Here is a 72,089-nt window from a genome sequence, read left to right as displayed (position 1 = left end):
GTGCGTGTGTGTGTGTGTGTGTGTGTGTGTGCGCGCTACACATCTATACAAGCACAAAACAGACTACAAATAGGCCGCCTAACACTAGGCCTTTATTTGATTTGATTAGGCCTAAATTCATAATATATCCAAAATGTATTCTTAGCTTTAATAAGGTTTGGTCCTTCCCTCCTTGCATTCTTCTCAAATTCCTTTACGTCTCCTAAATCCAACTGGCTGAGAGAACTGCCAATCCCGACAGTCTTCTCAGATATGTCTTTATGAGTTTCAATTCACGTATGTTATCTTCATTGTTTATCTTGGACATCGTGAAATGTAAAAGAACGTAATTTGTGTTGAACAACTCACAGGCTCATTATTATCACTTGGCCTGGTTAAAGAAGGAACAATATTGACTGGTTGAAATGACTGCAGGTGCACTGGAAACTTTTCAAGCCTTTAGGGGCCTCTTTGTGGTTAAGCATTTCCTGTGTTTGAAGTACATACGCTGTGTACGTGACATATAGCCTGTGGTTTTGAGAAGTTAAGATGCCTTGTTCTGAGAAAATGTAGCGTACATGCCATGTCAGCGCATTCTGCATACCTCAGATATGGCCATGTCTGAAAAAGATGCAAAATAAGTTCCTGAGATCGAACCACCGTATATAAGGGCTCACTCAAGAGCATCTTTTAGGCTTTTTGGGGGATTTTTGGAGGACACGGAGGGCCTATGCCCTGCCGGGGTCCTCTGCCCCTTTGCGCTCTTTTTGGGGGATTCTTCTCTTGCACCTTGCTCAGATCTCAAGCAGTTGGTTCCACATGGAGGAAGGTAAAATTGACTTACATTAAAATTAAATTATTTTGAGATTAAGCCTATTTGGCGTTAAATATTATACATTTTTGGGAACTATCAAATTTAGACTGGCCTGTAACTAAGGCTAAATCTATGGGAACCTCCTGCTATTAAATCTAAATTTGGAATTATTTTAGAACAAGCCTAATTTAAGGCATTGGTAAATCCTGATTGATTTATTTTCTATTCTTTTTGTATTTGCATTTGTATTGTTAAATACACATGTGTAATACCACTGAGCGAATAAAAGGAAGCTTTTAAACTTCCAAAAAGCCTCATTTTCTGAATGTTATAGTGCTGTAAGGATACATTGACTTGGTCTTCTTTAGGAGGAGAAGCAATACCCATCTGTGAGTATATTAATTCCACACAGCTGTTACATTACTGATAAAAGCTCACACTTCATATTTTTAGTTTTTAGTAGTGAGCATCAGTACGTTAGTCTGGACAGAGTAGGACAGGTCGTCTCGTAAGAATCTTTTGAGGACCTTAACGGTCTTATCTGTGACATAGAAAGTGTACATCGTGAGGGTTAAGGCTCTAACCATTTTTCTGTGGTCGGGGACCACCTGTCCGAAATGTAATTTACTATACCGCTTTCAGGGGAGAGCGGTACGGTCAATGTTACGGTCAATACTGTTACGGTCAATACTATCAGTCAAGTTCTCCTCGAAAATGACGTCATTTATCTATCAGTCAAGTTCTCCTCGACAGTACAAAGGCAGGGCCCTTAGCCAATGAGGTGCAGCCAAAGGGTAGATCTTTGTGCCCATACATGGTGTTACATGCGAGCCCACACTGTTTCGTAGGAACAGTTTAGAAACAGTTAGAAAATGATCTCTCAGCACTTGCCAAGGTGACTGGTAGGGTTAAAATAGCCCCATATAGAACATCACCCTCCGCTGCATACTGTTGTGCTCCGAGAAGAGGTCCTACGGTGGCAGGGTTCCCCAATAGGCGGCCCGCGGGCCATTTGCGGCCCGCGGGGGGCTACTGTCAGCCAGGCCCCCCACCAATAATAACACCCCAGTAATAATGGTGGTATAAGAGCAGCAACAACACTAGTATATCGTCGTTGTCAGGTGGAAACCCGTATCTCCAAATCTGTACGTTCTTTCGCAAAGGAAAGCCCTGCTTCATCATTCAAGCCGTCTCACAAAAGTAGTGAAAACAGCAGATCTACAAGCACACAACGCCTCGCACCGCGAGGCGTTGTGTGCTTGTAGATCGGCTGTTTTCAATAGTTTAAATCATTTTTAAAATGATATATGCAAAACGAACGGTTTTGGACAAAAGATTTTCACCCGACAACGACGATATCTGAACTGTCGCTGGAGTAGCGGGAACGCCACCGATGTCCTCTGCAATGCTGTGGCCCTCGGCTTGGTACCCTAGACACTTTTTTGGACACTGCTCCTACACATTTTGCTCTCAAATCACGCTGCGACCTGACGGTCGCTTATCTCCTGATTAGGGAGTCTTACTGGTGTTTTCAGGCTTATAGTGGATAAGCAAAAGCTAAAGATTTGCCATATTCAGAGAATGAGTAGCTATGTGTGCTATTGTTTGTTTATCTGATTGCACTATATTTGGAACATTGTTTAAAAATCAAACCTCGGTTCGGTTCGAAGTGAAGCGGTGAATTTTTATTCTATGAGTTCTAGAGCTTTGAAATCTGTGTTCTAGATCTATACATTCTGTGTTCTAGATCTATACTTTCTATGTGCTTTAGTTCTATACTTTTATGAATTCTGAATTCTGAATGATTTTGTCTGGAGGGCCAAATTGTCATGTGAAGCTTGACCAATCCTCAATTCTGCATGCACGGGACATGTACGGGACAGACATTCTCACTCCTTGAGAATCTATGGGAATCCTCAAAAAAAAAAGTACGGGACAGACAAAGCCACTCCTTGGAAGCGTCTTTCACCGCTTCAAAAAAGTAAGAAAATAAAAGAGCAATGTGATGTACAGGACATTTATGCTGTTACAACTACCCCGCCTAGTGGACAGACTGGACACAGATATAACCAGTCATGTAGTTGGCCTATAGGCCTATATGCATTATGCAGCCAGAACTCTGTATAAGCTATAGATGGTGAATAAAGCCCTTGGATTGAAAGCACGTCGTTGTACTTTGGTATCAGAACAAACATCATAAACATTACACCATATCCCCCAAAAGAGAGGTGATTTGACAACAAACGTTTTGCCTATGTTGAAGACTGATGCAATGTTATTGTTTGACATGCAGTAGGCCTACCTGTCTTTAACATTACACCACAATATAAGTATTAGATAAATCTCCACTGACACTTTGCTTCATGTTGCTTTGTTACTCTCTTAGTATAAAGACACTACACTAATTCATGTTTTGTTACTCTCTTAGTATTACTGTAGAAACAAACTACCGTAATTCATGTTTCTTTGTTACTCTATTACTGTAGAACTGCCTATTTCTCTCTATTACTTGTACAAGGTGCTGCAGTGAAGAGGAGAGAGAGATGACCATCACTATATATTTAAAACAGAACTGTTTGTGTACTTTTGACTCCACTACATTTCCAGGAAGGGACACAAATATATTCTAATGTCATGAGTACCTATTTCAAACATAGTGAAAACAGTGGATCTACAAGCTCCCTTGCCTGGTTAATAAACCAGACTGCACTCAACACCACCCCCTGGTGGTAGTGGTGTTGTAGTGAAGTCTGGCCCTCCACATTAAATAAGCTTTTTCCACTAGTCCGATGAAAGGGCTAGCCAATCAGGGCTGTAGGCTTGGGGCACGTGGTGGGTGGTGTCCTGGTTCAAAACCATTCAGCCAATCAGGCGAGTCTGTGTGTATACAAACATATGCCCCCCTCCACTCTAATTACAGACATCAAACAGGTCGTAGTCTTTGATGCTTTCATTGACTAACGAGCTATTGACACTCGTATGGCTCAATCAATTACCGCAGTTCAAAACCCCTTTGAAGTTCAAAGGGAGCAATTAAGAGCTCTTGTTAGGCTTTAGCCCCCCCCCCCCCCCTAACATTACACCACAATTTAAGTATTAGATAAATCTACACTGACACTTTGCTTCATGTTGCTTTGTTACTCTTAGTATTACTGTAGACACTACACTAATTCAGGTTGTTTTGTTACTCTTAGTATTATTGTAGAAACAAACTAATTCATGTTTCTTTGTTACTCTATTACTGTAGAAACTAAACTAAGAACTACAAGGTGCTGCAGAGAGGAGTCATGGTTGTACATTGAGTGTTATGATTATTATTCTAAATGTACTTCATCAATAGTGTGTGTAACCTAAACTATTATGAGCTAACTTGACTCTGTCCCTGAGAGTGTTCCTCCTATGTAGGAAAATACCTTTCAAAGGATAAAATGATAAATGGACTGAATTTAATTTATATAGTGCTTTTCTCAGTGTACTTCACAGCCAGCCATTCATACGCCGATGGCAGAGGAAAGCATGTGTAGCAGGGTGGGCGTTGGCTCCCACTCTGCTCATGCCCCATTCTCCTCCCACTAATCAGCAGGTTGATTTCCTGCAGTATTTAATAAGCAGCACACTCTTCAGGGGTCTCCCAGAAGCTGGCCTGTAGCTAGCCATGCTTTCCCACAGTATGTCCTTGTAAGTTGGAACTAAGGCTGGCCTATGAGGCTTCAGCAGTATATTGTACAGCAGGGGTGCCCACACTTTTTTGATGTGAGATCTACTTTTAAAATGACTAGTTTAACATGATCTACCCATCCAAAATGTTTTAGCTGAGGGACTGAGGGGGGCTTTGGAATAGCAGCACTGGTGTTACATTTTAGGCAAACACACTTACTGTAAGGGGGAAATAAATGGGAAATACTGGGGGAAATGTCATCCCATTCTGTATGGTAGTGGTAGGTTTTGGGGTTCTTTGTAATGCTACTGACTCTTGAACAAAGCATTGCATTGGAGGTTTGCCTACTTTAGAAGCCATGAAGGGAGCTGACAGGCCCTTCTTGATGTCATATTGACATATTCGTTTTTTTTATATTTTAATTATATATTTTTAGAGGCATGTCATGTGGTCTACTGCACACCCTTGGTGATCTACTGGTAGATCACGATCTACCTTTTGGGCACCCCTGTTGTACAGGTATGTGCTTTCTAGCTGTTAAAACAATCACACTTATATTGTGTGGGCTTTAACTTGGCTGTTTTGTTGTCATTTAATAGTTCTGGCTGCTACAAACAGTCCTGAATTGTTTGCTCCTGGCACATGGCGCCACGTCACCACACGAGGAAGGTAGGCTGCTTTGGTTCTTCTCTGCAGTCAACCTTTTCAGTTGTCTAGTGGCACTAGCCTATAGAGCATCGCAGCGGAAGTTGATTCCTGGGGTCACTACGTCATTCCCCATTCATTTTCGCCATAGACTTTTACAAAAATATTTATAACAATTATGTTAAGCCTCGAACCAAGCCATCCAGGATGGAGGTGAATCATGACCATATAACCTTTTTTTCTATGAAAAGAACATTTTGAAAATCGCTAAACAAAGGGTAGTTATTAAATGTAGTATATCAAATAATGTAATATTAAAATATGTTTTCACATAGGATCAAAGGTTATATGGTCATGATTCACCTCCATCCTGGATGGCTTGGTTCGAGGCTTAACATAATTGTTGTAAATATTTTTGTAAAAGTCTATGGCGAAAATGAATGGGGAATGACGTAGTGACCCCAGGAATCCACTTCCGCTGCGATGCTCTATAGTAATGTAAAAGTTGTTCTTTCAGTTTGCTACCTTACCTGGTTCCTACCCTTGCGGGCATGGCGACTGTGCACTTTGCCCTGGCAAAGGGGTAAGTTTACAGTCAGTTTCTCTGTTCATGCTTTAATTATTCTTGAATAGTAGGCTAACATTATCATTTCAGGGCCAGTGTGACACTAGCTGCTGCTTTGCCGGATGTACAAATTCCATCGAACGTCAACCAGACACATAGGCCAACTCTAACAAACTCCATCCTGTGAATTGAATGTCCTCTAATTTTGTACTTTTGTAAAACCTGTTTCTGCCTCTTACCTGTACAATAAACCTTGTGAGGGATTAATGTATTCAGGTGGTTCAATATCTCTAAAAACTATTTCCTAGGGTGCAATCCCCTAGGTGGCGTAGTTGGCTACTTTTCAATAAACACCGCCATGCTACCCATGCAAGGCACCAACCTGCACATTGGGAGAAGTGAGGGGTTCAGAGTCTTGCCAGGATGTAGTTAGGTAAAGTTAGCCAAAAGTTAAACCAATCTGGGAACTAAATCAAAATCAATATCTTTCTTCACAAATGTGTTCATAAAGGTGTCAACTATCACCTCTGAACTTTCTCAATCACAACTCCCTTGGGGAACTTTGTGGGAACCAATAAAAGTTGGGGGTATCGGGATACCTGGGCCTGGGATTAAAGGGGATAAAATGAAAAAAATGCCAATATGAGCATATGGGGTGGGTAATCAGGGTATTTTTGGGCTGCTGAAAGACATTGAAAGAAAAGACACATTGAAAGACGGGTGGATAGAACCCAGTACTTTGCATAGGATAACATGATCAATAGCAGTCTTAAGAAGAAAAACGTGAAAAGAATTGGCTGCAGAGCAGAGCTGTGCAAATTGCTCCTGCAATTGTGTTATTGGCTGTATGCAGACAGCATATTTGTATTTTGGACCATTAAACACATTTGATTGTATACGATTTCGTGTGTACACATTCTTATTGAAGCAAGCACTCTTATTACAGTGATGTTGTAGGCTACACTGTGGTGAAAGGGCCCCCACCCCTGTCCTCGCTTGGGGGCCTCAGGATTTTCAGCTACACAGCTGAAGCAGATGGCATGGGGGTGTCTGGGACTGTCTGGGATCGCTCTTTGAGTAATCGATAGAAAAAGTCATTTTGGGGGTGAACTACTTCTTTAAGTAAATGCATCTCAGGTTCATAATATTACATACGTGGACAAAGCTTTGTGTGTGGTTTTATTCAAAAGGAGGGTGTGTATTATGCAGTGGCTTGTGGGGATTTTGAGTGGTAGGGCTATCCATCATACTTATGCTACCCATACTTCACCCTGCAGCAACAGCATCATATTATACTAATATGCAAGTCATTTGTTCACCCTGCAGCAACATCACATTCCAAATACCAAGTTGCAGCAATGACACTACTGTAGTAGCCCTAGTTCCACTGCTCCAGTGAATATTATGTTTGTATGTGCAGATAACTATCACCATTATTGGTGGTGTACTCATAATTTTATGACTGGGATTAATAAAATCCTAAATTAAGGATCACACAAGTATAGCATGTACTTTTTAAACAAAATAAGATCCAGAACCTGACAACTAATGAATAGCTTTGATTATTACAGCTTGAGGTGTAATGCAGCTTATATAGCAGCCAGTGGTACACAGTCTACCGTCTCTCTCTGTCTCTTTCTCTCTCAATTTCAATTCAAGCACAAGCATTCTTATGTTGCCAACAATGTTTATATTTTAATTTTTTTGTGCTTGTTCTTTTGGACTGTACACTACAGTACTCTTTTTCTTTTTCGTACTTCTTTGTAACTTGTAACCTTAAACTGCTGTGCTGCCTCTAGGCAACTGAATTTCCCCCGTGGGATAATAAAGGTATCTATCTATCTATCTATCTATCTATCTATCTATCTATCTATCTATCTATCTATCTATCTATCTATCTATCTATCTATCTATCTATCTATCTATCTATCTATCTATCTATCTATCTATCTATCTATGCAGTATGATATCCTACAAAATACTCTCTAGCTGTCTCCCTTTCCGTATCACTGCTTTTAAAGTGCCACACACACTGTCTCTATGTCTCACATACACTCCCTTTGTCCTCTTCCATGCACCGTGACCGTGCCACCGACACGAACCGAAGCACCGGAACACGGCAATACCCAAAACACGCCAAAACACCAATACCGACGCAAACGCGCGTGGTACAGACATAAATCGAACCCAGGCCGTTGAATTACCTTCAAACCCTCGCTACTGGGTGAGCTAACCAGGCAGCTGAACGACTTTCTATATCTCACTACCTAATCAGAATGGGATACCACATCAATAGTGTGTTTGCATCTTTGTCCATCTGTAACTCCACGTTCAGCAGTTGTTCAATTGTCTAAAAAACAAAGATCAATAACGCCTCTGCCTTGCTGACCATCCACTTTTCCACCTTCAGATGTGTCTCTACTTCTCATAATCCCCAAATGTTTAATTTTTTCCCCAAATTTTGGCCTGGGGCACCACACAGTACACACACTGTGTACGGTTAATATGAAGCAGGCGTGTCTTCTCAGCTGTCAATCACTCACCTCAATGATAGTAAGTGGAAGCTGATTTGGGCTAATCGAAATCAGCCTAATTGGACATATTTGGTGGTTTTCTTGTAACTTCTTGATGCTGTTGCTGCTTTAGATTCCACCAGCATATAAAATGATCACAAACAATCATAATTTAATTTATTTCCTCCATAAGACAGGGAGGGCTAAGCCCCACTAGCTCATTATCACAACAAGCCTTTGTCTCTTTTGTGATCAATCCATTTCTCTAAATGTCCATTGTCATCATCAAGATGTTAACAGTCATCAACATCAACGTATCAAATGTGTCTCCAAAATGTGAAAACTGATACTTAATTCCTGAGGACAGAGTTGCATGTGACATATATAGAGGTAACAGATCCTTTCGCCCGCTTGGCCGTTCGCCCACGGCCATTCCGTCGGTGGGGCTGTACTGTAGTGGAAGAAATATGTAACAAAAATAGGCTAATGTGTTCACTTCCGGCAGAAAGCGTGAAAATTTGCACCTAGGGGTATTTTTGTGCGCCGAATTAAAAAATTGACGGTCCCAAGCACTTTTCCCATGGGATCTGGTGGCTCTAATTCACTTACCATACTAGGGAAAAAAGACTCCCCAAAAAGTATTTTTTAAATAGCATGTGAGGTGTCTATCTAGGGGGTTTTCATGATTCTGAATCCATTGCAAGCATTTGTTTTGCACGAAAAACATTCCTTGGGCAAGAAATGGACCCTACACAACTGTGAAAAGTGATGACTCCTCACTAAACCATAGTTTTGTGGGGTCCATTTCTTGCCCAAGGAATGTTTTTGTGCAAAACAAATGCTTGGAATGGATTCAGAATCATGAAAACCCCCTAGATAGACCCCTCACATGCTACTGAAAGAAGATTTTTGGGGGGTCTTTTTTTCCTAACCCTAACCCTATGGTAAGTGAATTAGAGAAATGTGAATTTGAGAAAAGTGCTTGGGACCATACATTTTTGAATTCAGCGCACAAAAATACCCCTAGGTGCAAATTTTCACGCTTTCTGCCGGAAGTGAACACCTTTTTCACATATTTCTCCCACTAACATAACTGTACAAAATTACAATTTTGAGTTATTTTATTTTTTTTACTTTACTTCAGTATTTCCAATTTGCAATACTTTTACTCCACTACAATTATTTAAAAACGTGGGTTTTAATGTTACGCCGGATAGATGCCCTAGATCAGGGGTCTCAAACTCAATTTACCTTGGGGCCGCTGGAGGCAGAGTCTGGCTGAGGCTGGGCCGCAGCCTCAGCGCACATGCACGCGTGCGCAGCGCGTGCACTAATAAAACAAATTAGTGCATGTGCACTAATTTGTTTTATTATTATACTGTAGTTTCATACCAGTTTAACAACTACTGTATCTATCTCCCCATCAAAGAAATTTAAAAATCAATCCTCAATCCTCTCAAATGTATTTTTTCTTTATTTTTTAACACAAAATAAGATGAACAAGGACCCTGGTGTAAACAAGTTGTGTTTAACTTATGGAACATGTACTGTACTGTTAACTGTACTGTATTATTAACTGTTTTGAGGTTCATATAAAACTTGCAGGCCGCACTAACATTAAACTTTCATATTAAGGTGGGGGCCACAAAATATCGTCTTGCGGGCCGCAAATGGCCCCCGGGCCGCCAGTTTGAGACCCCTGCCCTAGATAGACACAGTAAGGTAAGGTAAACCTCTAGTATAGGCATAAAATATATGGGAATAAAAGGGACATCAAGCCAGAGCGTGATGTCAGAGCTGACAGCACGCATTGGGGCTGACAAATTTTGAGTTATTATTTTTACTTTACTTGAGTATATCAATTTGCAATACTTTTACTCCACTACAATTATTTAAAAACGTAGGTTTTAATGTTACGTTTTAACATTATGCCGGATAGACACCCTGGGCGAACGGCCAAGCGGGCGAAAAGATTGGTATTCTAGATAGATATGGTAGGAAGGAAGATAGATCAACGCGCATGCACACACACACACACACACACACACACACACACACACACACACACACACACACACACACACACACACACACACACACACACACACACACACACACACACACACACACACACACACACAGAGAAGAGAGTATAAGGCTTCCCCTGTGTCTGTCCTCGCTTTCAAATCCATGTATGAACAGTAAACAAGGAAAGAATGCTTTCATCGTTTATACCAGTGTTTCTATACATAAAAACTGGTCAAACATTGGGCAAATCACAGCGCATCGCAACGCAAGGCGTTGTGAGCTTTTAGATAGGGTATTTTTACACTATTTATCTGTGGAACCGAGTCGAAGTGCTTGTCAGGGTTGGGGGGTCCCCTGTTTTAATTTGATTATTTTGGAAGGTCATGGCCTGAAGAAAGTTGAGAACCACTCGTCTATGCTCCACACAAATGTAATGGAACAAACTTCAGGACAGACTGGATGCATTGGTCTCCATGGACTCCAAATGTCCATTCTGTCCTTCACAACATGACCTTTAAATGTCCATTCTGTCCTCCACAACATGACCTTTAAATGTCCATTCTGTCCTTCACAACATGACCTTTAAATGTCCATTCTGTCCTTCACAACATGACCTTTAAATGTCCATTCTGTCCTCCACAACATGACCATTGAATGTCCATTCTGTCCTACACAACAACACATTTACATGGCCAGATGTTAACAGTCTTATCCAGATCAACGTATCAAATGTGTCTCCAAAATGTGAACAAAGAAACTGACACCTAATTCCTGAGGTCAGAGTTACATGTGACTTACATAGATAGTTACGGTAGAAAGATAGATAGATCACACACACACGCGCACGCACGCACGCACGCACGCACGCACACATGTACGTGCGCACAGACACACACGCACGCACGCACACACACACGCACGCACAGACACACTCACAGTATACAGCCTTCCTCTGTGTCTATCCTCTCTGTAAAATCAAATATTACTGGACATTGAACAGGCTCACAGACACACATTAGTATATCACTCCATGTACGAACACTGCTTTATGTCAGTGGTTTTCAACCTGGTCGATGGGCCTCCCTGAATATAACGTGTCGCAACACATATCGATGTCCCCATTTTTTTTAATACTTTTTATCCCAAAATGTTGTAACCCATTTTCACTCAGTGCCAATTGCCTATGTAATCTTGGGCTCTGCTCTCCCTCTGCCGTGCCTGGGGAGACAACGGACTGACCTCATGTTTCATGAGTAGTCCAAGTTGCATCTTTTCACCTGACAGTGGGATTTTCCCCGGTTTGGACGTAGCGCATAGAAGGAACACGTTATTACAACCTTTCCCCTCCATCAGGCGCCCCGGCTGGCCCTAGGAGATGTCCCCATTAAACAACCAACAATTGTATCACAATGTATCAGCTTAAGGAAATGCATTTCAGGTTGACATATTTCCCGTATATACAGTACAAAGCTTTAGGCTATTTATTGTTTAATTCAGAAGGAGGATGTGTAATTGTATAATATCACACTGTAGAGGCAGCTCTACCAACATGTCACATGGCAGCCTCCAGCACATTGAAAATGCCTTGTTCCTTTTGGGGTCAGTGAGTCAATAGGATGGCTGCGTGCTGTCTCAACATTCATTGCGTTTCAGGATGACGGCTTGCCGTGTCTTGCTGTTTGTACTCTTCTGTGTGTGTGAGGTTGGCACTGCAGGAGCCCATTTCCAGTTGAGTCTCGACCGACACGACGACCACAAAACAGAGTTGGAGCTGAGCATCGGCCATCACGATGACGACAAAACAGAGTTGGAGCTGAGCATCGGCCATCATGATGACCAGAAAACAGAGTTGGAGCTGAGCATCGGCCATCACGATGACCACAAAACAGAGTTGGAGCTGAGCATCGGCCATCATGACGACCACGACGCCGAGTTGGAGCTGGGCATTGGCCATTGTGATGACCACGACACCAAGCTGATCATCGGCCATCACAATGACCACGACACCGAGTGGAACCTGAAAATCGGCAACGACACAGGTGAGGATGATTAACAATACTTCACCCCGAGAAACAAATGACAATATTTCTAAATGTATGTGCCCTTATATAAGATGCCATGACCCTCCATCGGAATATAAAAAATCACACCCAGTGTGAAGTCTTTTATGAGTTACTTTCATTAGGCAATGCAGTTACGTAATCATGATTACACCTACAAAGGGTGGTTTAAAGGTAATATTCTGATGTTCCCATGGAGGAAACAGTTGCTATGTGGTATGCGTCAACATTGGGATTGTTAAATGTGACCCTGTTTGCCGCTTCCTCATCATACACAAAGCATCTAGTAAAAGTAAAGAAGGAAAGAAATGCAGGGATAAAAGGATATGGGGAAATGTTTGTTTTCCAAAACTTCAAAAGTGCTAAAATTGATAACCTTCAAATTCTGATCTACTGCACCTGCACCTCCAAAAAAAACTGTATATATTTTTTGCACTGTTTTTTTTTCTCTCTCTTTATATTTTATTTTCTCCTGACTATATCTACTGCATAGTACTGTGTTCTATCCGTCTGTCATTCAATGTTATATGAGATACTTCAATGGTTTCCTGTGTAAATAAGCCAAGTGCTTTTCTAGGATCTCCTTTTAGTTGACCTTGTACCAGTGAACTGTACCATCATGAAACTGTACCCTTTTCTATGCAAACGTCTAATAAAGTCTACAATCCATCAATCCATCCATCAATCAATCAATCAATCAATCAATCAATCAATCAATCAGTCAGTCAGTCAGTCAGTCAGTCAGGCACACCATGTAAGTTTGAAAATAAACAAACATTGTCAGTATACAATGTTATAAATTCCTTATAGATTGATTCATTATAGATTCCTTTTCTCTTTTCTAACTCATTTACAAAGCATTGTATTCCATTTTCTGAGTGTGATGTTTTTCTCTTATCTTGTGACCCACAGTAACGTGTCCTCCTAATGCTAATTACATAGTGTGTGGTCCAGCGTGTATTCCCAGCTGTCAGGAACCCTCCACCAACTGTTCAGGCTCCAGCATTAGTGGCTGCTTCTGTAAGCCGGGCTACGTCTTTAAGGGACGCCGTTGTGTCAAACTGGAGACTTGTGGCTGTCTGGATGAACACAACAACTACTACGAGGTTAGACGCCATATATTACAATGCTTAGTCTACCATTTCAATCTGATTAAGACCCACGTTGGAAATCATCTTTTCAAAGGAACCATTGCACACCTAAGGCCTTCTAGCACATATGTGCTAAGACAGGTCGGGCCCATGTGGATCCCACAGGCAAGCCCATTTGGATCACTCATTTATACCATATGGGGCACACATGGGTCCCACATATAATTGCCTATTTGAGGCCAACGTAAGGTCCTGGTAAAACACACTAAATGCATTCATGGGCAAACACAGGTAGGTCCCAACTGGGACCCATATAAAATTGCCTAGTCAGGGCCCACCAAAGGAAACGATATGGGACCCATGTGGCCGTGCTGACTGGGAGTAAATGATACTGTATAGTGTACATGATCTGTGTCAAGGTGTCATGAACTGAGAGATGAAACTAGACACTCTGTCGAGATGTCAACTGTGTGTGTGTGTGTGTGTGTGTGTGTGTGTGTGTGTGTGTGTGTGTGTGTGTGTGTGTGTGTGTGTGTGTGTGTGTGTGTGTGTGTGTGTGTGTGTGTGTGTGTGTGTGTGTGAGAGAGAGATGAGATATACTTTATTAATCCCTGAGGGGAAATTGAGGCGTTACAGCAGCATAGTGTGACAATACAATAATAAACTACTAGACAAACATTAACGCAACAGACACCATGGACACAAACACACAAGGCCCAGATCAACAAAACTGTACATGAGGGACAAAGAGTTCTTATAAGTGTTCATTGTACAGTCTGATGGCAGCTGGCAAGAAAGAGAGTCTGTATCTCTCTCGGAGGGAGAGTGAGCCTCTGGCTGAATCCTCCTCTCTGCTACTGACTGCAGCCCTTCGATGTCAGTAGCAGAGTGTGTGTGTGTGTGTGTGTGTGTGTGTGTGTGTGTGTGTGTGTGTGTGTGTGTGTGTGTATGTATGTATATATATGGGTGGGTGACGTGACGTAACGTTTTCGCTGTCCTCGGTGTCAAACATGTATAAATAAAAAATATATTTGTCAAAAACCTTCTGAATATTGTGCAGGACATTAAGCTTTATGTGAACTTACTCAAGATTAAAACATTTCATTCCTCATTTCTTCAGAATTTTCAACCAAACATGGCAAAACTCATATGGTGTGACTGTCCTGACCTTGTTTCTCAAAGTGGGAACTTGAATAAAACTAAGAAAAAGAATTGCTAAAAATCATTTCAAAATGAATTTAGGCTAAAAAAACTTCTTCTGTAAGGCTAACATGGGCCTCACACAGAGTGTCGATTATGAAAAAAATATACAGATATAATTAATTTTCAAAAAACTATAGTGGATCACTGGTTAGTTATGATAAAGGACTTTGATAAAGTGAGTAACTTAAGAAAGATGTACTCCATTTTCATTTTATGAACAATTATTTTCATGTCACACCATATGACGATTTTAGGCACAAGTACAACAAACTGTTGAATAAAGTCTGATTCCAATAAAATATCTAAAAACAAAATGTATTTCCATAAGGTTGAGAGTGAGTAGAACAAAAGTAAATAACTTTTATGCCTGCAATTTAAAGTTTTTTTAAAAACACATTTTTTGGGGCGTCACGTCACTGACCCATATATATATATATATATATATATATATATATATATATATATATATATATATATATATATATATGCATATGTGTGTGTGCCTCAAAGGACACGTCACAACTGAAAACAGTACTTGGGCCTCGCTTCGCTGGCTGCCTGGCGCAAGTAATGATTACATTGGATGATAGAGATCAATTCAATTCCATGTATATGTTATACTAAAGACTGACTTCCTGCCCTGTCTTATGTTTATCAGCCTGGAGAGATCATCTTTGGTGACGGCTGCTCCAGACTGTGTCGCTGTGCAGGGAACAACACCTTCGACTGCGTGGATAATTCCTGTGACCCCACAGAAGAGTGTCGTGAGGTCAACGGAGTAGCAGGCTGCTATCCCACAGGATAGCAAAGTGGGAACTTGAATAAAACTAAGAAAAAGAATTGCTAAAAATCATTTCAAAATGAATTTAGGCTAAAAAAAATGTCTATTTGTGAGCCTATATCTTTTCAAAGTCAAAGCATAATGTTTTCAGTCATTTCTGATCAAAAACATTTTGTCCCCCAAACCAAAATCATTTGGTGTGACACTAGTTTGGACAAATTAAACAGGCAATTATTTGGACACCTATTGGCTAGATAGGTCCTTCTTCTGTAAGGCTATTCAGCACTCCCAGCACAACTGCAAGACAGGTGTCTGAGGTGAGTTATGATTTTAACATTTTCATGAAATGCCATCTTGTTGAAACTTTGACAAACTCACCACTTTGGATGTCTGTTGGTGTGACACCTTTTCATTAAAAAAAGCTTAAGTTATTTGAAGTTTTGGTCATATTTCCATGTAGATCTAGGTTGCTTTGTTATAGCTAGCATGCTGTTAGCATGCTAATGTGTACATAGTAGCCTCAAGGTAAACCTAAATGCAGAAAACGTAATATGGTGTGACACTTAATCATAATGGTGTGACATGTCTGCTTGTCACGCCATATGACTTGATTGTCACACCATATGATTTATACTGTATTTAACTACAGATATAACAATAAATAACAAAGTTCCATGTTTCTTTTGTACTTTTAAACATTTATTTTAAACATTTTTACATAAAATGTAATTTAGCTTCATTCAGTGATACTTCAAATTCATCAGACAGAGCAGAAACCCCTTCACAGAAACCTTAACATATTGTTTCAATCTAAACAATATTTTCTCTTTGTCTTAAACTATACATTCCATTTTCTTTTGTCAGCTGGAAAATGACAAGTGCTGAGAGAACGAGAAAGTACAGGGAGAAACTAAACAATGACCCAGCAAGGAGAGAGGAGCCAAAGGGGCGAGACTGCATTTTCTACGAAGAGCAGGAGGTTGTCTGTGGCATAGCAGAACCGCAACAAGGCAGCCGGTTTGCTACCCTCACCAAATACGACTGGCTGATGTACAATACAGTCTAAATGTATAATCTAATCTGATCTAATACTTTTGTACTTTCACTCTCTGGACTGGACAGTGGACAGTGTTAAGGTAGGACCCGAGACAAAACTAGCGAAAATAGCTGATCTACAAGCTCTCAACACGTTGTGCTGCAAGAGCTTGTAGAAGATCAGCTATTTTCGGAGTTGCGCAACCCAGCACTCTTTAGCTAGTGGAGATGTGGTGTAATGTCATGATTCCTAATTACATTTGTTCAACACAAAATGCTGTGTTCAAGTTCAGGAGACTTCGGAAAAAAGCAGTTTACCTGAATGCTGAGTTCTGTTTCCACTAATTGATGTTAATAAAATGTTGCCTTCAATGCCTTGGCTCCAAGTGTGGCTATGCGCCTTATTGTCCCTTTAGGATCCTTCTGCCGTGGGCCGGCAGAAGACTTAGGTGTGCGTAGCATTCCTGTGCACATCCTCATCATCCATCTACTACTACAATTCTTTCTTATCCCATGTTAAAGCCCTACAATAATATCCTGTTCAGAAATATTAAGGCCATGTTATCCTGGGTAATTGTTTAATCAATCAGTAAAGTTCAGTACTCACTAATAGGTAGGTTAAAACACAGTTTGCTTTGACACATGAAGATATGATCATACGGTGTGACACTAAATCATTTGGTGTGACATTCCAAATAGTGAAAAATCATACCTTTATTAACGATTAAACCAAAAAAATGTTTATGGATAACATAGAGAATATTATCAGGAAGAGTCACAAATATTTGTGTAATTTTAGAGAAAGTTTTGACAGAATACATTTAAAATATTTTGTAAGATCATGAACATGGGCCTCACACAGAGTGTCGATTATGAAAAAAATATACAGATATAATTAATTTTCAAAAAACTATAGTGGATCACTGGTTAGTTATGATAAAGGACTTTGATAAAGTGAGTAACTTAAGAAAGATGTACTCCATTTTCATTTTATGAACAATTATTTTCATGTCACACCATATGACGATTTTAGGCACAAGTACAACAAACTGTTGAATAAAGTCTGATTCCAATAAAATATCTAAAAACAAAATGTATTTCCATAAGGTTGAGAGTGAGTAGAACAAAAGTAAATAACTTTTATGCCTGCAATTTAAAGTTTTTTTAAAAACACATTTTTTGGGGCGTCACGTCACTGACCCATATATATATATATATATATATATATATATATATATATATATATATATATATATATATATATATATATATATGCATATGTGTGTGTGCCTCAAAGGACACGTCACAACTGAAAACAGTACTTGGGCCTCGCTTCGCTGGCTGCCTGGCGCAAGTAATGATTACATTGGATGATAGAGATCAATTCAATTCCATGTATATGTTATACTAAAGACTGACTTCCTGCCCTGTCTTATGTTTATCAGCCTGGAGAGATCATCTTTGGTGACGGCTGCTCCAGACTGTGTCGCTGTGCAGGGAACAACACCTTCGACTGCGTGGATAATTCCTGTGACCCCACAGAAGAGTGTCGTGAGGTCAACGGAGTAGCAGGCTGCTATCCCACAGGTGAGAATATCAAGGAAAACGAAGGCAGCATTGGTTGGCTGGACTGACTGGTCAGCAGGCCAACCCTACACATGTGATTGACCTTAAGCTGACTTTAAGCATTGACGATACAGCAGGGGTCTTCAACGTTTTCAGGCCACGGACCCCTTAGTTAAGAGAGAGATGAAGCAGGGACCCCCACAACCTTTTCATCGATTCCATATAGTTTCATTGTTTGTCAATTTGTGTTTTCAGATATTTAACCACTTGAACCGTCAATACTTAATAAACTTGACCTTTCACTCTGTACTTAGTCTGCTCTTTTTCCCCTCTACACCAAACCTCTTTGCCAAAAATAGCAGATACAAGCTCACAAAATCACGAGGCGTTGTGAGCTTGTAGATCTGCTATTTTTGGCTAAAGTTCTCAGAATATGGACGTTAGGGTTCAAGTGGTTAATATAAAAAAGGAGAAAAAAAAGTTTCTATCACACAAAGATTTGGAGGACCCCCTATAGTAACTCTGAGGACCCCCTAGGGGTCCCGGACCCCCTGTTGAAGACCCCTGCGATACAGCATTAGTCAGTCAGTTGGTCTATAACAATGAACCATCCCATAGCGGCAACATCGCCCCTCCAGGCTATGCGATTGAGAAAGTTTGGACAATGGCAGCTTACAGTATCTGGAAACAATCTCTATTTCATAGAACAGTTTCTGATTACATCATGAGAGGGTAATAGGGCTTTTAACCCGTGACATCATTTTGTAGGCAGAAGAGAACTCTGCCCCAGAACATTTTCTGTCCCTCGCTATTTCAACAGATCCGAGACAAAAATAACGACTAAAGTATAATTCTAACACTTTCCTTCCTGTAAATAGTAAAAATAGTAAAAAGATTCACGGAAACTGGGGGCAGAAATTCTCCTCTGCCTACAAAATGATGTCATACTTAACAGCCCCATAGGCCATGCAGTTGCTTAATCATGATGAATATAAAGGTTTGGTAATACTATTCAGAAGTTAGTTGCTATGTGGTTTCTACCCTGTCACATTTAACAATCAGAGTGTTGCAGCTTCCTGTATCGTCATATACACAATTAACATATCTTTCATACAGGTACATCCACCTGCATAGCCCACACAGACCCACACTACACCACCTTTGACCGTCTCTATTACAGCTTCATGGGCAACTGCAGCTATGTGATGTCTAAACCCTGCAACCACACCTCCATGCCCCACTTCGAGGTCCATGCCGACAACGAAAACCGCTACGACAGACCTACCATTTCCTATGTGAAGGCTGTACACGTGTACGTGCAAGGGTATGTGGGCGTGCTGAACTTGGGCTTGCTGAAGATTTCCATCCTGAAGGGAGGCACCGTACAGGTGAGATAGATAGGTGTAGCATCCAAATTACTGACCCAACTAGTGACTACAGAGGTTGATGTTGATTAGAATGGCCAGGGCCTCCAGCCGGAAAATGGAGTCCTGATAAAATGCTTTAAAACAACACCTTAACTTAACTTCATAATAAATTGCCATGTTTGTCCGTCTGTCTTGTGTTGCTCTTGCATAGCTGAATGGGAACAATGTCAACCTTCCAGTCACTCCAGCCAACGGTATCGCTGTGTTCAAGTCTGGGAGACTCTACACTGTAGCCATGGACTTTGGTGTGACCGTCCGCTACGATGGAAACCATTACATGGACATCAAAGTGATCAAAGAGTGAGTGAAACTCATAACAGCCTGTTCTTTTGACTGATCTCATTTAAAGATTCGTACAGTGACTGAACAGGTGTCCCATGACGTAATTCCTTTCAACACTTTCCTTTGCCTCCACCTGGTGACCTGCAGTTACAAGGACACATTGTGTGGTCTGTGTGGAGACTTCAATGACAATGCCAAGGATGACATGAGAAAGCCAGACGGCACCTTGACCAATGACCCCAATGTGTTTGGACACAGCTGGGTGACCGACCCCAGGTGAGTAACGTGAAAGTTCTTTTTTTTTTTTTTATTGTTTATTTCCTGACCTCAATTTCCTGGCATGCACGCACGCACGCACACACACACACACACACACACACACGCACACGCACACGCACACACACACACACACACAGAAAACAAACTTTCAACATTCATTTCTTTCTGTAGCCTACTCGGGCTAGGTGTGGTTGTATCACCTTTGCTGTTACTTTCCACTGTGTTTGTATCGTTACGATGCACCATTTACCATTTATATTATGCAATTATGTCCCTCACGCACACAGTAAAACATAAACCCTGATCTACAGACATACACCATTTCCTTGACCTTGCTTGTATCTCCATAGCTGTAATGAGAAGCCCAACATCACGGACCCAGGGTGTACAGATGAGGAACAGGATCTGTATGAGAGCTCTGGATACTGTGGCATGCTGTTGGACAAGAGGGGACCCTTTGCTGTCTGTCACCCCAAAGTCAACCCCAATGTGAGTGCTTGCTAATACACACAAACATATAATGGAAACACGTTGCACATGCTTTTGCACTCAAACACTCTATGAGATCTTTTCTTAATATGAATTCATTTGTTTATCAGAACTACTTCAAGAACTGTGTGTTTGACCTGTGTGCGCTGGACGGGGCCTCGTCCTTCCTGTGTGAGGCCATTGAAGCCTACGTCAATGAGTGCCAGGAACGTGGAGTCAACATCCCCCCCTGGAGGAACCAAACATTCTGCCGTGAGTCAACAGACCAGTGGAGGATGGATGGATGGATGGATGGAGAATGAAAACAGTATCTAAGGACTTATGATAAAAATGATGTCCCTATAGTTTTGTGTGTGTGTGTGCGTGTGTGTGTGTGTGTGTGTGTGTGTGTGTGTGTGTGTGTGTGTGTGTGTGTTGTTTATATATGTCCCTCTCTTCCTGCAGCTCTGGACTGTCCCACTAACAGCCACTATGAGCCGTGTGCAGACCCCTGTCAGGACACGTGTGCTGGGAAGGCCCCCACGGGCTGTGGTGGTCCCTGCGCGGAGTCGTGTGTGTGTGACCGCAGCTATATCCTCATTGCTGAAAAGTGTGTGAGGACCACCAAATGTGGATGCAAACACACCAACGGACAGTACTATTAGGTAGGAGAGTGTGAAATGTTTACTCAACCTAAGGAGGAATGGTTTTACACTCAATAGATTATACCCCCTTCTTTGAAATTGGGCAGGATGTTGAGTGAAGTAAAATGTGTACTTCCGCTCCCTTTGCCCATCCAATGCTCTGTAGTGGGTGTCAGTGTGTCATCATGCAATTTATGTTTTTAGACAGATTTCCCGGTCTGCTGGTGGGGTACTATGGAAATGTATAATTTACCAGTCTGTTGGGACATGTTGACAAAACATATTCCCTTGTATTGAGATATATTTTATTGTAACTGGTAGGAGGTGAAATGGCGACATCTGCTGGGCCATTAATGGGAACAGCAGCCTGAAAGAGAACCTGGAAGAGGGTTTCCTTTCCAGCACCAGGTACTGAGCCATTGGGTAGAACCCACTTAGAACCCATTTAAAATGCAGTCAAATCCGGTCTTTTGACCTGACTATTCACACTGCATTTGCAAGTGACCATATCGGATCTGCGTGTTCAAACTGATTTTAACAACCCAAAGCCGCCCTGTGTCGACATATCTGCTTTGGTTACTGTGGTAACGAGGTAGGCGTCATGGTGCAAGTGACGTTTTGGACAGTTTTATTTGAGACTTGGGTGGTGAGGTCAGGTTACTGTGTTCAGACTGATACGCATCTCCTGAAATCAGATTTGAATCAGATCTGAAAAAAAAAAAAACTCTGAATGTGGCTCAAGTCGCATTTCTACAAATTGAATTCCATGTGACTTGTTTGTATTTAGAGTTATTTAAACAAATTGGATTCCAATCTGGATGTGGCACAGATGTGATTCATTTCATCTCCTCTCAGTTCATGGCACCTTGACTCAAGTATCCTTCACTGCGGAGTGCAGAACGGGGCGTGGCGGGCCGTGGGAGGAGCAGGCCGTCCCGCCCAAGCCCGGACGGCCCGCTCCTCCCACTCCACCCTGCAGTGATCTGAGTAGGCGGGGATTCAGCCCCCCAAGTCAACTCGTCCGACCACAGACACAGAGATGAAGAAATTTACTTATTAAAAAAAAAAAAAGGATTCCAATCTGGATGTAGCACAGATGTTATTCAGGCTGGATTTGGCTGCCAGTATAAATGGCGATTGAAAGTCTACTTGGGCAAATCCAGGTCACATGTATCCGGCTGACATTCCCCACATTAGTTTAGCCCACCTTGAAACAATATGGGACCCACGTGGCTGTGCTGACCGTGTGTAAATAATGATCTATATATAATCTGAGTCAAGGTGCCATGAACTGAGAGATGAAATGATTACATTAGATGATAGCGATAAATTCCATAAATAAATTAGACTAAAGCCTGACATTGTGCCCTGCCATATGTGTTTCAGCCTGGAGAGATCATCTTTGGTGACGGCTGCTCCAGACTGTGTCGCTGTACAAAGAACAACACCTTCGACTGCGTGGATAATTCTTGTGACCCCACAGAAGTGTGTCGTGAGGTCAACGGAGTAGCAGGCTGCTATCCCACAGGTGATATTATCAAGGAAAAGAAGGCAGCATTGGCTGGCTGGACTGACTGGCCGGCAGGCCAACTATATACATGTGACTGGCGTTAACCTGACATTAAGCATTGAAGTTATGGCATTGGTCAGTCAGTTGGTCTAACAATGAACCATCCTTTAGCAGTGAAATCATCCCTCCAGGCTATGGGATTGAGAATGTTTTTACTGAAAGGACAATGGCAGTTTACGGTATCTGGAAACAATCTCTATAACACATAACAGTTTCTGATTACATTTTGAGAGAGTAATATGCCATGCAGTTGCTTAATCATGATACACTTAAAGGTTTGGTAATAATATTCAGAAGTTAGTTGCTATGTGGTTGCAGGCAGTAACATTTTCCTTCCTACAACATCTTTCATACAGGTACATCCACCTGCATAGCCCACACAGACCCACACTACACCACCTTTGACCGTCTCTATTACAGCTTCATGGGCAACTGCAGCTATGTGATGTCTAAACCCTGCAACCACACCTCCATGCCCCACTTCGAGGTCCATGCCGACAACGAAAACTGCTACATACCCACCATTTCCTACGTGAAGGCTGTGCATGTGTACGTGGGCGTGCTGAACTTGGGCTCGCTGAAGATTTCCATCCTGAAAGGAGGCACCGTACAGTTGAGATAGGTGTAGCACCCTCAGCCGGCATTTCAAAAATCTCTGGAAGAGAAAATGGTCCTGGAGTCCTGATAAAATGCTTTAAAACACATACATCTGTTGCTTAACTTTATAATGAATTTCCATGTTTGTCTGTCTTGTGCTGCTTTTGCGTAGCTGAATGGGAACAATGTCAACCTGCCAGTCACTCCAGCCAGCGGTGTCTCTGTGTTCAAGTCTGGGAGACACTACACTGTAGCCATGGACTTTGGTGTGACCGTCCGCTACGATGGAAACCATTACATGGACATCAAAGTGATCAAAGAGTGAGTGAAACTCATAACAGCCTGTTCTTTTAATCATTTGGCTGATCTAATATAAAGATTCGTTCAGTGAATGAACAGGTGTCCCATGACTTAATTCCTCTCAACTCTTTCCTTTGCCTCCACCTGGTGACCTGCAGTTACAAGGACACATTGTGTGGTCTGTGTGGAGACTACAATGACAATGCCATGGATGACATGAGAAAGCCAGACGGCACCTTGACCAGTGACCCCAATGTGTTCGGACACAGCTGGGTGACCGACCCCAACATCACCAAGTGAGTCATTTTAACATGAACGGTGCCTACACCATCATCATGAACATGCATGAACACATGCATTGATACAGATGCATTCATCCACAAACAACCACCATTTCCTTGCTTGTATCTCCATAGCTGTAATCCTTCGTGCACCCAAGGGTGCACCCAAGGGTGTACGGATGAGGAACAGGATCTGTATAAGAGCCCTGGATACTGTGGCATGCTGTTGGACAATAAGGGACCCTTTGCTGTCTGTCACCCTAAGGTTAACCCCAATGTGAGTGCTGCCTATTACACGCAAACATGGAAACACATTGCAGAATGGAGATGCATATGCTCTCAAACACTCTGTGAACTCTTTTCCTAATATGAATTCATTTGATTATCAGCAATATTTCAAGGACTGTGTGTTTGACCTGTGTGAGCTGGACGGGGCCTCGTCGATCCTGTGTGAGGCCATTGAAGCCTACGTCAATGAGTGCCAGGACCGTGGAGTCAACATCTCCGCCTGGAGGAACCAAACATTCTGCCGTGAGTCAACAGACCAGTGGAGGAGGGAGGGATGTATGGATGTATGGATGTATGGATGGATGGATAGATTAAAAAGATCTAAGGACTTATGATAAAAATGAGGTCACATTAAGGCCAAAAAAACGCAGCAGTGTGCAAAGACCTCTAGTTGGTTTATATCAGGTTACTGCGTTCAGACTGAGACGCATCTCCTGAAATCAGATTTGAAACCACCTCTGAATGTGGCTGAAGTCACATTTGTAAAAATCTGATTCCTTGTGACTTGTTTGTATTTAGGCTTATTTTAAACAAATTGGATTTCAATCTGGATGTGGCACAGAAGTGAATCAGTCTGGATTTGGCTGCCATTGTAAATGGCGCCTAAAATTTACCACATTCGTTTAGCCCACCTTAAAATAATATGGGACCCATGTGGCTGTAATGACTGGGTGTAAAAGGTAATCCATAGTGGATCTGAGTCAAGGTGTCAGGAACTGAGAAAAGAAAAGATTTAATGATTACATTAGATGATAGAGATCATTTCCATGTATTAATTTGACTAAAGACTGACTTCGTGCCCTGTCTCATGTGTGTCAGCCTGGAGAGATCATCTTTGGGGACGGCTGCTCCAGACTGTGTCGCTGTGCAGGGAACAACACCTTGGACTGTGTGGATAATTCCTGTGACCCCACAGAAGAATGTCGTGAGGTCAACGGAGTAGCAGGCTGCTATCCCAAAGGTGAGAATATTAAGGAAAACAAAGACAGTATTTGTTGGCTGGACTAACTGGCTAGCAGGCCAACCCTAAACATGCGAATGTAGCTGACTGACTGACTGACTGACTGACTGACTGACTGACTGACTGACTGACTGAGTCAGTCGTTAAGCATAGAAGTTACGGCATTGGTCAGTCAGTTGGTCTAACAATGAACCATCCCAAAGCAGAGCAATCATCCCTCCAGGCAATGGGATCAAGGGGTCATTCTATGAAAACGTGCCATTTTGTGTCCCTCAGAACAAAACAATTCGGAAATTTGAATTAAATAAATACATAATGATAAAAATCATAATTTAGATTGCTTGATGTGTTTTCATTACTACTTTAATCAGACAAAGATGTGCTCATTCATTGTATGTTTCATTTAATCAGTTGAAGCAAAATATGATAAAAAAAATAATAATGTTTGTTTCTCTCCACTTGTTCCCTCCATCTCTCCAGGTCCCCCCAGTAATGTTCATGTTTCTACAGAATGTGGGGCTAGCACAGTGTCCTGGTCCCCTGTTCCAGGAGCAGAAACATACATAGTAACGGCAACAGCACATGATGGACACAACCACACCTGTAACTCAAGCTGTTCACACTCCTGCTTTTTCACTGATCTACACTGTGGTGAAAGCTACTCAGTCAGTGTTGTAGCTGTCTACAGAGGTTATCACAGTGAACCAAGTTCACCCCTTGGACTGACAACAGGTGAGAAGATGTTAATTAAAGACAGTGTAACATGTACTGTATGACATTTGCTCTGTGTGCCTTTTACTAGTTCGGAGATTCTAATTATTTGAATTTACATTTTACTACATAATATTTGTTGATGTGTAATGTTTAACTCTGTATCCATCCTCTATTTGTAGTGCCATGTGTTCCTGGGTACATCTCGGTATCTTGTCCTGACTGTATCAGGAACTCTGCTGTTGTGTCCTGGTCTTCCAGCAAGGGGGCAGCACAGTACTATGTTTTAGCCCGGAGTCATCCAGGCTACTTGTATACAGCCTCCTGCCGGTCCTCTGAACTTTGCTGTACTCTTAGTCTTAACATCACCTGTGGCTCCTACTACACTGTAGCCGTGAGGGCTACCATTTAGGCCTAGAATTATTGACTGCTTTAACCAGTGAAAAATAGCAGATATACAAGCCGCGCTGTGAGCTTGTAGATCTGCTATTTTTGAAAAAGTCGTGAAAATGTGTGCAAATCTTTGAATATATGTATTTTCAAAGCGAACGTTTGTAACTCAGATTTTACTTCTGGGGGGTCCCTGGAACTAGATATTTTGAAATGGGGGTCCGTGGCCAAATACATATCATTTTGGGGGTCCTTCACATGAAAAGGTTTGAGCACCACTGACATAGTAGTCTCTCAAGAACAGACTAACTGAGCTCCAGTTAAGTGAAAAGGACCTTTTCTTTGACGATGGTTGGCCAGATTGCTGACATAGAAACATAGGTTTTTTCCAAATCTCTTAGAAGGATTCAAAAGACACTTATAGAAACGGGTCAAAATTCTAATTTTCAAGATTTTTTAAAAATAGCAGATCTACAAGCTTGCAGCACGGCACTCGGTGCCGCGCTGTGAGCTTGTATATCTGCTATTTTTTTTATTTAAGCATAAAATATTGCGTCATAATGTGTTCAGGCCTAAATGGGTTAATGAAAGCTGTTCCAGTCCCCTGAGTAAGACCCTGAGGCTCAAATCAGGTAATACATGGAGAACATAATTTTGTATACACACCCAAATCAAAGACTCTGTAATGCTGTTGTGTCATTTTGGGTCTAAGCATGCTCTCTAGAACAGGGGTGGGCAACTTTGATGATTGATAGGGCCACCATATTTCCACTTTCACTCCAGAGGGACACATTGCATAATACTATCGGGCGGTTATCTCGTATTTTAACTTGTTTTACTTTCGACATTCATGTTCTACAAAAGTAGCAAAAATAGCCGATCTACAAGCTCAAAACACGCTCAAAACACTTTTTGAGCTTTTAGATCTGCTATTTTTGCAATTTTTTAATTGGAATCCTTAAAAACGTTTTGCTATTTGAATTGGAATCTGAAAAAGTAACATTTTCATTTCAAATGCATTTAGTTACATATACTTATGTTAACTTTATGAACTTAAATATGAATACATTCGACATAAAAAAAGACTATTTTAATACTTGTCATTAAGCTACTAATACAGACTGAAGTAATTAAAGCAGGTCATGTTTGCACGTTTGGAATTGTAACAGCTGAAATCGATAATATATCACTATTCTGATATCAGCCTGTGGGCCGCATTCAGTGAAGGAGGGGGCCGCATGTGGCCCCCGGGCCGCCAGTTGCCCATGTATGCTCTAGAACGAATGGATTCAAATGATGGCTGGAATGAATGAATGAATGAATGAATGAATATTCAGGCAATGGAAGCTAGCGCCACCATCAGGCCATTTTTTGCTAAACAGATTTTTTGGACACTGCTCCTACAGATGTTGTCCTAAAATCACGCAGAGAAGAAGAACAGATATTGAACCTGCGGATTGTTTACCAATGTAAACATGTGACCAGGCCTGGAATTTCGTCATGTTAGGGGCAAGGCCACTTGGCCTTTGGTGTTGTCCATTATTCTAGGGCACAAAGGCCAAATGCCCGTGCAGGAAGACCATCAAATAAAACAAGATTTTAGTCCATTGAATTTAAGGGTTAGGGATGATAATAACCTAATCTGCAGTGAAACAGATACATGATTGCATTTACAATCTGATCCATGCTCAGCCCTGCACCAACCAAAGCCACTGGATTGGTTTAAATATGGGGACTCGGAGTTAATATTTAAGAATCTCAACAAAAAAACACTGGCGTCTATACATGACAAGAATGAGACACCGGTGTCTACTGACAAAAGAGACAGAGGAGAAAGTGGTACAGTCAGCTGGGGCATTAAGGCCACTGTGGCCTCAAGTCATGCCATTGGTTTGAGGGGCGCAAAGCCAAACTGAGGGGCAACGGCGGCCATGGCCTTCAGGGCCTCCATGAAATTCCTCTCCTGCATGTGACAGATGAAGCTATGTCTGATTCTTCCCATAACTTCATTAAAGTTATTGATTTTTATACAAAACAACCTTCCCATATCCCTCACCTACCCACCACCCTACAACCAAAGCCCTATCGCATCCAAAACCCTCAGCCCTGCATCCTCCAAATGGACTCTTTAACACAGTGTCACATTGACATGGTGCAAGACTGAACCAGAACTTTTATGATGTTAACCTCTTAAAGAGCAGTGTGTACCATGAGACACCTCGATATTGTATAATTAAAATAAGTGATTGTTTTGTTTTATCTTATCGCCATAACAATATTCAACAAGCGCTTGTCACACAGTACATGGCTTCTTCATATTGTGCAGATTTGCTCATTGTATGTTTCATTTAATCATTTGAAGCAAAGCTTGAAAAAGAATAATGTTTGTTTCTCTCCCCTTCTCCATCTCTCCAGGTCCCTGCCCCCCCAATATTCTTCATGTTTCTACAGAATGTGGGAATAACACAGTGTCCTGGTCCCCTGTTTCAATAGCAAAAACATACATAGCAACAGCAACAGCACACGATGGTCACAACCACACCTGTAGCTCAAGCACTGCACGCTCCTGCTCTTTCACTGATCTACACTGTGGTGGAAACTACTCAGTCAGTGTTGTAGCTGTTCACAGAGGTTGTCACAGTGAACCAAGTTCACCTGTGGGACTGAAACTGAACTGACACGTGAGAAGATGTTACCAAACACTGTAAGGAGTGGAAGGTAGACATTCCATCTTTTTTCTCATAACAGTCAGCTTTCACTGTAAAAGTCATAGTAAAACTCATTCTCGTGTGGCTTCCATCTTGGAAATATGCAAAATAAATATGTAAGATTAAAGAAATAGACAGCAATCTAGCCCATCTGGTTCAAAAGTTATTGCCGAAGCTATTTTCTGATAGGGCCCATATTGAGGCAGCCACATTGGATTTCCAGCAGCAAGTTAACCGGGTTGTCCATTTAGGTTGTGATCCTACTGGGTCATAGATATTATTTCTGGTGGCAAACCATTTATGGTAGGGAAAATGCCCCCTGGGAGTGTGATAAATTGAGAGAGCGGCTGTCTTTCTCTCGGATGCCCACTGTGCTGTTCCCTGAGGCTGTTAAGAGCACTACGCAGACCACACAATTCACCCTTTGTCAAGTCCCGCCCGTTGTCCAGCCCCTCTTCGCGCCCATTGGTTGCTGTGTCTTGGTGGGACAAAAGTCCTTTATCTCCATTCACAACCATTGAAATTCAGTTGCCTCTTATTGTCGTTTTGTGTATTCAATTCTCATTTTAAACTTGGTTTCAGTAAAAAAGGAGCCTCTCAGGTGCAGTATAGTGACTGGGCATGTTTTTATTTCCCCAAAAAATATTTTTTTGAGATTTAGCTAATTCACAAAAAAAAGAAAAAAAAGATGGAGCCTGCTGGTTGGTCAGTCAAGGACAAATTAGAAGGCTGACAAAGGGTGAATTGCATGGAGCCCGAGGCAGAATGGGCCCCCTGGGCTGCCCCAGAAAAATTATGTTTCAGTCTGCCTGTTCTTTCTAAACACAACATTAAACACAACACCAGTTATCTGTCTAAGGTGAACAAACACCTGTATGTGGAAGTCAGTTGAAATCTCAGGAATTGAAATTTAACTCACCATGAATTGATATGTCTTTTTGACAATAATTAATGGATATGTTGGATGATGCCAATTAAACATATTTCAGAAACTATAGGATTCCTTAGGACTTTTAGTATGTTGTTCTGGACACCTCATAGAAATTATGCATTGTGAAAAAATGTTCTGTTACAGTTACTTTGATGTGAAATGCTAGTTTGCTGACTATCTGGTAATAACTAACCTCGCGTCACCAGGCTTTCTGGGGGAAAGCCTGGTATTTGTTTACCAAACAGGTTGTTCGATCCGGTCTAGACCGGATGACATAGTACGTAGTCAAAACGGACTACACTTTGGCCGGAACTACCAATCCCGAATCAGTTTTAACCCAAAACAAAACTACTTGCGCATGCGATAACTACTTGCGCATGCGCTAACCGGGTTAAAACTGATTCCGGTTTGGTAGATCCGGCCAAAGTGTAGTTCGTTTTGACGTAAATATAAAAATAACGTAGGATGTCATCCGGTCCCGACCGGTTCATAAGCCCGAAATTGGAAGCGATCCCAGGCTAGGTAACAACATCTCGTAGTTCTGTTGTACTGTATTGATTCAAAAATGTCTCAAATGATTTTTTGGATATTCGATCTGAATTCCTTACCTCAAAATTTATTTGGAAGTCAGCTGAAATCTCACCATCATTTTGTATTGCTTTTTGACAATAATTTCATCCATACTGTATCCTGAGATCCAACCACCTGCTTAAACATTTGGATGTTAGGTTTCCACAGAAAACCCAAACATGTGTCCTGTAAAATGTTTGTCTAATGGTGTTATAACCACTTAAATCAGTGTTTCTCAAATGGGGGTACGTGTATCCCTAGGGGTACGCAGAGGTACTGCAGGGGGTACTTGAGAAAATTCCCCCAAAAAAGAAAAAATAGAAGTATACATTCTGATATTATTCATAGTTAAATCATTAACTACAATTTAATTAGGAGGAGAAACACATTTACTGTTATGTTTAATGATGACACTTGGACTTGGAGAAACGTGTTGTGAGCCTGATAGTTGCTAACCCAAATTATACCGATCAACTGGGATGTGTATGAATGATGTTTGAATGTAAGTTATTGACATGAAAACTGGACTGAAGTGTTATGGCAAAGTGAGGCACCGTTTTAAACTCACTGCCTTTCTTATTTGTGTTGTTATATTCTTGAAAAGGGGGGTTATCATAGCATCATATACCACTAGTTATGGTTTTAATAGCAGTTTTATAAGGGAAATATCGTTGTTGGATAAAGGGGGTAGGCCTACTTGGATTAAAAAATCTGGGAAAGGGGGTTCTCAAGCCAAAAAGATAATAATTAGCAATTAATTGGGCTTGCAGCATTTAAAATGTTTAATGCAAATAGCCTAATGTAAATCATTATGTTCATGTATACATTGTTCTATCAATAAAGTTATCTCCATCTATATTCTACGCCACACCTTTTTTGTATGTCTCAGATAAGTTCAATAAGAGATCTCTTCCCTGTGGTATAGTGGTCTATGTCGGTCACTGACCGACATAGACAGAGAAAGAAAACCACTGACCGACTCGGTCAGTGGTTTTCTTTCTCCATGTGGGAACGGGTTCGAATCCGGGATTGTTGTACAACTGCAATTTCATTAATTTATTATGCTATTCTAAATATCGAACATTTCAATTAAATACAGTTGTCATAATCATATAATCACTGGCAGAGTGCCGTGGCTGAGTACCAGACTAAAAATGCAGAAAATAAAGAAGTGGCGTTCTGCCTGCTATTCATCTCATGTCCTGGCCATACTTTCAGTTCTGATCTCAGACAGGTAGCTAGCTAACAGTATTGCCTTCATTTCTATAATACATTATATTGACTATTAGCCATGTATCAAGTGGGCAAAGTATCAAGTATTTCTGCCAAGCCATGTATTTAGGAAGAAAAACACAGATACATTTCCATTTATGGAGATGGTGAATCTATTTCAATTTAAATGTAACAATCATCCTTAATTTAATTTGACACAAGCCTATTACTGGTATGTTATTTTAATATTCAAATATATGGGCTTCTCATATAAAAAAGTTATTTTCTAAATGTATTGAAAAACGTTTCTTCCTTAACACACGTAATGTAAACATTCCATCAAGTTAACACCAGACAATTAGACGTACATTTTTGGTTAGTTTGAAAGTCCAAGACCAGAAAATATGTTTCCGGTCATGAACTGACAGGAGACCACCCCCGATCAAGTTCCAACCAATTAGCCCTATTCACGGCCCGCCCACTCAGCACATTTTTCAGCAACTTCCTGGTGCTGACGTCAGTTTAGAGAAGGGTAAAATAACAGAAATCGCTGGAATTAAAGCCAACAAATCATTATTTCGAACGGTAAAGTAAATTATAATGCTTTGTGCCTTTTACTATCTTGTGTTCTTGATCATGCTAGCCGTATTTTATACTGTACTATTCGGAAATCGCATTAAATTTGCGATTTCTGTGTTAACTCTATGGGCTTTTAGCAGGGTTTTACCCTTCAAAACGTGACTTCAGCTCCAGGAAGTTGCTGAGTGGGCGGGCCGTGAATAGGGCTAATCGACATAGTCTGGAGGTGTATAAGGTAATGCTTCTGAGTTCACGCCAGAGGACACCAAATCCACACACTGATCATTTGCCATTAGCCATATTCACAGCCGATCTACAAGCACTGCTGTTTTCACTACTTTTGTGCGACGGCCTTGTATGATGAAGCAGGGCTTTGCTTTGGGAAAAAATGAACACATTTGAAACTTGGAGATACGAGGTTTCTGCCCGACAGTGATGATTTACTTTGTTGGCCGCCCAGCCCCCAAAATGGAACGAAGGCCGACATTTTATTTTTGGCTCAATAAGCAGGATCGATAAGGTGCTCATTATCAATATTAATTAACAAGCTCCATCCCTAGGGGTGACCTGACTGAACCCACTGGGTTCCTTCAACTGTACAACGAGGGCATGGCCTGGCCTTTCTGAGGGGAGGGTGGGCCCACCAATCATTCTGGACAAGCAAACAGCATAAATCAACATATTCCCGAACCTCTCCCACTCCCTCTACATATATCTTGCCCATTTCCAGGGAGACCAAGCTTCCAAGAACTTTGATCTTCCTCCTGGCCAATCACAATCTCCCCTATTTTGGGCCCTGGAATATCTCATGACCTCACTTTCCAGGCTTCCCTACATTATAGTTTCTTCATAGTCTGCTAATGTCGCCTGGCGTACTCTGGCATTGGGCTCATTGTTGGCTGGGCAGTATGACGTGATGACCTGGCCTGTTCCTCCCCATGTCCCATTATAAACACCGCAATCTTCCTGGTTAGTTTAGTTGAGGGAGAGGTGAAGGTTTCTCAGATATACAATACAGAACATTCTCTGATATAACCATTTTGATTTCACCTGGTGCCCGCAGTCTATAAATGCATGGAATCTATGTATCCGTGTGTGTCCCCCATATCTCAAGAACCTAATGTCCATTTATTTGACATTTATTTGACTTGTTATTGTGTGTGTAAATGTGCCCAAATATGGAGATGCCTGATGTCATAGTACAGACCAGAGACGTTGAGTAAATAAGAGTTGTGTCAATGGAAGTAACTCTACTACAACAACTACAAACTAAGGTGCTCAACATTTCAGTGACGCTGACAAGAAAGTAGAAATTACCCACCTTCAACACACTCTCATTTTTACATTTGTCTAAGGTAATTTGTATAAACCACCAGGTGTCACTGTTGGGACAAACTCTGTCACCCTAAACCTGAGCTCTGTCACAGCCTACAAGGTCGACCTGAAGACGATGTCCCAGATTAACCCTGTTAACAAGCACAAAAGGAAGACAATACACTCAAGTGACCAAGCCGGTGAAGATGGGAGTCAAGTTAAAATAAAAAAGGAACAGGCAGCGGACGAACCAGTCGCCAAGAAGAAGAGAGTATCAGGAAAGGCTCAGACGAAAGCTAAAGAGCTGCCCATAGAAGAAATGGAAGGTAAAGAGGTTGTCAAGATGGTGCTCATGAAAGGCAAGGCTCCAGTGGACCCTGAATGCAAAGCCAAAGTCGGCAGGGCCCATGTCTACAGTGAAGGCAACGATGTTTACGACGTGATGTTGAACCAGACAATTCTTCAGTTCAACAACAACAAATACTACCTGAGTCAGCTTCTGGAGGACGACAGCTCGAGGTCCTACTGCGTGTGGATGAGATGGGGCAGAGTGGGCAAAGTTGGACAGAGCAGCCTAACGGCCTGCGGGGGAGACCTGCAGAAAGCCAAAGACGTCTTCAAGAAAAAGTTCTTTGAAAAGACCAGGAATCGGTGGGCTGACAGGGCTAGCTTTGAAAAGGTGTCTGGGAAATATGACATGGTGTTCATGGACTACAACAGCAACGATAAGGAGGACCTCCCTCAGGTGGACACCGTGCCCAAGAAGAAGGCCTGCCGGCTTGACACAAAGACTTGTGAGCTGCTGGAGCTCATCGGTGACCTGAAGGCCATGGAGGAGTGCGTGCTGGAGATGAAGTTTGATGTCCGCAAAGCTCCTCTGGGCAAGCTGACCTCGGAGCAGATCCGCGCGGGCTACGCTGCCCTGAAGAAGATCGAGGAATGCATAGAGAAGAACGGAAGCGGCCAGGAGCTGCTGGAGGCGTGCAACCAGTTCTACACGCGGATCCCGCACGACTTCGGCTTGAAGACACCCCCGGTGATCCGCACGCGGGAAGAACTGAAGGCGAAGATTTCCCTGTTGGAGGCATTGAGTGACATCCAGATCGCGGTGAAGATGGCCCAGTCCGGCGTGGACAGCGCAGAGCATCCTCTCGACAGGCAGTACCAGTCCCTCCGCTGCCAGCTGCAGCCACTTGACCCCACCAGCAACGAGTACCGGGTGATAGAGAAGTACCTCCAGTCGACTCACGCCTCCACGCACAGCGGCTTCACCATGACCGTCCTTGACATCTTCTCGGTGAGCAGGGAGGGGGAGAGCGCCACCTTCCTCTCTCAGACGCACAACAGGGCGCTGCTGTGGCACGGCTCTCGCATGTCCAACTGGGTGGGGATCCTGAGCCAGGGGCTGCGCGTGGCCCCGCCGGAGGCCCCCGTCACCGGATACATGTTCGGAAAGGGCATCTACTTCGCTGACATGTCGTCGAAGAGCGCCAACTACTGCTTCGCCAGCCAGCGCAACAACATCGGGCTGCTGCTGCTGAGCGAGGTGGCCCTGGGAGACTGCAATGAGCTTCTGGCCGCCGACCACGAGGCCCACAGGCTTCCCGCACGCAAGCACAGCACCAAAGGCCTGGGACGGATCGCGCCCGATCCTCGGAACTCCATCACCGTGGATGGCGTGACCGTGCCCATGGGCCCCGGAGTGAAGACGTGTGTCGGGAAGGACGGCGGTTACTCCCTCCTCTACAACGAGTACATAGTCTACAACCCCGCCCAGGTCCGCATGAGGTACCTGCTGCGCGTTCAGTTCAACTACTCCTCACTGTGGTGACAAGGAGAATACAGGATCTGTACACTATTACAATGTTGCTATACAATGGTTACAATTATATAATCAACTAGAAATACTGTTTCTACGAAACAGTGTGGGCTCGCATGTAAGACCATGTATTGGGCACAAAGATCTACCCTTTGGCTGCACCTCATTGGCTAAGGGCCCTGCCTTTGTACTGTCGAGAAGAACTTGACTGATAGATAAATGAATGCCCTACTTTATTGCGACCGTAGGTCGCATTTATCAAAAGCTCCACGGGCTGTCTGTCAGTCAGTCAGTCAGTGAGTCAGTGAGTCACACTTTTGCCCTGCTCATATTATCTCCACAACCGTTGCCCCGATCCATGCCAAAATTTCCACACAAACTCCTTGCCTGCCAAACTACAACCTCCAAGGACCCCCGGAGTTCCAGGGACCCCCAGGTGTAAAAACATTACCACATACACGTCACACTTTCCCCCTACTCATATCTCGGCCACCGTTGGCCCCATCCATGCCAAAAGTTCCACACAAACTCCTTGCCTGCCAAACTACAACCTCCAAGGACCCCCGCAGTTCCAGGGACCCCCAGGTCCCTGGGGGACCCCCAGGTGTAAAAAAAATACCAAATGTGCAAAAATGACCAAATGACCACCCCCACGGGGCTGCTCACGGGGAATTCCCGGGGACCACCCACTCCCGGTACTCCAGAACGGATGCAAAAGTGGTGGCGCCCCCAGTGGGGGACCCCCTCCACTGCAGCTCACATAAAATGCCCTAACTCGGCCTAGGAGCGTCCGGGAGAGCCGGGGCCGGTTATGTATTCGTCCGCCAAGGCAACGCGGAGACCCCACCCCTCATTTCTCACATGGCCCTCTTCTAGCGAGACCTACGGTCGCTTATCTCCCGATTAGGGAGTCTTACTGGTACTGTACTACAGTGTCACACAAAAGCATCAAAGGTAAGCTGTACCTCATTGGCTAAGGGCCCTGCCTATGTACTGTCGAGGAGAACTTGACTGATAGATAAATAATGAAGATAACAAACGTGTGCTCGCTTTTAGCGAGCCCACAATTATAATCAGTGTTGCATCGCACTGTGACACATTGTGAACTTAGACGCGCCCAGCTAGTTGCATTATGAATCAGGCACGCTGCAAACTCCGGTCAATCTGAGGACGCTTTTTTGGCACTCCAAATGTAGACCTGTGAGAGTCAATCCATTTAAATGCTCTCTGCAGCTCAACTTCATGGAGGTGCAGCCTGTTGTAGGTAGCTTAATCAAAACATATTTTTGCTAACCACTAGAAAAGAATAAAGAAAATGTAAAACAATGTGTGGATGTACCTGGGACGTATCCTGATATAGCCCAAGGTCATAGGGGTGTCGGGTCTCAGGTTACCCAGCTGGGGTGACATCCCTATAGCTACCCATGAGCAGTCCCGCTGCTTTGGAACTACTCTGCCAAGATTTGGAGAGGCAATCTGGCACGTGGAAGGACCAGGCTCTGTGGGTTGACTCCTGGCCGGGCTCCTCCCATGTCTCACCAGGTCAACTGCTCTCACCAGGTCCAGGACCTGTGCGTATAGCACCAGAGTCTCAGTACCAAACATTTAATTCAGGAGCAGTGGGTTTGTTGAGCCTCTTCCTCACAGAAGACACAGGCTGGGGCGCACACCCATACTGCTCCCGGGTGCCGTCTCATTATATCCATTGCTATAGTGTTTGCTCAGTAACCGGGCCCCTCCACCTCTCCATCTCAGTCTCGCGTGGCCAGACTGTTGACTCTGCGACTTGCAAATGCTTCCGTCATACAGTCTGGGGTAACGTAAGAAGAATGATGAGTACCCGGTTAAAGCGGAAGTGAAGCCTCCTCCCCACTTCCGTTTCTGTCTCACATGGCGCACATTTATCCTAATATAAATAAAAATCATCTAAGCATATTTAGCTTGCTGCTTAGCAGAAATTTTAAAATATATTTTCATGAACGGATATGAGTTCTCTCCTGAAAGTTGCAACCCACCTGAACATTACTTGCTCCAGCAGAGCGTGCAAGTACTACATTGGGCTGTGTATGTATGTTAGTAGGTAGGTATGTAGCTAGCGTGTTAAGCCCGAAGCCCAATCAAGGACAAGCATTTCCATCAACGTCATCATTGACAGCCAATGGAAAGGTTAGAGAAACATTGATTTAGACGGTATTTGCAGATCTTTTTAGTCATAAAAAAGTAATAGATTTAAAGGAGCTATAGTCAACTTTTTCTTGAAAAACGGATGCTAAAATTCGAAAATGACCACAAAGTGTAAAATAATGATAAAATAATCATTTTGGCCATTGTCGGGCTGACACTTTGTTTACATCATGAGGCGCAGCTTGCGTAGCTAGTTCATGCAGACAACTCAGGGGGCGTGCTTCCCTGATCAGGTGATCAGTCACATGATCTCTTCACCTGATCAGGGCGGGTATTTAAATCCCTCTGCCTACCTCTTCATTCTGGCTTTCTCCTGGCTGTGCAGTTGCCCTGCTTGCTCTCTGCTGCTGCTCTGCTTGCTCTCTACTGCTGCTGATTTTTTGCAATCCCACCGCCTCCCCAGCATCCACCTGTAGGCTCTGTTTCTAGATCCCCCTTTGGGGTCTTAATTCATTCCCTGTAATTCTATTTGGTAAATAATTCTATTTGGTATATAATACTAGCCCTTACCCGTTCAAAGATATGAGCTCCGAAATGATGTGCAGTGTGTGGGTTATGGGGTGTGCACTGTGCACACAGTATATGAGGGATGGAAAGTAACTTTAACTGGTGCTTGCATGATAATATGTAGGAGCATCAATGTAAGAAATACCCGTTTCGTTTAATGGCTATAGAGATAGGCCTACTGTGTACCGATCTGCATGATTTTTGGACAACATCTGTATTAAACAGGGCCAGACACATCTTCTCGACAGTACAAAGGCAGGGCCCTTAGCCAATGAGGTGCAGCCAAAGGGTAGATCTTTGTGCCCAATACATGGTGTTACATGCGAGCCCACACTGTTTCAGAAAATTGTTATGATTCAGAAGACATTTGTAGAATGTGCCTATCAGTGGTTAAGGACCCCCAAAATGTGTTTTTGGCCGTGGACCCCCATCTCAAAATATTTTGTTCCACGGATGGACCCCTATTGCAAACTTTTTTGTTCCAGGGACCCCTAGAAGCACAGATTTGATTTTAGTCTAATCTGCATCTAGCTCAAGGCCACAGACCCGTTGGGAAACGAGTTTGGGGCGACTTTGAAAGAGGGCGAGTTTTCTGGTATTCGAGTGCACAGCCTTTACAAATTTGACTCTGGACAGGAGACGGCTCTTTGTGTCGCCACTTTGGACACACACACACACACACACACACACACACACACACACACACACACACACACACACACACACACACACACACACGTTTCGGGGAGACCTCCTAGTCTGGCTGCCAACTTAGCTTTTAGGGCATATAGGTATGTTATTTGGTATATCGTTTTTTTTATTGGCCTAAAATATTGTCTATAGGCCTATACATACAGTCATGATTTCTTTACGTTTTTATCCTTTATATCTACTTGTATCAACAACCAATTGATAGCTCTTCTATGGATTGCATTAGAAAGAATAGAATTAACATGTTAAATGGCCTTTAATAGTTTGTCTTTTAAAAATACATTATTTACTGTACTTTTATTTTGAAGGCTAGAGCCTGGCTTATTGCTGCCCCTTCCCAGACCGGAAACGTCAGTGCTGCTTACTTCACAGAACTAATATTTTTTCTTCCTATCGCCAAAATAAAAGTCTGGGTTTCCGAGACTACAGAACTCATGACTTCTTACCAGAATGCATTGGGAAATATCCAGTTGTAGTCAGTTTGTAGTCCAACAAGAGGTGACGTCCAATCCACGCGACTGACTCTTCTGTTGTGGCAGCATGGTGGATGCATGCGTTTTATGAGCGTTACGATTTACATTGCATAGGTTGTTGTTGTGTGTTTTATAAAAGACAACATGGACGGAGACGGTGCTCATGAGGACGAAGGTCTCGGAATAGATGTCATTCTGCCGCAGGACGGGGACAAAAAGGCTCCTTCGTGTCTCCACGGTAAGACTAATAGAAAAGTAACACTGGAGCACTAATAACTCACACACACACACACACACACACACACACACACACACACACACACACACACACACACACACCCACACACAGCTTTAATGTATTTGGGTGTCTGTCTGTCGCTTGTCAGATTAGAACAGATAGGCTATACAAGCTAAATGTGTGTGTGTGTGTGTGTGTGTGTGTGTGTGTGTGTGTGTGTGTGTGTGTGTGTGTGTGTGTGTGTCTTTATACTGAAATGATAATGGCCACATTTTAGAATAATTATTCTCATCTGAAACTATAATTGCAACACTTTCACTCCATGTCATTTGTATTCTTTAAAAAAAAGTGAGTCATTCACATCATGGTTTTCTGTTTCTGACTTCTAAACAAAATGTTTTAATCGGGTTGTCCCAAGAAAGATGATACTTTGGGCAGTGTTACTTGTCTACCATCAGGTGTGCTAAATGGACACCTGGCTGCTTTCGGAACCTCTCCCTCCGCTATGCAGCTCCGAGATGAGGTTCCTCACTCAAGCCACCCATAATCTTTCGGGTTGCGTGGAAGCGAACACTTCTTACCTTTTGTGAACATCCTATCCAAAAAGTAAAGGTCCTATACCAGTCTCTCATCTGTTTACTTCTCAAGCGTGGAAGAAAATCGAAGCAGCGCGTTGAAATAAAGAGTTTATATCGCTCATTTTGTCAGCCGGTGCATTATTTTCCCCACTCTTATTATTCCTTGTGTCTATACCACGTGACCAGGGGAGGTACTAATGTTTCCTAGTATGCGGCAGCAACTTCCACAATGTCTTAAAAACATGGGACCGGCTGACAAAATTCACAAAAGGTAAGAAGTGTTCCTTAACGGCGGAACCGCAACCGAAAGATTGTGGATGGCAGGCTTGTGTGAGGAACCTCATCTCGGAGCTGCATAGTGGAGGGAGAGGTTCCGAAAGGAGCTAATGGACACCAGGGTTTAGATGACTCAATGGAAGTCTAGGGACATACTGCTGCGGCTGTAGCCTACAGTACTCTCTACCAGTCAGAATGGTTACAACAATGCTTTATTCATGAACGATCCGGATTGCAGGCAGCTATAATTAGTGTGGTTTGTCTTCCCCAGGTCCTGCGTTGCTGTTTGAGAAGGCGTCCAGAGGAGAGGAGAAGGGCAGGAGGTTCTATGCTTGCTCTGCGTGCAGGGATAGAAAGGACTGCAACTTCTTCCAGTGGGAAGACGAAAAGGTGCAGTTTGATCGAACGATTGAATATTGTATTAGATGGAAATGTAAAACAGTACGACCGCGGTTTCTATAGAGCTACTGACCACTAGTTGAGCAACTTACACGGTATAGCTTTAAAGACATTATTTTATCCTCACAATATCCACACATGGCATTTCGTGGGACCTTTTAGAGCATTGCTGATATTTGATTGACAGCTGTCGTGCATCTGTTTGGATGAATTCTTCACCAGGTGTCTGAGGCCAGGCTTCAGGCCAGGGAGATGGAGAAACTGTCCAAGAGGCCTCCCTTCACCCATAAGGAGCACTGCTCCAGGTAAGCACACAACACTGGGGCGGCATAGCTCAGGGGTAGAGCACAAAGGGTTCCCAGTTCGAATCTGGGCTCCCCCTGAGTTAATGTCAAAGAGTCCTTGGGCAAGACTCTGAGTCTGAACCCCTAGTTGCTCCCTTGCATGGTTTCCTCCGCCACCGGTGTATGAATGTGTGTGTGAATGGGTGAAAATCTATGTAAAGCGCCTTGGATAAAAGCGCTATATGAATGCACAATTTACCATTTACCACAATATGAACCTTTCTTGTCATCATTGTGGCAAACATAATTGCAATTAGCGATATTATCTCGATAATCAAAATGTGCTTAAAATGTGCTAAACTTGAAACTCCCAGCATCCCTATTCTGGGGCAACGTTCGACCAAAAATAGTCGATAATATCTGAGGACAATTTGTGTCTTTCTTGAGAGGATTGACCGGTGTAGCCTGGTTTTCGGTGTGATCTACAAGCTCACAATACGTAGTGTTATGGCATGTTTTGAGCTTGTAGATCTGCTATTTTTGGTGAATAGATTTGGTGTAGAGGGTGGGAAAAGACTGGATACTAGTATCGGTAGTATGTAGGTAGCAGATCTACAAGCTCAAAACGCATTGCTTCACGCTGCGTTTCGAGCTTGTGCTACTCTAAATGCTTTTGTGTGACACTAGTGTGTAGTAAGTAAGGGAAGTTTGTAGTTCCCTTGTATAGTTCCCTTGTATGTAGTAGTAAGGCGTTAATTTACGAAAAAGAACACAAAAAGCTAAACTATGGATATATGAGGTTTCTGTCCAACAGCAATGATATATTTGGGATAGTTGGTCCCAAAATTACTATTGGTCCCAAAATTCTATTGATTACTCACCCCATAGAGAATTGAATTAATGGAAAACAGTGTTTTTTTGTGTCGCATTCCTGGAGACTTCATGAATTCATGGCCTTTTCCTTTTTATGTGTCACGTTTCTAAGCCAATAATTTGAAGAGACTCTTTGAAGTGTCTTCATAGAGAACCACTGCTGGTCTTCAAATTATTGGCTTAGCGATGTGGTGGTAAAACATGTTGTTCATTGGCCACTGTCCCCACCATCAGGTTGAAGAGGTTCTCGTCCCAGCCGGCGGGGGAGAGGACGTTCTGCCAGGACTGCCAGACGCTGCTGCTGCGGGGCGAGCGCGACTCCCACGCCGCCCACAAGTCCGCCGAGGTCACGGCTGCCCAGCTGGCGCGGCCCAGCGCCCTGCTGCGCCCGCTGGACAACAAGAAGAGCAACGCGCAGTACCTGTTCACCGACCGCAGCGCCAACTTCCTGCTGGCCACCTTGGCGGGCCTGGGGTACCGCCGCGTGCTGTGTGTGGGCACGCCCAGGTACAGTGGGGGAACATTTTGTTTACAGTTATTACAGATATGTACCGATAGGCCTAGCAATTATTTGACATAATCACAATTATTTTGTCATAATCGTCATAATCGTTTGCATATTGAAAAACTTTCATATATTTTCAAACATTTTCAAAAATAGTGGAAATAGCAGATCTACAAGCTCACGACGTGTCACGATTGATTGGCTATTTGCACTATCAATGTTCTTTTTAAGTATAAAGTTGGCAAATACCATTTCTTTGTTGGTTGTGTATCTGCAGTTCAGACTAAAAAAAAACTAAACCACAGAGTTAATAGTTACAAGAAAGTTTGACATGACTGAAGGAAAAGTCACTGCAACTTTATCTATCTATAAATGCGAGAAGTCTCTGTCTGTGTGTCTGTCTGTAATCCGGACGCAGACAGACAGATACAGATATCTCCATATATGGGCATAAATGGACACAGGCAAACAGATGTTCAAAACGGGTCCTATGACAACAGGTGTGAGGTTTGCATTAAAGGGGGAACCGGCACTGTGTCTGCAACACAGTTGGAGGCACAGACAGATACTCCATATATGGGCATAAAATGGACGCAGATAGACATAAAATGGACGCTGACAGACAGACAGATAACAGATATCTCCATATATGGGCATAAATGGACACAGGCAAACAGATGGTCAAAACGGGTCCTATGACAACAGGTATAATGGGGTTTGCATTAAAGGGCGGGGCATTCATTCCCTATTTACATCGTTCCCGAGTTGGCCAGGTCGCCGACTAGACGCAGCTTCTAGTATATTTAACAAGCATTTCCATAGACATTTCTCACACAAATACCCTCTTCAGGTGAGTGAAATTAAATGTATTTCTGTGATCGGATATATTATCAAAATGAATATACCAACTTAATGTCCCAGCAGCAATGGGATCAGTGATTACAGTAATGATTACACTTCTTATGATTATAGACTCCAACCTAATAAAAGTGACAAAGAAATCCCCAGGCTAGTGACAAAGGACTATCATTTTAAACATGTTCAGAAATGTGATATTTCTTTAATTAAAGTGTACATGTCTCTTGTCCCAGACTCCATGAGCTGATCAAGTTGCGCAACCAGGAGAAGAAGGATGAGCCTATGAAGAGTCTTCTGCTGGACATTGACTTGAGGTTGGACTCTTTTATTCATTATAATGGTACTGTCGGGCAGAAACCTCTTATCTCCGTATTATAACTTTTAGCGCTTGTTCTAAATTAACGCCCTACTTGATCACACTATAATAGAGTCACACTCACACGTCAAGCTAGTTTTGAGCTTGCAGATTCTTTTTTGTTTTTTTATCCAGGCATCCTAGGCTGCAATCCCAGCCAGTTGTTCTGGTGTCAGAGTAGTTATTTTGAATCTAAGATAATTAGATCCAAGGAGGTGTTTTGTTTTTAAAATATTAACTAAACCTTCTAATCAATACCCCAATAAGTTAGAACACCCTTAGATTATAAGTTCAACACACAATATTTAAGAGTGCATACATTTCATAATGTTGCTTATAAAAATACAAAATAAAGGCTTTTACAGAAATAGAAAAAGGCAAAAGTACATACTGTATCAATGTTCCCAATTTAGTTTAAATTGTCGTTTCCATTTTTACACTATAACGATAATAATCATCATAAGAAAGCAGAATAAATTCTTATCACCCTTTCAAAGGTTAGAGATGCACCAAACAGTTGATAATGTCCATACTTCTTTTACAGAATTAAAATTGTTAATTCCGGGGGCTCTCTCAGATTAGTGCAAGAGGTCTTTTGGTGTGTGACCTCCCACTGTGTCCCTTCTAAAGGGGACGGTATACAGTATATTATACACCTCTGCCAGACTATTGCGCTATTGTCTGGATTCATTTGCCCATAACTGCTGTCTGCTGAGTGACCACAGTTACCTCTGCATTTGTTGTTTGTCATTTCAAACGACCATTCAATGCATCTCCATCCTTTTAACCGAAAAAACAAACAATACATATTCAATTTCATCACAGATATTGACACATATCATTTAATGCTGTTGATTAGCTTACGTTATTCGTATAATTACAAGTTATTCATATAATTACAAGTTTTCATCATGTCCAGCTTTTAGACCTGCAACTCTGTGCATCACTGCGGCCAAGTTCCTCTTTCTTGAACACCCCTGTGATTTTGTAATGGCCCAGTACTTCCCCAGTGTGCAATCTGTCTGCCCAAGTGTGTGGTCATCTGTCTTGTCTGTGAAATGTTCTTCTTTCCTCACCTTTTTAGCATTAAACATCCCACAAATAATATTTGTAGATTTGTGTGCTGAAAATAGCCGATCTACAAGCTCACAACGTGTCGCAATGCAACGTGTTATGAGCTTGTAGATAGCTATTTTCAGCATGCAGCAAAGTGTAAAATCAGCCATTACGACACTAGCAAGGCCTGCCAGAATATATTTTGTTGAAGAAAAAAAATCAACTGTACATTAAAGCCCTTTGCACACAGACGTGTTTTTCTCGCACGGAAAAAACAGACAGTTATTTTTTTTTAAAGAAAACAATGATTCTCTATGACCTCATGCACACCGGCTCAGAATTTGCCATGCGGCAGGTGGCCGCGGCTGTGCGTTTTTTCCCCCGCTCGAACCCAGTTTCGATTCGTGCGTCTTGTCGCATGCGTTAAAAACTCATCGACTCCTTTTATGACTCCTCTTCGGATCCGCAGTGAGGATTCCGCACAGCCTTGCACACCAAATCCAATGCGTTTTAATCATGCGGCAAACGGAAAGAAACGCAACGGTCCTGTGTGCAAAGCCCTTTAGTCAACTAAAATCTTATATTTTGATATTTTCAACACGAGCACAACACAAAATTACTTGTCTTTTAGCTCTGCTAGATCTCTTCTCCTCTAGTCCCTCCCTAACAATTAGTCTAGCTTTCATTGATGAAATTGTCAACGTATTCATTCTTATTTTCAGTCATCAAAGCTTTTTATTCAGTTTTTATTTCGTTTTTCGTCTGTGAAAAACACTGTAGTTTTAGTTGACAAAATCAACACTGGTGCAGAGCGTCATCAGAGAGCGGTGAGGTCACAGATCTGGATGTGGTTGGGCCACGCGTGGCCCCCCGGTGGTGGCCTGAGGAAGCGTAGCGCGGGGTACAGCGGCTCGGTGAACTGGTGGTGGGCGCGGTCGAACACCGGCGTCATGGCGGCCGAGAACTGCTGCAGAACCTTCATCCTCTCGGCGTCGTAGAACGCCAGCTGACCTTTCTGGTAGTTGACCCACACTCCCACCTTGCCTGGTGGTTATACGTAGGGGTGGAACATTTAATTGAACCAATCAATTAAATTAAATAATCATTTAAAAAATATCAGTTATCACTTTAATTAATAATCGATCAAATGTATTGGGCAAAAGATAAATAAATCAAGTATAGTGAAATAATAAAAAAAAAAAAAAGTATGAGCTCAGTAATCCTGTCTATTCTCTTCTGGGTGTGGGTGGGTAATTGTTGGGGGTTTGTTTTGTTGTACGGCAGTTGTCATTTCTTTGTTCTCGCTATGTGGGTGTTTGTTTTGTGTTATTAAGACCTGCGGCCGACGAATGCTCGAACACACTGTACGATTTTGCGTGGTCGGCGAGTCATCAGATCATTAGAGTATTTCACACTGCACAAGTGACTTTCTTGAAATCGTCTCGTTGTGGTTTTCACCGACAGATCAGTGATCTTGTCAACTCTCCTGGATCTCCCAGGAGTCTCCTGGATTTTGAACCCCTCTCCTGGGAGTCTCCTGGATTGGCAAATCTCCTGGATTTCTCCTGGATTTTGTATCAAACTCCCAAAATTCACCAGAACACAGGAAATTACATCTACTATGTTAAAAGTTTTCTGGGGGAGGACCCCCAGACCCCCCGCTTTAGGGGTGGGGGCAATGCATGCAAGAAAGATCATACAGATATTCACTTAAGTAATGACTTAAAGATGAGAAATCATTATTAAAGATGTCCTTTTGCTTCTGTCATCAGATCTGTACTGCTACATTTGGCATATTAGGCTGAAATTGTACACATGCTAGTAAAGTAAGCCTGATAAATGTATCAAACATGCACAAAATTCAACAGAACACAGGAAAATATATCTATTCATAAGTTTTGGGGAGAGGACCCCCCAGACCCCGGTTGGGGAGTCCCGCGCACCCCCCAAAAATAAATCTCCTGGATTCTGACAGTCCAATGTTTACAACCCTGCAAATCACCGACAAGGGATCACACACTGCCAGATATTTCACCAGGATGCATCCCCGATACATAGCCAATATAACTTTTTTTTTTTCTCAAATGTGTTTCAAAAATAGAGTGATGCGCTGTGAGTTTGTACATCTGCTATTTTTGAATAGCCAGTCTAAAATGACACGTATGCATGCTTTCCTGGATTTAATGTGTTAAAATGGAAGATACAAAATATATGAAAAAAATAATAATAATCATAGTGAAAATACTGTAGCTTATTGATATTGAAAACAACAAATCAAAAATAGACGAAACAGTAATAATAATTACAGAATAATAGACAGAATATTCGTAAAGAAGATATCGATGGCCAAAACGCAAAACCTCCTATCTGCAAATGTCATGATTTTTGGATTCCACTTGAATATGAGGACAACGGTCTGCGAGATCGTTCTGCCCCTCATTTTGCCAAAAAATTTCATGTGACTAGAAATAGTAGATTTAATGTTGAACACGCATTTTCATTTTCCAAACAAAGTGAATTTTTCAGATGGGAGGTTTTTGCGTTTTGGCCATCGATATGGGACGGCTGGCAGCCCTCACCTGGCGGCTCCTGCCCGTCGCCCTGGCACGGCACGCTGCGGTCGTTGTGCCAGGCCGAGAGGCGGCCGTCGCGGAGCTCCAGGCACCAGGAGTTCCTGTTGCGGCCCAGCTTGGAGCCCTTGTCCCGCCCCTTCCTCTCCAGGCAGCCGTAGGCCACGCCCACGGCCCAGGCGCCGCAGCAGCGCACGTCCGCCTCCCAGTAGCTCTGGCGGCTGGCCACGGCGGCCGCGCCCAGCGCGCAGCACACCTTGTCGAACTGCAGGGGGCGCTCGGGGGCGGGTTGTTGGGCGGCGGCCGTGGGGCCCGCGAAGTACACGCCGCGGCCCTCGGCCGTCACAGCGATCTGGCCGTGGCAGGTCTGACGGTCGAGCACCACGGGGGACAGGTCTGGAACGGAAAGGGATAGATTTTTTTTTCTCTAATACAGTTTCAACTTTTACGCATATCATCTCAGAATTCACACACCTACACACTAGGGCATTCACCAAATATTCGAATATCAAAGTCACTATAAGTTGAATATTCGCTTATTTTTATTTTTTTATTATTTTCTCTTAAAAAATATATAGTTTATAAAGCTTGGCTAGATAGGAAGTCATAAGAATGAGTTGTCAATTTGTTAATGCTCTATACCAGGGGTTTTCAAACCTTTTTAGGCTGTGACCCCCAAAATAAACATATTTGACTGGAGACCCCCACCCTGACAAGCACTTGGAACTGTAGGCATTACATTTAATGTGACTCTGTTCCGCAGATAAATATTGTGAATGTTCGCCTCTTGCTTACTTATTATTTGACAGTTTGGCCAGTCCTGTCGAATATTCAACTATTCGAATACTTTGATATTGAATAATTCGAATACTAAAAATCGCTATTTGTGAATGCCACAGTGAACACACACACAGTGGTAAAGTCCCTGACTGCGTGTGCATCCAGTTTTGTTGATAAGCCGTATGTCTATAAGAACACAATTGGCCTGTGTTCGGAGGACGGAAGACAGGTGTAGGGAGAGTTGGGTGGGAGGAGTAGGAAGGAGGTTCTATATCCTCCCGGTGGGGGCTCCACACAGGCAGGTGAGTCAGTACAACAGCAGTGACGACACATAAATGTGTGTAGGGGGGGAATTAATTAGCATAATGAAATTGGGGAAGAAGGGGTGAAAAAATAGATACATAATATAGCCGTGCAATATATTGGTGGATATATGGGTCATTATCTGCTGTTATGAAGCTGATGTGTCCCAAATCTTCTACCTTTTAACCGATCTTTCAAGACGAGAAACCCCTTTTGTACAGTATCTTTTACAAATATCAGTCTAAAACAACTGCGCTAGGACTCTCCAAAATCGGGACCTATAGTTTCCCAGCTATGTAATCATCTTCATACCTAACAGCAGAGTCTTCCTCTGCAGCTGGGCTCTCAGCTGTTTGGAGATGGAGCGCAGCGTTCTCAGCAGCCTCTCAAAACGACCTTCGTTCAGTCGTATTTCTGCCTCGGACGCATCTGGCTTCTTGGCACTGTGGAGGAAGGGATCAGTGATGTTAGACTTGGAAGTCTACTGCAGAGAACAAGATAGGAGAAAATGTTCAATTGTTTTAAGCAAAATAGTCAATCTACAAGCTCACAACGCATTGGCTTCTCGACGCTGTCATATGAGGAGGTATACATTTTAAATGGGGAATTAATATTATTTGTGAAAACCTCCAAAACTATACAAATTTCAAAATGGCAAAAGTAGCAGATAAGCAACGATATGGAAAAAAAAGAGGACAAAAAAAATGTGTGCTCCATGTCTGCGAGCTGAGAACTGTACCTCAGATTTGCAGGTTGAGTCTGTGGAAGAGACAAAGGAATACTATGATTTTGAGCTTTTAGGAATGGCACAAAATGAAAATGACATGTCAAGATTATTGTGGCAAAAATACTAGTGATTAACAATATTACCGCGATAATGAAAATATGCTAACAATTTAAAATGGCACTAACTGAACGTTCGCCAAAATAGCTACAAGCTCGCAACGCAACTCGTAATTCTTCCTACCGCGAGGTCTCCTCCCGGGGCCCCCGGGCTACTAGCGTCCATCTCTCGGTGCGTGGCGGCGATGCCCCTGGCGACCTGGGCTAGGTGCTGGTCCCAGGCCCTCAGCACCTGGTCCAGCCGGGCCCCCGTCTCCCTCTGGTCCAGCTCCAGGGAGTCCAGGACGGCCTGCTCGTCCCGGCTCAGCGCAGCGCGCATGCCGTCGTAGCGCTCCCGCACCTGCTGCTTCATCACCTCCGTGCTCCGCTACATCAGAGAGGGAGAGAGAGAGAGTCCCCCACTGATGATGTTAGACCATTAAAGGAGTAGTTCACCGAACTTCACCCTCAAAAAAACTTTTTTTCTATAGATTACTCATGCCATGGAGACTTGAGTTCAGTACTATTTTTGGGTATTTGTCGCATTCCTAAGACGAAAATTTGATTATAGTAAATTTAGCGCCATTGATTGTTTTGTCGCATTCCTAAGACAATAATTTGATTACAATAAATTTAACCTCATTGATTCCGGATGGGGACCCGAATTCATTTGGGTCCCCAAATGACATTTTATTCAAAATATGACTAAAACTAAATCAAAGTGTGCTGTCAAAAACAACACCATCTGTTTCTTTGTGGAAGAAATGGTGCTTTACAGTAATGGTTCCCGTTGTGGACCTATTTTATGTTTACTAGTAGTTTTGAATTATTATAGTTTCAAAAGATTTTCAAAAAACATTTCCCTCAAAAAGCAAAAATGTTCATGGATTATAAATAACATTCAATTATTGTTTTCAATCATTTCCTGAAGAACATTTTAATTAATTCCATACATTCGAATTTACAAAGAACATATGTTTTTCAAAGTTGTGAAAATAGCTGATCTATAAGCTCACAAAGACACCAGTTGTGTGCTTGTAGATCTGCAATTTTCACTAGTTTGGGTCCTGGGCAAACGTCTTCATTTTGTTTTTGGGAGAAAAAAAAGAAGTTTGTGAACCGCTGCTTTACAGTAGGTAGTCTACTCACAGAGAGGTCTGCCTTGAACCACTGCTTTACAGTATGTGGTCTACTCACAGAGAGGTCTGCCTTGAACCACTGCTTTACAGTATGTGGTCTACTCACAGAGAGGTCTGCCTTGAACCGCTGCTTTACAGTATGTGGTCTACTCACAGAGAGGTCTGCCTTGAACCACTGCTTTACAGTATGTGGTCTACTCACAGAGAGGTCTGCCTTGAACCGCTGCTTTACAGTATGTGGTCTACTCACAGAGAGGTCTGCCTTGAACCGCTGCTTTACAGTATGTAGTCTACTCACAGAGAGGTCTGCCTTGAACCACTGCTTTACAGTATGTAGTCTACTCACAGAGAGGTCTGCCTTGAACCACTGCTTGACAGTATGTAGTCTACTCACAGAGAGGTCTGCCTTGCGTTTCTTCAGAGACTGGATGTGATCCTCGGCCTTGGACCGCTCTCCTTCCAGCTCCTGTAGGCGTCTGGACAGCTGTTCCTGTGCACATTGAATTCGGTGCAATCCAGTTTTATTATAGTACCAAAATCGCTGCGTTGTTCCAAGACTATTTACATATAGAGCAAAATGACTGATGATTTCCTGGTTTAAAACCCATTTAGGCCTAGAATTATTGAATGCTTTAACCAGTGAAAAATAGCAGATATACAAGCTCACTAAATATTTTGAAATGGGGGTCCGTGGCCAAATAAATTGAATTTTGGGGGTCCTTCACATGAAAAAGTTTGAGAACCACTGACATAGTAGTCTCTCAAGAACAGACTAACTGAGCTCCAGTTAAGTGAAAAGGACCTTTTCTTTGACGATGGCTGGTCAGATTGCTGACATAGAAACATAGGTTTTTCAAAAAACCTTAGAAGGATTCAAAAGACACTTATAGAATCGGGTCAAAATTCGAATTTTCAAGATTTTTCAAAAATAGCAGATCTACAAGCTGCTGCGCTGTGAGCTTGTATACCTGCTATTTTTCAATAGTTAAAGCATAAAATAACAATACACTATAATGTGTACCCGTTCCAAATGGGTTAAGGTTCAATTTAATGCGCTGACTGACAAGTCTTAAGTACCGGTGATACGTGACCAGTTTCAGCCAGTCTGCGTAGCAGTTTGGGGGAGCGCGGGAAAGGCTGGAACGGCTGGACCACTCCGTCTCCCCCAGAGTCCAGTAGAGTCAGACTCAGTCCACCGTCCTGCAATACACCGTTGCCACCTGCTGGGGGCACTGCAACACCACTCTGGGTGGCGGAGGAGAGTGTTGGCCGTGCGCTGCCAGTAGATATTTGCTCCTTCTCTGCCATGCCTGAGAGTGAGAAGTAAATCATGTCATTGCTCGGGTTCTGTTCATTCAGTTTCTTTATTACTTTCTGACACCACAAATCAAAGAGCGTGGGCAGACTGTCTAAAAATGTCACTGTACCCCATGTCACTAAAAGTTGCCGTGCCCATGTGGATGAGACTGAACTAGTTTTTCGGGTTTCACAACTCCCATTCGAATACTGTTCTGTGGCAAACTATCGCCCATGGAAATATTTGGCACACGCTTGCTTTCTTATCCCACTTTGTATTGAAGTAGGCTGGCTGCAACCTGTGGCCCTGTTAAGCCTTGTGAATGCCTGTGAACTGACCTTTTAACAGACCCAGTGTGTTTACCTCTCTAAAGTAGGGCTGTCACGATTATGACATTTTACATGACGATTAATTGTCACCCAAATAATTGCGATTCACGATTTTATTGTGTATTTGTCGTTGATAATTACATTTCTATTTGGCTTTTAGGCTTTGAAGTTGCACATGGCAGATATGACACATAACTTAAATATACAAAGAAATTACTGACATATTTGACAATTTTATACTTAAAAAAAGAACATTGATAGTGGAAATAGCCGATCTACAACTAAGCTCCCAACGTGTCGTGATGCGACACGTTTTGAGCTTGTAGATCTGCTATTTCCACTACTTTTTTTTAAAGTGTTTAAAACTATATTAACAATTCTCAACATGGAAAGAATTATGACAATTATGCAAAATAATTGCGATTAGCTCAAATAATTGCGATTAGACGATTATGTAATCATTGTGACAGCCCTACTCTAAAGTAGCCGCTGCACCTGCCAAGAGGGTATAGACGGCATGCTGTTTTAATCTGGACCACCACTTTTACACTTAACAGCAACATACCCTTTATATTATGCTCAATGGTTCTTGCTTAAAAACAGCTATGTGTCCTTTACTGCTCTTTTTCTTACTTTTTTTTCCAAGGATCCACAGTTTGATATTCATTAGGCCAGTTGTTCAGGGACCCCCAGGGGTCCTTGAGGGGGTTCCACGCGGTCGCCAGCAAAATGTGTCAACCCATTAACCGATTTAGTGCCATTCCCGAGATATCTCGCGAAAAGTACTCGAGTATCTGCAGTGCCGATCGCGAGATATCTCGCGAAAAGTAATATATTACTGTAACGGCGAGTAGAATGGCGGAACCTCCGGAGACGAAATCCGTCGCTGATTTGTCATCATCACGGCTCCACGAGCACAAAATAGTCATCCCATAACATTGAGGTGGACGGGGGATCTCATCTTTAATGTCCATTATCTCAAAACTACACTTTAGAAGCGAAGATGGAGGCAGATGCTCGCTTATATAACACATACATAAATGCTCCGATGCAATCCAGCATGGCACCAGTAAACAACTATCGGTTCCGGCGTAGGATGCGATGACGTCAGACCGGAAGTGATCGCGCTGTGGACTTCTGGCCTTCAAAATAAGATAACGGGAGTGAATGGGAGCCTGAAGGTGGCATCGTGGACTTTATAATCCGTTAAAGTCAGAGGCTTTAAATGGGTTAAGTCCTGAGGGCGATTCTACCAATATATTCTAAATCAGTAGTTCTCACACTCTCCCAAGATTTTTCCAAAGATGTATAAGCTCACAGGGCGGCACAAAGTGATGCGCTGTGAGCTTGTAGATCTGTGATTTTTGAATAGCCAAATAGCTCGATGTGAAATCATGAAGATTGGTGCAATTATATATATATATATATATGTATATATATTAAAGTGAACATTTTTAACTAAAATCTTTGCTTCCCGGGGTCCCTGGAACAACATATTTTGAGATGGGGGTACGAGGCCAAATGCATATCATTTTGGGGGTCCTCGACATGAAACAGTTTGAGAACTACTGATTTAGCAATATTTATCTAGAACATTTAGAAGACATGTTTAGAATCTGCCCCAGGTCTTAATGGGTTAAATACTATTCACTTCGCATACTTAGATCATTAGTACATTATGAATCTACTAATACATAATAATGATATATGTCTTAAAGGAGTAGTTCACTTCTATCAATTACTCACCCATGTAGACTTGAGTTATTTTGTGTGTGTGTGTGTGTGTGTGTGTGTGTGTGTGTGTGTGTGTGTGTGTGTGTGTGTGTGTGTGTGTGTGTGTGTGTGTGTGTGTGTGTGTGTGTGTGTGTGTGTGTGTGTGTGTGTGTGTGTGTGTGTGTGTGTTCCTAAGCCAACAATTTGAGAGTTTGAGGAGACTCTTTGTAGGACCATTGATTCCGGATGGAGACCCAAATGCATTTGCGTCTCCATCCGGACTCAATGGGGGAACATTTATTATAACCAAATTATTGTCTTAGGAATGCGACAAAAACAAAAGTCTGCATGGGGTGAGTAAAAGATAGAAAAGAAGTCATCTTAGGGGTGAACTAGGGGTGAAGTTAAAATACCCAGCGGCATAATAAAGTCATAACAATCCGTTCCACCTGCTGCAGAAATGGGTACTTTGACTCTTGCTGCTTCTACAGACATTTTGATGACAGTACTTTTGTACTTTGACCAGGGTTAAGATTTCGAATACATGACAGTTTACTCGCAACAAAGCATTGCAGCACTGTGGCATTTCTGCTTTTACTCAAGTCAACAATCTGAGTAGGCCTACTTCTAGTTTATAAAGACAAAAAGATTCTAGTTCCATTCCATGTGCACTTGGCTTGTAACCAAGCCAAGTGCACTGATGAGGTGGGGAACTCTGTTCAATTCAAAGTAGAAAAACACATTTATTTAGCTCATAGCAGCAATAAGAGTGGAACTAGAATCTTTTTGTCTTTATATCTATATACCCTCTCCAAAGAGCACCTGTTTCTCAGCCTATTGTATTACTCACGGACCCACACAGCGCTTCTTCTACTTTTATTCTACTTCTAGTTTATGCTTTACACACAGCGCTAATATTGACTTACATTGCAATCCCCCTGGGGTCTAGTACTGAGTCAGGTCCCCTCATGTTTTCCCCTCTACCCCGAAATCTCTCTCGCCAAATGTAATGTTCACCCTAGAGTAGAGTCGCTGTGGTTCACGTGGTTAAATAATGTGTAATGGTGCTGCTTACCTCTTATCGGTTCTCTCCCCGTCTGTCTGTATTGTGTGTCTGCAAAGAATGTGCTGTGGTTTGGACAGCGGGGAGTGTGGGTGTGTTCTTTCTTGTGCAAGCTGTAGCCTGCACTGTGCACTCAAAACTCCTTACTGTAACCTGGAAACCCACCCCGGGATCCGTTTTATTAATTGCCCAAGCGAGTGTGCATAATAGATATGTTAGGACACGTTCTGTTTGACTAGCTCGCAGTTATTGGTTATTATTACCAATCGCATGACAGACTTCTTTGGTAATTAAAACTGTAGCACAGTCCATAAATAAAAGACTTAAAGGGATATTTCACTTTCAAAAACACTTTGTCATTCTACCGTCTAATCAGGCTTTTGGGAACTCCCAGGACAGTTTTTGAATTTCTTCATTCAGTTTTTAGATATTTTATATTTATTTCCCCCCCATTTCCCCCCTTCCAGGACCTTCCTATACAAACCCATTGTAACTTCAAACTCCATTTAACCCCAATCTTTTATTTAATTTAATAGTTTTCATTTCCCAAAAAGATTAATAGAAAACAATGATGGATGTTATCGAAAAAACACGTCTTGCTCACGTATTCGGAGGGTGTCAGGAGTCACCAGAAAAAAAGGACAGGTGTTTTCATTGAATCTATCATGGTTAAAATGGAATTTTAAGAAAAATTAAAATCACTTTCCTATGCAGAGGGTTGGCTTTGTCTCGCTCTGTGCCTGTGCATTGTGCAGCGCTATGGACAACATGACATCCAAAGGGCCCTGCTCAAAATAACAGTTTCTCTGGACATGGCCACTTGAACTTCTTTTCTCTAGGACAGGGCTGGGCAACCATTGAGTTGATCATAAACAGACACTATTAACCATTTTTGTTTGATGTGCATGCAACTTTTCCCACCAGATAGTCAGAATGTATCTTGCCTTGTTATAATTCATATTCAGTTGACAGCATGTCACTCTTTGTTCAGTTTTTATTATTAAATTAATTCATTATTTTATGTTTGTCGTTCTAATTAGCCGCTTCATTATAAGACATGGAAGCCATGGTGGTTTTCACTAGCAGTGGAGTGATCGTGCCAGCGTTGTGGTCATGGTGGTTTTCACTGTCTGGCAGTGGAGTGATCGTGCCAGCGTTGTGGTCATGGTGGTTTTCACTGTCTGGCAGTGGAGTGATCGTGCCAGCGTTGTGGTCATGTTTCCCAAATGGTTGCCCACCACTGCTCTAGGACTTCAACCAATGACAATCCAGAGTGAATTATGAACTTTTCTCTGTGTTTCAGGTATGCACAGTTCTACAGTGAGGATGAATTCTGCCACTACAACATGTTCAACCATCATTTCTTTGGAGGGGAGGTAGGACATACAGCATAACTATGGACATATCCTCACAGTCTTATTTAATTTTTTTCTCTCCTGATGGGATCAAGTTGGTATCCCAACCCGACAACATATGTTCTGTTTACTAAAGAACTGGAGAGACATGGAGACCCCTGTTACTGAACATTATAAACTAGCAATGTTTACTATCAGAATATATTGCTATTTAACACGTATTTGAACAAAAACACCCCCTTTGGAGATACTGAGATTTAAAAAAGATAATAATAATCAAATAGGGGTCCTAGAGTTCATCAGGGGTCTTCAACGTTTTCATGCCAAGGACCCCTTAGTTGAGAGAGATGAAGCAGGGACCCCCACAACCTTTTTCATATAGTTGTATCGTTTGACAGCACAATCAGTATATTTTGGATTCATGTCAATTTGTGTTTTCAGATATTTAACCACTTGAGCCATCATTACCTAATACACTTTTCCTTTCACTCTGTTAGTCTGCTCTTTTTCCCCTCTACACCAAACCACTTTGCTGAAAATAGCCGATCTACAAGCTCACAACGCCTCGCAGTGCGAGGCGTTGTGAGCTTGTAGATCTGCTATTTTTGGCAACAGAATATGGACACAGAATATGGACACCAGGGTTCAAGTTGTTAATATAAAAAGGATTGGAAGATTTGGAGGACCCCCTGTAGTAACTCTGAGGACCCCTTAGGTATCCCGGAACCCCTGTTGAAGACCCCTGGTGTAAATTGTTTAAGGCTGTTCGCTGGTCTAGTAACAACATGTGGTGTATGTTGTTTAGGCCTGTTCTCTGGTCTAACAACATGTGGTGTATGTGTTTAGGCCTGTTCTCAGGTCCTGCAGACCTTCCTCAGCGAGGCCGACGGGGAGAAGGTGGTGATGGTGGCGGACCCTCCATTCGGGGGCCTGGTCAACCCCCTGGCCCACAGTTTCACCCTGATCTCACAGACATGGAGGAAACTGCAGAGCCTCGGTAAGGGCCTGTTTACATCATTTTGAACGCGCGTTTTGAGGCCGATTCAACGAATGCCTTCAAAATCAGTATTTCTCACACTTTCAAGACTCTTCAGAAATCTTCAAAAAATGGCAGATGTACAAGCTTGCAGTGTAGCACGAAGTGAAGTGCTGTGAGCTTGTACATCTGGTATTTTTGATTGGCCCCTCACACATATCCTCAATGACAAAGATGCCTTCCCGGTTTTACTGGGTTAACCACTTGACTGCTAGAGCGTCCCTATTCTTGGCATCATAACAGGCAAACCTTCGCTGGAAATAGCAGATCTACAAGCATTGTGAGCTTGTAGATCGTCTATTTTCGTGCCGTAGAGGTGGGGGAAATGGGAGGGGGCCAACTATAGACCCCAGGGGACGCTGTCATCAACGACGAATATAGGGTTTAAGTGGTTTTAAAGTATCATGTCTTTTTTGCACATGGCAAATACAACTGTGAGTTAAGCTGTCTAACCATGTACTGTACAGTATACGCCTATTAGAGGATGATGTCAAAATGCCTTGGTATTTAATCTGTCTGTGCCCTGTCATAAAAAGCAGTTCATATGTTCTCATGCCTCGACGTGCCTTTCTATTTCTGTACCACAACTCAGGGCTTTCTTTACCCGTAATCCCCTGTTTGTTAACCACTTAAGCCCTACACAATAGTCTTATTAACTGAAATAAAATGGCAACTAAAGTTCATGTTTTATGTATTATTATAATTGCTACGCTTACTATGGAACCTTTACTGAATAGCATGTTTTGTAAATGTGATTTCATGCAGCCTATTCCAACTTCTATAAAGAAAGGCTTTCCTCATTAGGCCTGAAAAAACGAAAACAAAACAAACAACTTTTGTCTTATGCACAAATTAAAACGTAACTGGAATAAAACGCAAACTGAAACAAAACGAACAACTTTTGTCTTATGCACAAATTAAAACGTAACTGGAATAAAACGCAAACTGAAAAACTAATCTAATAAATTGGCCACCATAAGTCAGGATTGTTGAGGTTAATGCCCTTATACATTGCATGCATACCAGTGTTTTTAAAGGACTGTGTGTGTGTGTGTGTGTGTGTGTGTGTGTGTGTGTGTGTGTGTGTGTGTGTGTGTGTGTGTGTGTGTGTGTGTGTGTGTGTGTGTGTGTGTGTGTGTGTGTGTGTGTGTGTGTGTGTGTGTGTGTGTGTTCGTTCCAGACGACAGCAGCAGTAAAGACATGCCGATGGTGTGGGTCTTCCCATATTTCTTTGAGCCCCGCATTCTGCAGTGTCTGCCTTCCCTCACCATGCTAGACTACCAGGTACATTACCAGTGTTGTGTTCTAGGGCATACTATAATCTATGATCCGTGGCTATTCGTGTGGCCAGGGCAGACGCCAGTGCATAATGTCTATCAGATACGCAAAAAAAAATAAAAATCACAGCATATGCCGTATACTCGCGTAACAGGTAGAACACAGCACTGTACATTACTATCACCATGCTATAGACCAGGGGTTCTCAAAACGTTTTGGCTCAGGACACCCCTGTAAATAACTTTTTCATCCACGGCACTACTGAATTATAGCACCTTAGATCTGTCATTTTTACAGTACACGCATATTTAAATCTTTCCCCTTAAGATACGGTGCACCCACTTTGAGAACTACTGCTATAGACTACCCAGCTGCACTACTCTCAGCCTGCTGTCCCTCTCATCACTGTGAACCCCAGACTTGGGAAGCCCGGCTGAGAGCTCGGTGTCCGTGATAATCTTTCTCTAGTCTAGGCCATGTTTCACTTGGATTCAAAAGAATCTGATCCGTTTTGGGCTGTATTTTCTCTTCTGTCCAATACTAGAAATGGGCTTTGAACCGTCATGTTTCTGTACAGAAAGGAAATAAAGGAACGCTCGCACACTAAGGGCTCCGTTGTGATAAGTGCTTTCATTGCACCAAATGAAAATGAAAAGCACTCGGGGCACATCGGAGCCCTCAGTGTCGAGCATTTATTTCCTTTCAGTAGGTCTCGCTCAGCACCTGCCCAATTTGGGTTTGGGATGTGCATGTCTGCTCTTTTTTCACGTTTCTCGACAGACACACTTCTGAATTAACCCCTGTCTGTAATTGGATTATATGAACTGAACCCAATGGTTTCTCTTCATATGGGGGGAATAAACTAGACCTACTACACTTATATTTACAGTTTAATTGAAGAACACTGGCCTGCTCATTGTATCAGAGTACTTGTTCCCCTTGTTAGAGTACACAGTGCAGTACCCTCTACCATAAAACCAAAATATAAGGTCAGCAACCTTTTTGACACAACATGCTTTTTTTTTTTTACTTTCTTTATAGTCAATGTGCCATATTAACATTATGTTGAATTATGACACCACATCAAAATTGAATATGTCCAACTGATTTGTGTTCTTCTTTTGAAATACGTTTGTTCTTTCACATCAGGACATTGTAATGATCATCATTGGACTTTGTTTAGTTGGGTGCATATGCTAACGGTATGCACATTCATGTCAATTGCTCCAGCCACTGAGGAGAACCGGGCAGGAAAGACTTTCTATCTCCTTAATGTAGGACAGGGGTCTTCAACGTTTTCAGGCCGGGGACCCCCAAACTGATGGGGAGATGGAGCAGGGACCCCCTACCACCTCGTAGGGTGGGGGGGTCGGGGCTACGACATATGTCTTATTTTAAACATGTACAAGTTACAGCGAGCAGGGTGGGCCGTACCACTACCATTTCTAAACATAGGCCTACTACTATTAACTGAGAACCAATGTCAATAATATCAACAATCTGTCAATTGCATAGTAATCATGTATTCAAGCTATTCAAAATGGATAGAATCATGATTTATTTTTTAACATAAATGTGAAAAAAAAAAAAAAAAAAAAAAAAATTTTGAAATCTTTTTTCTTTTTTTCTTTTTTTAAGCAATAATTTCGCGGACCCCCTGCAGTACCTCCGCGGACCCCCTAGGGGTCGCGGACCCCCTGTTGAAGACCCTTAATGTAGGATATTCGGTAAGCTTGGGGTCGTTGTGCTCGTTCTCCAGGTGGATTACGACAACCATCCCCTGTACAAGCACGGCAAGACGGGCCGTAAACAGTCTCCTGTCAGAATGTTCACCAACCTCTCCCCACGAGACATCGTCCTGCCCGCCAAGGAGGGCTACAGGTAGAAAAACACTCACCCATTAGCTGTGTTAGGACCTGTTAGACCTAGCAGCATGTGTTTGGTGTTTACATTCCCGGGAAGGACATTTAGGAGTGGATATAGGGCTGCCACGATTATTACATAATCGCCTAATCGCAATTATTTGAGGTAATCACAATTATTTTGCATAATCGTCATAACCGTTTCCACGTTGAGAAATGTTAGTATAGTTACAAACACTTTCAAAAAGTAGTGGAAATAGCAGATCTACAAGCTCACAACGCGTCGCGATGCGACTATTTCCACTATCAATGTTATTTTTTTAAGTATAAAATTGTCAAATATGTCAGTAATTTCTTTATATTTTTAAGTTATGTGACATGATTTCCATGTGCAACGTCAAAGCCTAAAAGCCAAACAGAAATGTAATTGTCAACGACAAATACACAATTAAATTGTTAATCGCAATTATTTGAGTGACAATTAATCGTCATGTAAAATGTCATAATAGTCTAGTAAATCTAGGGAAAAAATACACTCAGGTTGGACAACATTTTATTATTTAGTTTTTCAAATGATTCTGACAGGAAATTAGGTCTACTAGCCAGGATAAAAAAATCTACCCTGATCTGCTCACTGCAAATACCCACAGTGGCCAAATCAAGTTGGGCTCCCATCAACTTTCCATACAGGAGGAAAATACCCAGAAAAGAATCTGCTTTAAGTAGGATGTGAGGGGTCTAACTAGGGGTTTGACATGATGCTGAATCCATTGCAAGCATTTGTTTTGCAAAACATTCCTTGGGCTAACAATGGCCCCAGAAAATGATGGTTTAGTGATGAAAAGTGATGAGTCATCACTTTTCTACAGTTTTGTGGGCGTTTTATGGGGCCAATGAATGTTTTTGTGCAAAACAAATGCTTGCAATGGATTCAGCATCATGACAAACCCCTATTAGACCCCTCACATCCTACTTAAAGCAATTTTCTTTCTGGGTATTTTCCTCCTGTATAGAAAGTCGATGGGAGCCCAACTTGATTTGGCCACTGTGGGTATTTGCAGTGAACAGATCATGGTAGATTTTTTATCCTGGCTAGTAGACCTAATTTCCTGTCAGAATCAGTTGAAAAACTAAATAATAACATTTTGTCCAACCTCAGCCTTATTTTTACTGGACTATAATCGTGACAGCCCTAAGTGGATAATATTAATAAGGTGGGGATGGGTCTGAAAAATCCATTAAAGGGATATTTCACTTTAAAATAAATCAGCCGGGGCGCCTGATGGAGGGAAAGGAACAACGTGTTCCTTCCACGCGCTACGTCCTACCGGGGAAACTCCCCCCTGTCAGGTGATAAGAAGCAGCCTGCTCACTCCTCATGCAAGTAGAGTAGCACTCAGGATTGCAGTTTAGGCAATTGGCACTGGGTGAAAAATGGGTTACAAAATCGTGGCATAAAATATTAAACTAGAAATTGTTGACGATACCAGAGTAAAGAATAGCATGTTTTTTTTGGAGCTGTGTGAAGCACAGGCTCCCTATACGTGGCTGTGTGGGTCTGTGTGTGTGTCTGTGTGTGTGTCTGTCTGTGTGTCTGTATGTAGCCTGAACTTCCTAAACTTCGGCACGCCACTAGTCCCACAGTTTTGCCACCACACACTCGCGCCATATGTCAAATCGACCGGCTTACTCGGGAATCGTGGGCTATTACTTTTCTAAGAGAAAGGTTCTATAGTTTAATTGATATTAATTTATTAGTGAATTAATTTTCCCCATTGACTTATAATGGGAATTGCAAAAACTCACATTCAATTATTTGTCTCTCGCAAACCATAGGGGCTAGAGTTTCAAGACTTGGAGAGGAGGTTCATAATGATTTCAAGGATTAAATAAAAAATACTTGTGTCATTTGGCCGCATGGTGGCGCCATAACACCCCACTTTACGTTTTGGCCTGTAACTCTTGAACCGTAGGTCGGAAAATTAAAAATATTTTTTCCCTGGATTCCTTGGGTCATGACGCATCTCCCCATATAGGCCACGCCCATTTGCGCCATGATAGATTTTCCGCCATCTTGAATTTTCTCCAAAACACACTTTTTGCTCCTTTTCCTACATATTTTCTTCAAATGTCACAAAAATCGGTACACATGATCCACACACACACACACACACACACACACACACACACACACACACACACAGCTCCACACGGGTGTGATTTTTTTTATTAATTAATCAAACATGTTAGTAACAGTAGAATAGTTGAAATGTATATTTGTCTCTAAATAGTATAATAATTGAAAAGTTTATAGAAGTGTAATGCACTGCAGTGTTTAAACCGCATGTGCCATTCTGATCCAAGGGTGTGAAGTGGACTGCACACTTGGAATAAGGAACTAAGATTTTTCTTTTTTAAATCATTTTAACATATATTATGAATTGTTTTGTTCCCTTACAGGTTTTGTTCCATTTGTGAGAGATATGTGTGGTCCCTCAACAAGCACTGTGCCAAATGCAACGTCTGTCCCTCCAAGGTACAGTGCTTGTGTCTCAGTAATGCATGCAGAGTTTTTATACAATCCATAATGTTGAAGTTAATAAGATACAGTACCTGTATTAGGGATGGGACGATATGAAATTTTCATATCACGATTATTGTTACAAAATAATTCATGATTTACGATATTAACGCGATAATCAAAATCAATTATCCTGAGGGAGAACATTTGCCAAAAAAATTGCAGATCTACAAGCTCACAACGCGTCGCAATGCAACGTGTTGTGAGCTAGTAGATCGGCTATTTTTTGGCAAAGACACTTGTAGATCGGCTATTTTTTGGCAAAGACACTTGATAGAGTGAAAAAAAGAAGTACCTTTTATCAATAAGAGGGTTTAAGTGGTACCGGATATGCAGCTCGGCAAATAAAAGGAGAATTGATCCCAGTGCATGACGGAGGACGATATCACGATAAATGAAATCTCCACGATACGATTATCGTGAGTGTTTTTTATCACGATAAACGATAATATTGCGTTTCGTCCCATCCCTAACCTGTATCCGTTTGTACATAAGTCACACCTTAAAGTTATTCTAATCCTAAATGACTGTACCTGTGTCTGCCTGTGTCTCTCTAATTGTGGGTACTTAAGGTGTGAATTACCATAATTAATATGAATCCTGCGTACATTACCTGTATCAGCCTGTCTCTGTAATAAATGCAGAGGTTGGATATAATGCACATGTTTAAAGTTCAAGTACCAGTGATCTCTCCATCTAACCAGGACGGTAGGGAGTGGCGGCACTGCTCTGCGTGTGAGAAATGCATGAAGCCATGTAAGTACACTCACATTTGAGACTTGTTAAATCTTTAATCGTTAATTTCTTGTGTGAGAATGAATCATCAAGTAATTGATTGACAAGATCGTGACAGCCCTAGTTATAAATACTTTATTACGTTGGTTCTCAAAGTGGGGTCCGGGGACCCCAGGGGTCCTTGAGGGAGTTCCAGGGGGTCCCCAGCTAAATGATAGTTAGGAACCAAATGGACCCTTATGGGTATGTAACTCAGAGAGTGTACAAATGGAACTAATATAACCATATATTACAATATAAATTGAGGTCTCAGATACAGAAATACCTTTAAATGGGGGTCTGTAGCCTAATGGATGTCAAACTGGGGGTCCTTGAAATTAACTCTTTTACTGCTTCGGACGTTCCCGTTCGCCTCAATTTTGACCCTAGCTCGCTGCCAATACGAACGCTCGTTCATTTACTTACTTTTGATGACTGAGCCCCAAATCACTTCCTGGCTGTTTTCTGTGGATCTGATCTAGAAATGCTTTTCTATGCTCTGAATGGACGGCAAGCGGAGTGGCCCAATTCACATCCATTCTTTGCATAAGGCTGCCCTCTGCCGCCAGCTTGGCTAAAGTACACATATAATAGATCCAATGAAAAATAATGGAAAATAAGCAATAGATCTTTTTCTATAACATCACAAAGGTAAGCTGCTTTTTGCTGGCACCAGCCCCAATAAATAAATAATAAATCTGGCAGTAGAACTGTTAAAATGGTTGAGAACCACTGCTGAGACGTAAAAGGTCCCTGGCAAATAGTTTCAAATGGGGGTCCGCAGGTTAATAAGTGTCTACATGTGGGGGTCCTTGACATGAAAGAGTTTGAGGAGCACTGCTTTATTACTTCTTTGTGTTTTTTTGGATGGCCCAGCCTGGAAGCACTGCCAGGCGTGCGGGCACTGTGCCCTGCCCGGCCACCCGTGTGGGCAGGAGAGCACCGAGGGCTGCTTCATCTGTGGCAGCCTCAAGCACAAGCGCAACGCCTGCAAACTGCGCCACACGCAGAGGATCAACAAGTGAGTTGAACTGGAATGGCTTTTAGTGCAGGCTATGTTGGAAATCATTTCTACCATTCATGTTTTTCCGAGTGTAAAGTTATTAAATTCTGTACGCTGTTTGTCATATCTGCCCTGTGAACATTTTGTTTACAAAGCCCTAAAGATAGAAATGCAATTTTGTATTCATAACGTTCAAAATAATGTCACAATTAAATCGCTAATCACGATTAGTTGGTATCGTTGCGTAAAATGTCATCGTGACAGCCCTAGTCTTGCTCAAAGCATAAATTGACCTTTTAGTTTTCACTCACAGGCCTGTCAGGGAAGTCTGAAGCTTAAGAGATCATCAGTCATCAACAGAAGAGCTTGCTTGTGTTAACTCGTTCTCGTGTTTGTATGTGTGTGACTGTGTTGCCCGTACTCTTACAGATCCAACTCCAAAGGTGGCAAGAAGTTGCAGCCTCCACGCCCTGCCTTCAAGCCCAAGGGCAAGAGGAAGTCGGGAGCGTCTCGCAGGGCCAAGAAGCTGGCAGCGGCAATGAAATCATGATGTCTCTGTCAGCCTGCTGGGAGATCCGTGGCAGATGTTTTGTCTCGTTTTTTCTCTTGATGATGATGATGTGCACATATCTTTTGTAGACATTGTGTAGACAGGTTTCTCATTGTTGAGTCTCAGTGTTGGGACATGTCTGTGCACAAATGGAACCGAATGGACCCTTAACAGGTCCAACGTTGGGGTTCACGTGGTTAAATTGCCGGAGAAGACGTACATTGACTTGTCTCATTTAATAAAGGTTTAATAAAGGCTAACTATGTTCATATTAATCAACAGGGGCTTTATGTTCTTTTCATGTTTTATGTTCACAGAACATCAATCAAAGGAAGCGCAATTATTCAATGACATTAGGATGCATTAAAAAAAAGAAAAAATAAATAAGAGTGGCAGCAGAAAAGGATAAATCTCTTGCTATACCAACTGCTGTATGCAGCCCACCCACCAGATAGCAGTGTTCACTCTCAAATCCTTGTTTTCATAGAAAGGGAAGCATTAATTGTATGCTTTTGAGTTCAGGGGATCATGCAGTCAGTATATTGTCGGTGTCGGGTGGAAACCTTGTATGTCCAAAACCTTTCGTTTTGTATTTATTGTTTTAAAAATGAACTAAACTAGTTTAAATAGCAGATCTACAAGCACACAACCCCTCGCACCGCGAGGCGTTTTCACTACTTTTGTGCGACAACCCATGTATGATGTAGCAGGGCTTTACTTGGTGAAAAAAACATACAAACTTGAAACTTGTAGATACGAGGTTTCTGCCCGACAGTGACGATATCCTTTTCTGGTAGAGTTCCACGTCGAGTGCTACTCCCCACACATCCAATCCTGTGTGGGCAGAGTTTATAAAGGCCCTGCCAGTGCCACGCACTGCCAAGTCTAAACCAGCCATAAATGTATACCTAATCGAGCCTGATTCAGGCACTCGGGCTGTCAACATGAGCCTAGACACACACACAGATGGTGTACTTTGGAACAAGGAGTGTCCTATATGGATGGTATAGTACAGTGGTTCTCAAACCTTTCTAGGCCGTGTCCCCCAAAATAAACATATTTGAACTGGGGACCCCCACCCTGCAAAGCACTTGGAATTGTAGGTATTCCATTTAATGTGACTCTGTTCCAAAGATAAATATTGTGAAAATAGCAGATCTACATGCTCACAACGCCTCGCAACGCAAAGCGTTGTGAGCATATATATTGGCTATTTTCACAATGTTCGCCTCTTACTTACTCAATATTTGACAGTTTGACCAGTTTGGTATTAAAATGGTCTTTAAAGTCCTTAAATTGTCACTTTATAAATGTGCAGATACCCTGTAGTGTATACATGTATACTTTGTGTTGGTTTGTTTACCATTGAGTGAGGGAAAAAAATTACATTAAGCTAATCATATGGGGGCCCCACAAAATAATGTGGGGAGTGGGGACCCCACTTGGGACTTGGGGTCGCGGCCCCAAGTTTGAGAACCACTGGTACAGTACCATGCCAGCATCATGCATATATTCATGCTGTCGATGAAAAGACAGATTGATAGCAAGCCATTATGTGTACAGGCGTGCACACAGCACACACTCCAATACAGAGTATTTGCAGGTCAGCCTAGCATGAAGGCAGATCAATATTATAATCTCTTTAGCCCAATAGACACTTCGACATGATGCATATATTCATGCTGTCGATGATGAAAAGACAGATCCACAGCGAGTCATAATGTGTACAGGCGAGCGCAGAGCACACGCACTCCAATACAGTCTTTGCAGGACAGGTCAGCCTTGCACGATGCGGATCAATATTAGAACCTCTTTAGCCCCGATGTACACTTCTCAGTGAGACGGACTCGTGCACCGAAAACAGTCGATCTACAAGCTCGCAATGGTTCGCCAACCCAACACATTGTGAGCTTGTAAATCATCTGTTTTCGGCCTGCGATTCCATCTTCCGACAAAGTAATGCTGTGAACTAATCGTAGTGTATGTTCTCCTATTGCAGTTGTACGCCTGTAATGAGATGTTATGGGCTCACTTACTAACTCACCCTGATTGCTAATGGTTTTAATGATTTGACTCCCCCCTAATCTCTCTTCTCCCTGGCAGGGCTATGAGATCAACATCAGGGGCCTTCTTCAGTGCCATACATCTTCCCTTTCTAATGATTTTCTGATTGCAATTAATACATCTAAATACTCTTGTGTATAATATTTGTCATTACTTAGTCTTAGTTGACTATAGTCTCAGAACAGAAAGAAAGGTGATTCAGATGCTCATTCAGATGTTATAAATTCCCCCTAAGGGGGAATATAGAAAACAGAAGCCTGATACGTGCATCGTACAAGGGCTATATCACCAGAGGTGAGGTGCAGTCTAGATGCAAAGCCATTGCGCAAAATTCCTTTTCAGTTCAAGGAAGCGCAATTTGGAACAATCATAGACTGTAAAAAAATATGGGCGGTGGAAAGCCATTGGTTTCTATGATGCGCAAATGAAGCTTTTTTTGCCGTTTTATGGGTGCATACAACCATCCTACTACCATCATTGTTTTAATGGTACCAAAGGAAAGGTGTGGTTGTTTAGGGGTGCAATAGAGGTCTATTGTATCCAGTGTTTTTTCTTTTCTTTCTTTTTACTATCTTGAAAAACATTTTGAAAAGCCCCTATTCGACTGACATGGGCCAACACCGCACCACGGAACAAAGAAGGTAGCTCGCACTCACTTTCTTGGTCACTCCAAAATTTTATTTAGCAAGCAGCAAAAAATATAGACGTTTCGACCAGTTGTGGTCTTCTTCAGTATTATGTCCAACACCGCACCACTCCACACCGCCCTCTTGTCCCAGGTTTTCCACTACAAAGATCTGGGTAGAGTGGTGTGAAAGTGGTACTACATTTGGGTTCCTCCATGCCAGAAGTGAATGGAGCGACAGATGGGGGTGGCCCCTTCTCCGTCAGGCTACCAGCAGCTGTCAGCTGTGACCCCTGACAGACAGGCCCAGCTGAGGGGCCAAAATACCTCCCACAGGACCTCGCACCTACCAACTCCTCATAGGAGACGGGAAGTTCTGTTTGTTCATTTGATATTAACAAAGAAGTACGAAATAATTGTTAAATCACAGAGGGGTCCTTACAGTTGAATAGAGGTGAAAGACAATATGACCCCTCTTTTCAAGACAATTTGTTTCTCATTAGCAATGCAAATGTCACCTTGTCCCTTCTCTGTCACGTGGCACCCTTCACCGGTTGATTTTAAGTTTGGAATGTGCAGCTGTCATGCAGGATGACAAGAGGACGCAGATTGTAGGAGTAGGCTACCTCAACTAACCAACCCTGGCCTGAACAGTAGTAACCTCTCAGTCTTGCCTCTGACACACTCCTCTACTCTCGTCTGTTGGACTTACTGGCCATCTCACTGGAAGGCGCACAGCTATCATGGTGGAGCACACTGAGATATTTGACTCACCTGGAAGAGGTCTGAGGGTCCTCAAGGAGTTTTTGGCCGGAGACGTTCTTTTTGCAGATCCTCCCCTTGCACGTGTGGCTTTTGACAGGTACAGTATGGCTTGTGCTCGTGTTTGCTCAAACTAGGCCAAGGAAGAAATGCCAGGAGAAAATCAAAAGAAATAGCCTCATGGTGGCACTATAACACGTGGATTTGTGTTTTTGTCTAAAATACTTTGTATGCACACTCCCTAGGAAAAACCTTTGTCCTGCCTTTTATAGCACCACCAGGAGGAGTGATACTCCTTCAGATTTCATCAAAATGTCATGCAAATCGGTACACATGATTTATAGTCATGCGATCGATATGGATATGTAAGCAATTTACCCCGAGTGAGACGACATTATGCTCTGATAATGTCCTGTGTGAGGGGGTGATCGGACGAGGCGAAGCCGAGTCCGATAACACCCTCACACAGGACATTATCAGAGCATAATGTCCGACCCCGAGTGGTAAATAGCTTTTCTACCACTTTTTCCCTTATACATGAAAGAAAACACATAGTTGTAACTTGCAAGGATCTTAAGTTACAATCATTATTGCCTATAAAACTTCCGCGAGACAGCAGATAGTTCCACCAACAACATCTTCTACTCACCAACAGATGGCGCCAACTCCATACTAATCCATGCGTCTAGCTTACAGCTAAGCTAACGTCAGTTAGAAGTACCGTTCCGGCCGTAAATAGAGGCTGTTCGCTTCCAGAAAGGCATAGGTTCAGAGAAAAGGGGCTTTAAAGTTGGCGGATTGCATTGGATCCAAATAAATCGGCGACTATAGCATGCACGTTAGTAAACATAGGACCGTTGCCACGGTCATTTGTTGGTTGGGGGAAAGGTGTTCCGACTACCTCCTGAAGTCCCCGGATGTACACTGAGGCGCATTGATCTCGGACAAGTCCTCACACAACTTTGCGGCAGTTGTTCTGTCATAACCTCCGGAATTTAGCCAATCAGAATCCAGTATTTGAACACGTGACTCGAAAAAGTGGTAGAACTTTGCTTTTTCACATTCCATCCTGATTGGCTTGCTATTTCTGTGAAATTTTGCACGCAAATTCCCACTAGGTCAAGGAACTTGACTTAATGGACTTTTGAGTTCATTGTTGTAGTGGAATGATTTCATAGTTGTACCAGTTTAAAAAAAAATCACACCCAATGTGAAGTGAGCGGTGGTCGTGCTTGCATAACGTCTTCAGACTTGGATTTGAGTCTAGGATGTACAGGCTATGCTACACACACACAATTTACTAAGGCAACACGCTGAGGAAAAAGGCTACAGACACACGCACAGCCACTCTATGGAGCGGTTTACTACCAAGAGAAACAATTAATTGATTTCAGGAAAAAAAAGACAGATAATTTTATTGACCTCAGTTAAAGACGACACGCAAAAAAACAACAACAACAAGGTAAATCAGGCTATCTGTTTGGCTAATATTGTTGATGACGTCACACAGCGCCTCTAACTGTATACTATGTCACCGTGAGGGAGCGGCTTTTCATTGTGAATCTATAGGCACAGAGCTGACGCAGTGAGAGTGCAAATTGTTACAACTAATAACATTTTAACTAGCAGTAGCAGCTGTAAAAATGGTAAAGATTCCGCAACTTGGTGGCATAATTAATGCAAAAAATGTGCAAGTTTTCAACAAACAGCCGTCAAAGATTAGTAGTATCCAGGGTCTCACTCACCGCTCCCATGAATGCTCTGGACATATTTTGCAGCTGTGTCTTCTGTCTAATCCAGGGGTCTTCAACAGGGGGTCCGGGACCCCTAGGGGGTCCTCAGAGTCACTACAGGGGGTCCTCCAAATCTTTGTGTGATAGAAACCTTTTTTTCTCCTTTTTTATATTAACCACTTGAACCCTATAGTGTCCATATTCTGAGAACTTTAGCCAAAAATAGCAGATCTACAAGCTCACAACGCCTCGCTCTGCGAGGCGTTGTGAGCTTGCAGATCTGCTATTTTCGGCAAAGAGCTTTGGTGTAGAGGGGGAAAAGAGCAGACTAAGTACAGAGTGAAAGGTCAAGTTTATTATGTATTGACGATTCAAGTGGTTAAATATATCTGAAAACCCAAATTGACATGAATCCAAAATACACTGATGATTGTCAAACAATGAAACTATATGGAATCTATGAACAGGTTGTGGGGGTCCCTGCTTCGTCTCTCTATCAACTATGGCGGGGGTCAGCAACCTGTGGCTCTAGAGCCGCATGCGGCTCTTTAGTGCCACCCTAGTGGCTCCCTGGAGCTTTTTCAAAAATGTATGAAAATGGAAAAAGATGTGGGGAAAAAAAATATTTTTTGTTTCAACGATTTTTGTATCGTCACTGTTGGGCAGAAACCTTGTATCTCCAAGTTTCAAATTTGTATGTTTTTTTTTTCGCAAAGTAAATCCCTGCTTCATCATACAAGACTGACGCACAAAAGTAGTGAAAACTTTCACTAGTTTAGTTCATTTTTTAATAAATGATAAATACAAAACAAAGTTTTGTACATAGCCTACAAGGTTTCCACCCAACAACAACGATATAAGACTTTTATAATTTTTTGCGGCTCCAGACACATTTGTTTTGGTTTTTTTTGGTCCAATATGGCTCTTTCAACATTTTGGGTTGCCGACCCCTGAACTAAGGGGTCCCTGGCCTGAAAACGTTGAAGGCCCCTGGTCTAATCGGTCTGAGCATCCAGAGCGACGGTGGCGTTGTTGTTCACTGTTCAGCACTTCTCCTCTCCCCCCAAAACTAGTGTCAGGGTACAAAAGTACAAAAGTATTGGCATCAAAATATACTAATTTAAAGTACCAAAAGTAAAAGTATAAAATGTTTGAAAATAGCAGATCTAACAAGCTCACAACGCATCGCATCGTGACACGTGAGCTTGTAGATAGGCTATTCTCAAATAGCCAAGGTATACAATTAGGGCTAACGTGGTTTATGTATGTGTTATAATAATATTATAATTTATATCTGCAAAGTAACTAGTAACTAAAGTTTTCAAATAAATGTAGTGGAGTAAAAGTACAATATTTGGATCCGAGATGTAGTGTAGTAGAAGTAAAAGTATTCGAAATTGGAAGCACTCAAGTAAAGTACAAACACCTCAGAATTGTACTTAAGTACAGTACTTAAGGTGTAAAGTACGTTACTTTACACATTTAACACAGTGGGTTACAATATAGCTATCAAGAATGCACCAAGGTACAGTGCAAATTCATGTCCATTTTACTAAGAAGCTATCGTATCTAAAGGTCAGTGGTTAAACTGAAGTGATTTTCGTGAATTCCAAACATTGAAATAAACAAATAAAAAATACTGGAGTAAAAGTAGCAAAGTATTGGCATCAAAATGTACTTAAAGTAGAAAGTAAGCTATTGATTGTGCAGAATGTATAAAATGTACCAAAATAAAAGAATATAATGCATGTACTGTATAATGGCGTTGTGAGGTTGTAGATCTGCTATTTTCACAATAGTTGTCACTGGAACAGAGTCAAACTAAATGTATGTTATTGATTTATTTGTAAAAGAGAGATGTCGTCCAACAGCTTTTCAGCTGCT

At 42.3% G+C, this 72,089-nt stretch overlaps 2 protein-coding genes across 2 annotated transcripts; one reads left to right on the top strand and one right to left on the bottom strand.

Annotated features, from left to right (window-relative positions):
- The first annotated feature begins 39,209 nt into the window (after nt 1-39,209).
- zcchc4 (zinc finger, CCHC domain containing 4) lies at nt 39,210-65,300 on the top strand. Its single transcript, XM_080741804.1, has 13 exons — nt 39,210-39,382; nt 40,508-40,626; nt 40,858-40,940; nt 42,027-42,299; nt 43,389-43,469; nt 55,886-55,958; nt 56,784-56,934; nt 58,154-58,257; nt 60,011-60,132; nt 62,574-62,649; nt 63,399-63,450; nt 64,345-64,489; nt 64,901-65,300. Exons 1-13 carry the CDS (start codon nt 39,289-39,291, stop codon nt 65,019-65,021), a joined length of 1,494 nt encoding a protein of 497 aa, XP_080597930.1. The 5' UTR covers nt 39,210-39,288; the 3' UTR covers nt 65,022-65,300.
- LOC308298587 (E3 ubiquitin-protein ligase TRIM50) lies at nt 45,384-51,488 on the bottom strand (the record flags this gene model as incomplete). Its single annotated transcript, XM_080742232.1, has 6 exons — nt 45,384-45,610; nt 47,146-47,532; nt 48,532-48,700; nt 49,187-49,429; nt 50,575-50,670; nt 51,258-51,488. The coding sequence occupies 6 exons, from the start codon at nt 51,486-51,488 to the stop codon at nt 45,384-45,386; spliced, it is 1,353 nt and encodes a 450-aa protein (XP_080598358.1).
- Nucleotides 65,301-72,089: the final 6,789 nt, after the last annotated feature.

This window comes from Nannobrachium achirus, assembly GCF_963921795.1.
Source record: "Nannobrachium achirus genome assembly, chromosome: 14".
Classification (NCBI taxonomy): Eukaryota; Metazoa; Chordata; class Actinopteri; order Myctophiformes; family Myctophidae; genus Nannobrachium; species Nannobrachium achirus.
This window is presented reverse-complemented; position numbering and strand designations above follow the sequence as displayed.

Coding starts and splice junctions, on each gene's coding strand:
- zcchc4 (XM_080741804.1), top strand. CDS start 39,289: ATGGACGGAGACGGTGCTCATGAGGACGAAGGTCTCGGAATAGATGTC. Junction 55,959..56,783: donor ATCATTTCTTTGGAGGGGAG/GTAGGACATACA, acceptor GTATGTGTTTAG/GCCTGTTCTCAGGTCCTGCA. Junction 58,258..60,010: donor TCACCATGCTAGACTACCAG/GTACATTACCAG, acceptor CTCGTTCTCCAG/GTGGATTACGACAACCATCC.